Source organism: Ornithorhynchus anatinus, chromosome 19 (genome assembly GCF_004115215.2).
Source record: "Ornithorhynchus anatinus isolate Pmale09 chromosome 19, mOrnAna1.pri.v4, whole genome shotgun sequence".
In the NCBI taxonomy this organism is placed as follows: Eukaryota; Metazoa; Chordata; class Mammalia; order Monotremata; family Ornithorhynchidae; genus Ornithorhynchus; species Ornithorhynchus anatinus.
Genome location: NC_041746.1, coordinates 26,299,703 through 26,371,791, shown reverse-complemented (window position 1 = coordinate 26,371,791; position 72,089 = coordinate 26,299,703). Strand labels below are relative to the sequence as shown.

General features: G+C 44.8%; 1 protein-coding gene across 1 annotated transcript; it reads left to right on the top strand.

Annotated features, from left to right (window-relative positions):
* Nucleotides 1–23,492: 23,492 nt before the first annotated feature.
* TBX18 (T-box transcription factor 18) lies at nucleotides 23,493–50,180 on the top strand. The gene is given in 13 exon segments (XM_029047612.2): nucleotides 23,493–23,790; nucleotides 25,817–26,015; nucleotides 28,037–28,138; nucleotides 31,203–31,374; nucleotides 36,971–37,006; nucleotides 37,009–37,140; nucleotides 38,770–38,834; nucleotides 45,465–45,559; nucleotides 46,705–46,759; nucleotides 46,761–46,897; nucleotides 46,900–46,952; nucleotides 46,954–47,149; nucleotides 47,152–50,180. Coding segments are annotated over 13 exon segments (1,794 nt in total). The 5' UTR covers nucleotides 23,493–23,513; the 3' UTR covers nucleotides 47,427–50,180.
* Nucleotides 50,181–72,089: the final 21,909 nt, after the last annotated feature.

Genomic DNA, 72,089 nt, shown 5'->3' with positions numbered 1-72,089 from the left:
ATGTCTTGGTAAACAACATTAAACTTAACCAGGGTCCCGACTGTTTAAGCTGATTTGAAAAATCCTTCAATGTGGCTTTTTAAATATGCAAAATAAGCTTTCCAAAAATGAAAAGGAAAGTTATCTGTCCTCTTTTCCATAAAGTATGGTGTATGCAAGATTATTTTTATTTTGAGTGTAGGCTGCAGTGCTCAACATTTTAATTGCTGCTTCCTCAATAAAAATAATTGGAAATCATCCATCTTGCCATTAGCACTTGCAAAATAACTGTTAACAATATGTTATCCAGACACAGAAACTTTATAATTAATGTTGGAATGGTCTTCAAAGTCTAGTGACTAAAATATATCCTATAAAATGACTGGACTTCATTCAATGCTGTTCTGCCATTTTAATGTTCAGTAAATGTGTTGAGGGGGGAAATATCAGGCAGCAGGAGTTAGCCAATCTGGCAGGGAGAATCGAGATGCTGGTGAGTTTGTTTTCTGTTACATGGCAAACACCCCCTGGCTACCCAGGCCCTGTGCCCCCCACAGATAAAGCTGGAGGAGGTCTGACTGGGGAGAATGGATTTCAGAACCGTCAGCTGCAGCTCAACTCCCACCTTGTCATCTGGGGGAGTGTTGGGGCACAGTTCCATTCAGACCATAAAACCCAACAGGGAATGTGTACATTTGGATGATTATAGCACAACTGGCGCTATAAGTCATAAGCCTGAAGGCCAAGTGTCTTGACTCCATGAGAAGCACAATATTGGCCCTGAAGTGCCCTGCCTGAAGTGTCTTACTGCTGTCATGAAATGGAATTTCTACAGTACATTAAGAAAAGGAAAACACTTAGACCAGTGGATTTAAAATAACCCTCGGAATGACATCACTGACAGCTAATCAAAACTCTAATTGCAACCAGAGTTCTGAGGCTATTATACAAAATGTCTTAACAGACCCAGCTGAGAATTTGAGGAAGAACAATATCCTTATGGTGAAAGGAGAGCTTCAGTAGCCCAAGGCCCTGGGGCCAGGAGATAGGACACTGGCAGTTTTCTGCCATCTAAGGGGAAGCCAGTACTGGAGGACTTCCACTCAGCAAAACTAGTTCCTAGGAGCCAAGTGCACAGATCGGAGTCCTGGGAAAGCAGGCCCTCCTGGGGCCTCCCTTCCACTGTCTTCACCATCAGCAAGAGAAGCTGTGTGGGCTGGTGGATAGAGCACAGGCCTGGGAGTCAGGAGGACCTGGATTCCAATCCCAGCTCCACCGCTTGTCTGCTGTGTGACCTTGAACAAGTCACTTCACTTCTTTGTGTCTGCTACCTCATCTGTAAAATGGGGATTAAGACTGTGAGCCCCATATAGGACAGGGACTCTGTCCAACTTGACAACCTTGTATCTACCCCAGCGGTTAGTACTGTGCCTGGCACATAGTAAACGCTTAATCGATACTATTAAAAAAAAAAAGAAAAGAGAGAGAGTCGATTTGGAATTCAGGACCAAATCTTCCTCCCAGTCATTTCAGTATTCAGGAGGGGGAACCTCTCTGACTCTGAGCACCAGACCCAAAACTTCTCTTGAAGGAAGAGCCTTGAGGAGATATGCTTTGAAAAGAGCAAACCAGAGGCCAGAGGAAAGCTGAGATCTTCTTCCAGCTACTGTAGGGACTATCCAGATGATCTTCAGGAAAATCATACCATGTCTGGGTGCCTCAAATTCTACAACTATGACATCCTAATCCCTTCACCTTGCAAAGATGAATGCAGCCATGCTTCTACAATTCCTCAGAATGCCTCAGGAGTTATGTCTTTCATTGCACTGGTACTTAAATATCCCCCCAACACCCAGGTCATAGGCAGTAAATTCTGGATGCAGGAGGAAGTGTTGGGCATATTATTGATCTTTTCAGCCATACTTGCAAGCATCAAGTAAATAAGGGGGTGGTGTTGCAGAACACTGCAAAGTGCAAGCAAGAACTTTCTGTAGATAACCCTTTTATGGCCAAAGAGACCACTGAGAAAGAGGCAGAGACAGAAAACAGTGTGTAGAAACAGAAAAGAGACAGGGAGAAAGATGATGCATATGTATTTGGGGAAATAAAATTTTAAAGTAACTTGCTAAATGATTTCCAACATAGACAATTTGGAGGCGTGTCTTTCATTTTCAAAGATGATGCTACTGGTGGAGAGATGCACAGCACTTATGTACAAATCCATAATTTATTTTAATGTCTGTCTCCCCCTCTAAACTGTAAGCTCCTTGTGGGCAGGGAACTTGTCGACCAACTCTGTTATATTGTGCTCTCTCAAGCACTTAGTACAGTTCCCTGAACCCAGTAAATCCTCAATAAATATGACTAGATTGATTGATTGATCTATGTCTCCTGTCTGGGCTTGCAAGTGATGATGATGATGGTGTCTGCCATAGTAAATGACAGATGAGCTTCAATCCAGTCATATAAGCTTGGAGACCACGACCCTGGACAAAGAAATTGATTAGAGTGCTGGTGGAGCTTAAGACTTATAGAATAATTGTAGCATTTTATTAAGCCCTTACTATGTGCTAAGCTCTGACCTAGATACAAGGCTATGAGATTGGATTCAGCTCCTGTCCTACTTTCCTACCTGGGACTGACATTCCATTTTATCCACATTTTACAGATGAGGAAACTGAGATGGAGGGAGGATAAGTGACTTGCTGAAGATGACACAGTAGGCCAGTGGAGGAGCTGAGATTTGAATCCAAATATCCTGACTCGCCCAGTCCTTAACTCTTCTAAATTATTCTACCTCTAAAGGAAGACAAATTATAGGCTGGAAAATTGGAAATTTGATGCTTCAGTGCTCTTACAGGTAATAGAACTTTTCAGAAGATTCAGAAGATCTCTAATTCTTATTTTAATTTTTCCTTTAATCTTCTTTCCTGGAGAATAAGAATGGAATTTTCAGAAAATCGATACTATGGGCAGGCCTTGAGAGTCTATCAGTTAAAACTGAAGTGGCAGGTAAAATTATAAGAAGCGGATAGATCCATGTGTTGTGTAGGCAAGAAGCAGGTTCAAAAAAAGCAAACACGTCTGTGTGGCAAAGGACAATCTTCACAAGGATCCAGTTGTTAATCTCCTGCCACAATCCTACACATGGATGAGCTCCCACCATTAAGCCTGGATTACTGGAAAGACAATGGGCCTCGCAGTCGGGGAACTGGATTCTAATCCCGGCTCTGCCACTTCAATCAATCATTCAGTGGTATTTATTGAGCACTTACTATAATAATAATGTTGGCATTTGTTAAGCGCTTACTATGTGCAGAGCACTGTTCTAAGCACTGGGGTAGATTCAGGGTAATCAGGTTGTCCCACGTGGGGCTCACAGTCTTTATCCCCATTTTACAGATGAGGTAACTGAGGCATCGAGAAGTTAAGTGACTTGTCCACAGTCACACAGCTGACAAGTGGCAGAGCTGGGATTCGAACCCATGACCTCTGACTCCAAAGCCCGGGCTCTTTCCACTAAGCCACGCTGCTTCTTACTATGTGCAGAGCACTGCACTAAGCACTTGGGAGAGTATAATATAATAGAGTTGGTAGACATGTTCCCTTCCCACATGGAGTTTACAGCTTAGAGGGGATTGGTATGAGACTTTAACTTCAATGTGCCTCAGTTTTCTCATCTATAAAATGGGGATTAAATACACATTCTCCCTCCCTCTTAGACTACAAAACCTGTGTGGGACTGGGACTGTGTCCAACCTGACTATCTTGTATCTACCCCAGTGCTTAGTACAGTTCTTGGAATATAGTAAATGCTTAATAAATACCACAGTTATTATTTTAATGTCACCTGTGAAAACAAAGGACAGTTAAGTCTCTCTTGCTTCTCACCCTATTACTCAGATTATGAGCCCCTTTTGTATATTGGACTGTGTCCTATCTGATTATCTTATAGCCTACCTCAGTGCTTAGCACAGGGCTTTCACACATAGTGATGAGTCTGGGAAGAACCTTAGACCTGAGACCTCAGGACTGAAAACCTGTGTGAAGGAATTGGTTATAGTGACAGTGATTTGCATAGCAACATTCACACTTTCCAATCCCCAACAGTCAAGTTCCAAAATAAGGTAAGTGCTCTAATAAAGGTTATTATTATTATTACTATCATATATCTAGGCTTAAATACAGATATATTTCAGCAATCCCACACTTCTGCAGACTTTCCCATTGCCATCCAGGCCTCTTGCGATCTCCATCATGCAGAGAAGGGACCGGTTTGAGTTTTAATCCAGCCCAACTGTAACCATACCTAGAAAGAGGAAATGTAGCCCATTTCCCAAGCAGCTGTACATGAAGAAGACAAATTAAGAGCATAATTCTGAGAAGCTCAGAAGGGAACACTGCCTTGAACTCCTAAGCCAAAAGAAAGAGCAATGGGGTTGGGGCTTTGAGAATAGATGAAACGAAGTGTCTGTCAGGATATGGAAAGATGGCCAGATGATGGCAGGAAAAAAGGAAATGGACGTCAACTAGTAAATAATACTTCTAAAACTACAGCATGAGAGATTTAAGTTAAATATGAGGATGAATTTCCTGAAAGGAACAGCTGGTGAATGCCGGAATCAGTTACTGAAGGAGGTTGTGAAATCTCCCTTAAAGTGTTATAGATTCCCCTCTCCCTTGGAGTCTTGTTGAAGCTTAAGTGGATTGGTTGACTTCCAATCAATGCTATTAATTGAGCACTTACTGAGTGTTAAGTACTGCACTAAGAGCTTGAGTGTATGACAGAAGCAAGACACATGTTCCTTGCCTTCCGGGAACTTACAGTCTATTGGAGGGAGACAGAGAGACAGAAGTTATTTACATATATTGTGAGTAGGAGGGTGAACAAGGAAATAGGTAGTAGCACAAATATGTCAAAAAGAAAGAGCTGAATACAATTCAGCTTCTACAGTTCATCAATTGTTGGGGTGGGGTGACTGTAGTGTGAATTCATCAGTAAAGACTTCCAGGAGAAGGTGGGAGTTTAAGGAAGAGGTGGGGTTTGTCAGATTTAATAGGGGAGGTTGAAGAAGGAGAATTCCAGGCCAGTGCAATAGCATGGAAAAGAGTTCAAAGGTGGGAGAATTGGGAGCGAGGTAGTTAGGAGGTGTATTTGGGGGAAGTAAAGGGAGCGAGCTGGGGAGTAGTAGGTGAAGAGCTAACCTGAAAAATGGGAAGAGCTACTGGAGAATCTAGAAACCAGTTGCAAAGAGGTTTGGTTTGAGGCCGAGGGAAATAGGTGGCCATTAGAAGATTTTGTTAGGTGGAGCGATGTATACCACTTGACCATCAGGAAGATGCTCCAGGCAAAGTCAAATAGGGGTGAATCAAATAGGGGTAAATACTGAGTGCAGCAGGTGTGTGCAGGTCACTGAACTAAGTACTTGGAAGAGCACGATAAAGTTAGATGGCATTGTCTTTGCCTTCAAATAACTTACAATCTGGTAGAGGGGAAATGAATTGCAAAGGGACTCAGCCCAGAGCATGGAGCCATTTATTGAGGCCCACCAAGACATTATAAACACACCTTTCTTCAAGTTACTTAAGGGGCAATATGCGTGGGGAGAAATAAAGAAAAAAACTCCCCCTGGTTTTTCTAGTCAAAATAATTGACCAGCATTTCCATAGCTGTGATATAAAAGAGTCCCTGGTTACTTTTAGAACATTAAAAGCTAAAACATTGAAAATGACAAGGAGTAGCATGGCCTAGTGGAAAGAGAGCAGTCCTGAGAGCCAGAGGGACCTGGGTTCTAATCCTGTTTCAACAGTTGCTTGCTGTGTCACCTTGGGCAAGTCACTTAACTTCTCTGTGCCTCAGTTTCCTCAGATGAAATGGGGATTCAATAACTTTTCTCCCTCCTACTTAGACTGTGAGCCGCTCGTAGGACAGAGACCGTGTCCAACCTGATTAACTTGTATCTACCCCAGCACTTAAAATGGAGCTTGACACATAGTAAGTAATAATAATAATACTTGTGGTATTTATTAAGCACTTGCTAAGTGCCAAACATTGTTCTAAGCACTGAGGTAGATACAAGATAATTGAGTTGGACACAGTCCCCATCCCACATAGGGCTCACAGTCTTAATCCCCACTTTGCAGTTGATGCAACTGAAGGAGAGAAAAGTTAAGTGACTTGCCCACGGTCACACAGCAGACAAGTAGTGGAACCGGGATTAGAACCCAGGTCCTTCTAAATAGTGCTCTATCCTCTAGGCCATGCTGCTATTCTTAACAAATACTGTAATAGTAATAATACCAATAACTACTTAAAAAACTGCACATCCCTTTCACCAAGTTTAGCCTTTTGAACCTCTGCAGACATATCTCCATTTGTTTTACTGGAACATGCTGGCATAATTAAGTTGTTTTCATTACAAAAGAAGTGCTATTACCACATCAGACCAATGATTCAGACAGTCCCATGGCAGGAGGTTCCTCTATAACTAGGGAATTATGTTCTTGAAGAACCTCATGTTATGGAAAGTTCCCATTATAAAGGAATAAATGGGTTAGTAGTAGAAGGCTTGAAGATTTAATCAATCAGTGGTATTTACTGAAAACTTACTGTGTGCAGGGAACTGTAGTAAGCACTGATACCTATTTCCATCAATCGTCCCTCCCTAATCATATCAGGTACCTAGCTCCAGCTCAGGCTAAGGACACTGAATGACTAGGTGAGTGAAGAGCTAAAATATTTTTTTCTATTGTATTCTGTGAACTTGTCTTTTTCTTTATTTTTCCAACAAAATGTCACTACTCTTGTTGCTTCTAAAGCTCATGGGAGGAATAATTTATTTTTGCCATTCTCACTGTTTCCATAAATCCACTAATTCACACTGAAAGACCTTCATCTACAAGGCATTCGGTAACCATGGTCCTTAATAATCATCATTGCTGTCATCATCGCAATTAGTATCGCCTGAGTACCACTGAATGCAGAGCCCTGGAATTTACAACGCAGGTGGCAAAGGCTCAGTGCCTGCAGGGGGTGGGGGCTCAGGAGTTGAGCAGGCTGGAAGGATAATACCCTTAGAGTCTCCCCCCTCACCCCCTGCTACAGTATGGGTTCTAATCCCAGCTCCGCCGCTGGCCAGCTGTGAGACTTTGAGCAAGTCACTTAACTTCTCTGTGCCTTAGTTACCTCATCTGTAAAATGGGGATTAAAATTGTAAGCCCCACATGGGATAACCTGATCACCTTGTATCCCCCCAGCGCTTTGAACAGTGCTTTGCACATAGTAAGCACTAAACAAATACCACCATTATTATTATGATTACAATGGGTCCACGCACAAGGAAAGCCCAACACAAAATTGAATGATTCAATATCCGTTCATCTTGAGAGGCAGCGTGGCCTAGTGAAAAGAACGCGGACCTGGGATTCAGATGACAAAGGTTCTAGTCCCGGCTCTGCCATCTGCCTGTTGTGTGGCCCTGGGTTCTCTTTGCCTCAGTTTTCTCAGTAAAATGAGGACTCAATACCTGTTCTCTCTACTAATTAGACCGTGAGCCCCATTTGGGTCAGTGACTATGTCTGACCCAATTATAATAATAATGGTATTTGTTAAGCTCTTACTATGTGCCAAGCACTGTTCTAAGCACAGGGGGTATACAAAGTAATCAGGTTGTCCCATATGGGACTCACAGCCTTAAGCCCCATTTTACAGATGAGGTAACTGAGGCACAGAGAATAATAATAATAATAGCATTTGTTAAGCGCTTAGTATGTGCCAAGCACTGTTCTAAGCACTGGGGCAGAAACAGGACAATCAGGTTATCCCACATGGGGCTCACACTTTTAATCCCCATTTTACAGATGAGTTAACTGAGGCACAGAGAAGTAAAGTGACTTGCCCAAAGTCACACACCTGACAAGTGGCATAGCCCGGATTAGCCATGACCTCTGATTGCTAAACCCTTGCTCTTTCCACTGAGCCTCGCTGCTTATCTTTTATCTACCTCAGCACTTAAACTCAATACAATGCTTTGCAGTAGTAAGCACTTTACAAATACCATAGTTATTATTATAACTCGAGTTCAAACAGATTAACTACTAAATAATGCAGAACTCCAAAAAATGATAATGTGGAGGAGTTCTCTGGCCCTTGGGTGTGGATTTCTGTCCTCCAATGACCCCCAAGGTAGGTCAGCAACCAGCTGCCTGTCTGTATGGTTTCGCCAACATTATTAAGGGGTGAATCACATGAATTTAATCACCCTGAGTCCATTTTGGTTAACTTCAGTAAAAATTTAAATGTGATGATTAAGGGTTTCACAAAAATGTTTGGAAATGCTTTCACTTATTACCCTGGAAGAAGCGTTCGCGATGTGTCAGAGACACTTTTCAAAAGTGAAAAACTGATCCTTATTGTTCCATTAGGCTAAAGAGACCAGAGGTTCCAAAGAGCTATGATTTTCAGGGTTCCCTCCTGGCACCTGAACTGTCTAGGGTGGGGCCCAGTAAGGGTCGCATTCTTGGCAAGAGGGGAGGGGGCCCATCTCCAGTGGCAGCAATGGGGACAGCAGTAGCAGTACTTCCCAACCTTTTCCCCTCTTTAATTGGGGCCATAGAACTTCTAAGCACTTACTATGTGCCAGGCACAACTGAAAATTTTTTTAAAAATTGCTAAAGGGTGAAAGCTGTCCATCCAGTTAAGTAATTGATAGATATATGCTCAAATAGCATTGCAGATCAATTCTTCCCCAAAAAAGACTCTGAGAAAAATGACTTTGTGTTTAAATGAGCAAGCTGTGCACACTGACCAGAGCGGAGAGTGCCCCAGTTTTGATGGCACCATCCTCAGATGGGTATTAGGAGATAATGATGCCATCCTTGAGGTAAGAATAATTAGTCACCCAGAGTTACATCGCTTGGCAGTTTCACGGCTGGGTGGAAAAATGCCTTCCAGGCCTGACCTCATCAGCATCTTCCAGATCCCATCCCCATCCATCATGAAGCAGCTCAGAGCTTGGAAGGGGAATTGGAGCAGTTCTCCAGCACACTGGCAAAACTCCCCATTAAGAGAAGGTTTGGGGTGACGATGTTACTTTCTGCCTGACCCATCTTGTGCTCAACGGGAGAATTGGACCTATTAAACCAACTTCCCGGTTTCTAGAGTCACAACGCACATTCCCAGAGCTCTTCTGGAATCACTGTCAATGTGTTCTGGAATGGTAACAGCACCTTAGGCTGTTTTATACAGGAGGGTGGGTGTGGAGTAACTGAAAGGTAACATTCCAAGAGCAGATTTCTGTAAATGGTTGTCTTCTTTAAAAATTCAGCATCAGCAAGGAAAAGCAAACCCAAGTTGACTTGAAACATCCATTATCTCTCCTGGAAACAGCAGATACCTTATCCACCCCCACAATCTTGAGTGTGCTCATTGTCTGGAAAATTTGAATGTACTGGTGCTGAATAGATCAACTTAAATGATAGGACAATATAATTTTCAAGGAGAAGGCAGAATGCAAGAGGGTGTTGGGGAAAGCAGTTAACAAGAAAGCTGCAACTACTTTGGATGTGTAAAACTCATTCCATAGGGGACCTAGGACACTAAAACTTCCATCAAAGCACATGAAAATGACATCAGGGGTATGTTATCCCCTCATAAACAAACCAGACAAGGGCAAAAATGTTTGAGCAGTGTCAACCCTTGTGGACTCCGATAGAAGGTTCAACATCTGTTAAATCATTGCAGACATGAACACAAATTCTAGCAAAGACAGAAGTGCTGATAGCATTCAATATGGGATGGATTGCTTGAGTTCTGGAGGCTCTTCAGTTTGCAAACTAGAGCTTCCTTGATTCAACCTTGAATTTATAAAGAAAGTTTCAGGACAATCTTTCTGGTAAAGAAGGTTTAGGTATAAATAACGTGTGACCTCATCAGGGTCAGGTCGACCTTTCACCTTTCTGCCTCTGGTTTGGCCTCTCCAAAAGGAGTTCCATTGGCCCTCCTCAAGACCTGGGCATTAAGATGAGAAGGCAGCCTGAGCCTGGATACTCACACTAGATGTTCTGAAGAACCTCTTGAGAGTCTGCTGAAGCTCTGTCCTGGACACTGGATCCTGATCAGCTAGTTTGAATTTGGCTCAGAGTAATAATAATAATAGTAATAATAATAGTATTTGCTAAGTGCCAAGCACTGTTCTAAGCCCTAGGGAAAATACAAGGTAATCAGGTTGTCCCACTTGGGGCTCACAGTTTTAATTCCTATTTTATAAATGAGATAACTGAGGCACAGAGAAGTTAAGTGACTTGTCCAAAATCACACAGCTTGCAAGTGGCAGAGGTAGGATTAGAACCCACAACCTCTGACTCCCAAGCCCATGTTTTTTCCACTAAGCCATGCTGCTTCTGTAAGTGGTGACAAGCATACCCTTGGCAGAGGAATGACACGTGAACAGACGAGTGAGGCAGCAACATCCACTTCCTTGATTTGGCAGGAAGTCCAATCCAAAAAATGGATTTGCAAGAAAACTTTTTCAGAGCCAGATCATCAATACCAGGTCAGTACCTTTCTTTACAATTACACATGTAGCCTCTTTCTTCTCTCCAGCCTAGAAATGGGCCTCAAAAATGATGATGATGATGATGATGATGATGCTAATTATTAAGTGCTTACTATGTGCCAACCACTGCGCTAAACACTGGAGTAGATAAAAGATAATCAAATTGGACCCAGTCCCAGTCCTGCACAGGACTCAAGCCTAAGGAGGAAGGAGAGCAGTGGTTTATCCTCATTTTACATATGAGGAAACAGAGACACGGAGAAGTTAAGTGACTAGCCCAAGATCACACAGCAGACAAGTGGCAGAGCCAGGACTAGAATCCAGGTGTCTTACCTTTAGCAAACTAAACTCAGAGCCCACATAGGTCAGTGCAATGCATAACAAAGAAAGAAAGAATTGCAATCCTACCTTTTGACTAAGAAACTTCCCTGACACCAGTAGCAGCTTAATGTATGTTGGGAGAGTCTCCCTGTACCTTCCTCAATTGAGCCGTCATTGCCACTTGTCAGCTGTGTGACTGTGGGCAAGTCACTTAACTTCTCTGTGCCTCAGTTACCTCATCTGTAAAATGGGGATTAAGACTGTGAGCCCCATGTGGGACATCCTGATTCCCCTGTGTCTACCCCAGCGCTTAGAACAGTGCTCGGCACATAGTAAGCGCTTAACAAATACCAACATTATTATTATTATTATTATTTTAAAAAAGGCATCTGTTAAATGCTTATTATGTGTCAGGCACTGTACTAAACGTTAGGGTAAATGCAAGCTAAGCAGCTTGGGCACAGTCAGTCCCTGTACCACACGGGGCCCACAGTGTTAATGGCCATCTTACAGATGAGGTAACTGAGACACAGAGACAAGGAGTGACTTGTCTGAGGCCACATGGCAGAGAAGCAGAGGAGTCGGGATTAGAATCCAGGTCCTTCTGACTCCCAGGCCCATTCTCCATCCACTAGGTCACACTGCACTCCCTTTTCCTTCTGCCCTCACACTTGGTTTTGGTCCCTTATTCACCCCACACTCACCCCCACAGCAGTTATGTACCTATCTATGATTTATGTTAATTCCTGTCTCCCCCTCTAGACTGTAAGCTTCCTGTGAGAAGGGAATATGTCTACCAAATCTGTTATATTATCCCAAGCTCTTAATTTGGTATTCTGAACACATTAAGTGCTCAATAAATATGATTAATTGATTGATTAATTGAAGCACACTAAAAATTAGGATGAAAAATAGAGTTTGAGCTTGCTAAGTATTTGTGTTTTTGAACCATTAGCATCACAGCTGCTTCTCATTTTCTTCCCAATTCTTGCTTATTCCACAACAAACAGTAATGCAGCTGTAACAGCCTGCAAATGTATTTCTTTTTTAAAAAAAAATTATGTCATTTTAGGAAGAGCTGTGCAGCCAAGAGCCCTAAAGCACAGGTAATTATTTCCCCTCTGCCAAAAGATTCCCCTCTGCCAGGGGTTTAGAACAGTCAACTTACTTATAAACCTCCTAGATTTGTGCTTCCAATAGAAAGATGGAGAGTCTCAAAACCAGTTGTCCTTGGAGTTCATCATAAAATGGAGTAGGTAAGCCGATGCAGAGTTTCAAATTCATTCTTCAATCATATTTATTGAGTGCTTACTATGTGCAGAGCACTGTACTAAGCGCTTGGAACATACAATTTGGCAACAGATAGAGACAGTCCCTGCCCAACAACTGGCTCACAGTCTAAACGGGGGAGACAGACAACAAAACAAAACAAGTAGTCTGGCATCAATATCATCAAGATAAATAGAATCATAGATATATGTACATCATTAACAAAATAAATAGAGAAATAATATATACAAATATGCACAAGTGCTCAAATGGTGATGCCACAGGCTCTCAATTCTGGTGCTTTCTTGAAGTCAGGGACTAGGAGAAAGGGAATTAGCTGGTGAGCTGCTTTGCCCACAGCAAGTGCTCAATAAATTGATTAGCTGATCGACTGATTGATTGAAGGGTCCACCTCCTTAACATGTGTGTATGTGTGTGAGTGAGAGAGAGAGAGAGAGACTATCTGTGACTCTCTGGATCTGCATTCTTCTCAGTCCTATGACAATCTCAGTTTCTGTGTTTCTTTGCTACTGTTTGTGACTCTAAGTTTATGTCCAAATCTGTGGTATTGTGTCATTATGTCCCAGGACCAGGGCAACTGGCAGAGCATCTGGGTCTGGGCCTCTGGGAATATCTCTGCCTTGCATCCCTCTCAGCATCTCTGGATCTCTGGATATGTGTCTCCCTCACTCAGAGCCTCTCACTCTATCTGGGTCTGGATCCTGCCCACGGGAAAGACACCTGCCCATCAGGGGACTGACAGGAATGTGGGGGGCAGTGCAGGGTTCTGGTTAGGGAGGAAGGGATGCTGAATTGTTCCCACTGGTTCTGTCCCCTCCAGGACCATTCCCTGTCCTCTCTGTGCCTGGTTTCCCAATCCCGGGGTATTCCCAAGGAGGGGCAAGAAGAATGCCGGGCTGCTGCTGAGCAGAAAAGTGATCTCGGTCCTTTCATCCCCACCAACCCCGGGTGCTCTCTGCCTTGGCTGGAGCTTTATTCCGTGTGGTCTGGAGTGACTCTGCGGTCTGGAGGAAGGGTCCGACGGGTTGGTGCAGGCCACAGGTCGACCAGTCCTCTTGCAAGGCCCTGAGAGGCCTTGAGTCACCCCTGTTCCCTGCAGGCCACCCACCCCGCATGTCTCTCCTGTCTCCCTCCCTCCCCCAAAAGAAAAGGGCCAACTCTGACCCCCTGATGATTCTGATTTCCTGGTAATTCTGGAGCCCAAACGTGCCTCTCCTTTCCCCTTGATTAGTCTTAGATAGGGAGCTCCTTGAGGGTCAGGGACACATCTAGTTCTCATCCTTGGATTTTCTTTTTTTCCTGTGCACTTTAGTACTCTGCCTTTGTACAGAGCGGAAACTTTATAAAAGCTATTATTACTAATACTTTATGCTTCTACTCCATCCAAAAATGAAGGAGGAAGAGGAGGAAGAAGAGGAAGTGAGCAGGAGGAAAAGAAAAAGGAAGAAGAGAAGCAGGATTCTCCCCTTCAGTTAATAATCCCTCTTGGTTGAAGCAACAAAAGCAGCCACCTTATCATTTATGTCTTTAATTCCTGTGTAATCGCATAATCAGGTATTTGTATATTCAATTAATTATTTAAATATTTATTCCTGACATTTATACTATCTGCTATATCACTATTTTTCCTCCTGCTCCAGAATGGCGTAGTGGATAGAGCATAGGCCTGGGAGTCAGAAGGCCATGGGTTCTAATCCTGCCTCTGGCAGTTGTCTGCTGTGTGACCTGGGGAAATTCACTTTACTTCTCTGGGCCTCAGTTACCTCATCTGTAAAATGGGGATTAAGACTGTGAGCCCAATGTGAGACAGGGATTGTGTCCAACCCAATTTCCTTGCATCCACCCCAGCACCTAGTACAGTGCTTGGACCATAGTAGGCACTTAACAAAAACCATAATCATTATTATTGTTGCTATCTGTGCATCTATCTGATTCCATATTGGACTATAAACTTCTTGAGGGGAGGAAATGTGTGCATCGGGTCAGATGATCTCTATTCCAAGCTTTTAGTTCAGGGCTTTGCACTTATTAGGCCCTCAGTACACACCACTTATTAATCAATTGATTGTTTGAAGGACTACACTTACTGAGGTCTTTCCCTGGGTACTCTGGCAGAGAAGGATGGAGTTCCTGCCTGGGCCCCAGGTTGTCTCCAGACTACTCTAGGATGGGCACTCCCTCAGTGGCCGCTTCCCTCCTTCCCACCTTGACCTTCCAGCGGCCAAGGGCTGGTCCTGGCCGGGAAGGCTGGGAGAGGAATCTGGGAATTGAAGAACCTCGACCCACTTGGTAGGCAAGGGTGGTCTCCCCGGAGGAGGAGGACTGAGCCCTGAGAACAGTCCTCAGGTCCCAGATTGGGCAGGGATTTTCACTCTTTATTGCTGCATTGTATTTTCCTAAACACTTAGTACAGTGCTCTTCACACAGTAAGCACTTAATAAATATAATTAATGAACGAATCCGGCTTCCAGGTTGTGGGAATCAGCTCCACTTTCACATCTTCACGGGACCCAAAGATCAGAACAAATGGCTGGAAACGATGAACCCTGCTCCAGGCACGATTGTTTGACCGATTTCTCGGGGAAAGAGGGACAGCTGAGGAGGGTTCCTAAAAGCAGTCCTCACTTTCCCCTGCTCCCATTGCTACCTGGTCCCACATTCCCCCTACTTTCCTTGTTCCCACTGCTCCCCTGCTCCCCCTACTCCTCCGGCCTCCCTGCTCTCCCTGCCCCCCCCCACCTCCCTGCTACCCTGTTTCCCCCTGTTTCCCTGCTCCCTCAGCCTCCCTTGCTCCCCAGCTCCCCCTGTTTCCCTGCTCCCCCTGCTCCCTCAGCCTCCCTTGCTCCCCTGTTCCCCCTGTTTCCCTCCTCTCCCTGCTCCCCCTGCTCCTCCTCTTCTCACTGCTCCCCCTTCTCCCTCAGCCTCCCTTGCTCCCCCTGTTTCCCTGCTCCCCCTTCACCTTCTACTCCCACTGCTCCCCCTGCTCCCTCAGCCTCCCTTGCTCCCCCGCTCCCCCTGTTTCCCTGTTCTCCCTGCTCCCCCTGCTCCTTCTACTCCCCCTGCTCCCCCATCCTCCCCAGTTCTTGTGCTCGGCCGGCCCTCCTGTGACTCGTTGCTCAGCCAATAGATGGCACAGTGGCCTTTCCTCTGGATCCAGCTGGGAGCCGAGAACTCCGCAGCCTCGTCCACTGGCCCGAGTTTCTGACTTTCCCCCCTCTCACTCCTTCCAGGGCGGTAGCAACCCTCGGGGCTCGCGGGACAGAACTATCTAAACCTAAAGCGACCTCTCCCTACCTCCTTTGCCTAAAATCACCCTCCATCCCCCATCCCCGCCACCCCCACCATTCCCTAGCCAGAGTGTAGCAGCTTGGAAACCCGCGGGTCCACTGGCTACTTGGAAAGAAAAGAAATTTATAACTTTCATATGCACCTTCCCTAGGCATCGGCAACTGCCATATTTTCCTAGGTCCATAATTCAGTTTTTTCCCGGACATCTGTAGCAGGTAGTGAGTGCTTCTTAAAGTACATTTGATGTAATATGAGAAGAAACCGACTAAGGGTGATCATAAAAAACTCAAGCCCCAATAGAAATGCTGGGGGTTCTAAATTCACATCATTGATTACAATTAGCCCAGGGTCTCTTTCTTTCCCTGTCTCTCCTCTACCACCCGCCTCCTCCATACCGATTTTACCCATTTAATGATATAATAGCCCCCAATTCGACTACCCTCCCAAAATTCCTCCTCCTGGGGAGAACTGGAATGAACCGTGCCCTCTTCATCCTGCGGGGATGCCGAAATTCTTTCCTCCCTCATTCCCCTTTCTAACTTTCCCCAAAACGTTCCCCTCCAAAATATCATGGGGGAGACAGTGGTGATAATGAAATTTCCAGTTTTCCCTCTCAGGGTCGCACGAACCCCCTACTTTGATGCCCCAGAGAAGAATCAATACACGAAGGGGGAAACTGCTCGTGAATTCTTCTCCCTCGGAGAACAAACGTTCTGTGCAAAGGATATTTAGGATGCGAAACTGTCTCCTGTAGAAAGCGCAAAGCCGCCCACAAACGAATCTACTTCTTTCAACAGCTCTTAACTTTTACCGGTTGCTTTCCATGTTTTTATTAAGCGTTTTCGTTCAACAGAAACGTGATGATCGCCCCAAGTCGGCCGACTTCAACGCGTTTGTGGTTGAACAGAGAGGGCAACTGTACTGAAAAATAAGGTAGTAGATTAGTAATAATAATAATAATGACGGGATTTGTATCGCGCTATGTGCAAAGCACTTATTTATCAAGCGCTTGTTGGTTGCAAAGTACTCCACTGAACGCTGGGAATGAATAGATAGGTGAATATTAGAAAGGGAAGAAGGGAATCCTAGGGGAGAAATAGAACACCCCGCTTTCTAAGTTAACATGAAAGACCACTTGGGGGAGAAATACAAAATACCTTCGCTTTTCTGTGAAGTACCCCATCTGTAAAATGGGGATTGAGCTGTGAGCCCCATGTGGTACATGGATTATGTCCAACCTGATTAGACTGTATTATCTACTCCCAGCGCTCAGCACAGTGCCTGGTACACAGTAAGCGCTTAATAAAGATCACAATAAAATGCAATAAAATAAAAGCCGTAGGGTGCTCTCAGGAACCTGGCGATGGGATGAACACGCAAGACTGTCAGATTGTTATCGAGCACATCGAAGCGTTGTGCTGGATTCCAGTGGTGCACCATCCTGACCCTGGCTCCAAGAGCCCGTTTGTGGGCAGGGATTGCCTCTATTGCTGTATTGTACTTTCCAAGCGTTTAGTACAGTGCTTTGCACAGAGTAAGCGCTCAGTAAATATACGATTGAATGAATGAATGAATGAATGAATGAATGGACAGAGCTGGGTCCCCTGAATCCGTTAAATAACAATTTGGCTACGATTTTAATCCGGGGAGGCAAGGGGTTGAGGGGGGTGGGAGGAGAGACGCGATCTGGCAATGCCAGGGAAACTGACCCTTAACCCTTTCCATCCTGTATTAGTAGTTTGGACCTGGAACTTGGCATTTTCTTTCTGCCTCAATCCAGGCTCCCTGGCCGCATACGCTATGGAGATTTCGAAGGTCTTTCGACCCTTCCGAAGGGCAGATGCGTGAAAGTTGATTCCAGGAATATTCCTGGGTGCGTGTTATTCCAGGCTCCCCGTATTCCCGGCTCAGTCCCGGCGGAAAAAGAGCAGGATTTCTGGAGCCTTGTATCCTCCCCAACGCTTACTACAGTGCCTGGTACATAGTAAGCGCTTAACAAAATGCCATTATTATTATTATCTTCCAAAAGCTTCATGCGGATCGACAGCCAGGCACCCAGCCTCTCTCCCACTCCCACCCAAGCCTTTCCCGCACAAATATACGCACATACCCCGAGCTGGAGGGTAGCCTCTTCTCCCCACTTTGTGATACTCTCTGCTCAAATCCAGCCCTAACGGGATAAACCCCCTGCGGCTCTGGAAAAGACCTTCACGCGGGCCGGCTCCCGGGGTGGGAAGTTCTACCTCACCTCTTGGACCACAAGTTCGGAGGAAATGATGGAGAGAAGGAGGAATGAACGGCCCGAGAGATGAGGGGTGGCGGGAGGGTGATCGGGTGGGGGGCGGGGAGAGATAATAATAATAATAGTATTTATTAAGTGTTTACTATGGGTCAGGTACTGTACTAAGCTCTGGTTTATTTATTATGGTATTTGTTAAGCGCTTACTATGTGCCAAGCATTGTTCTAAGCGCTGGGGTAGATACAGGATAATCAGGTTGTCCCACGTGGACATCCACAGGGCTGGGTGACTCGTGGGAGGTAAAGAGTGAGGATGAGATGGAGTGACCTCTCTCTGTCTGCCCTGGACATGGGGGCCGGATCGGAGGTCGGATGGGAGGCTGAAATCAGGCCCATCCCCCGGGGCACGGAACACCGGGTGTGTGTGCATCAGGTGTGATTGTGTGTACCGTGTATGTGCGTGAAATATGTGTGTGTGTGTGTGTGTGTATCAGGGATGGGAAATGTTCTCCTGTTCCACTCTCTGTCCGGGCCCCGGACCGACCCACAGAAAAATAATAATAATGGTATTAAGCGCTTACTATGTGCCTAGTACCGTTTTAAGCCCTGGGGTAAATACAGGGTAATCAGGTTGCCCCACGTGGGGGCTCCCAGTTTTAATCCCCATTTTCCATTTGCGGTAACTGAGGCACAGAGAAGTTAAGTGGCTTGCCCGAGGTCACCCAGCAGACAAGTGGCGGATCCGGGATTAGAACCCAGGTCCTCTGACTCCCCGGCCCGTGCTCTTCCCGCTAAACCACGCTGTTTTAGAAGGTTTCCTCCGCCTCACTGCGGAACGAAATCCAAAATTTCCTGCCTTTTTCACCAGCAGCAGCTCCGCACCCGACACGTGCACAAAAACACACATATACCCAGGCACAACACATGCATACACACACACACACATACAGGCACCCACGCCATCCCCTCCCGTTTCGGACGGCCAGGAAGCCCAAATCCCGGCTAGTTCGTCCATCCGCGTTCCGGGAGATGCTCTCACGGTTTTGGATGGGAATCGCTCCAGGGGGGACCACACCATTCCGCACCCAAAAGGACCGGCCCGGCCCGGCCTCCCGGTGGCCACTCCCGGGGCCTGGTTCGCCCCGCCTCTGGGGTCGATCCGATTTGTAAATGCACCGAGGAGAGGGCCAGTGGAAATTCAGGATCCCTGATGCAGAAAACTAAAGTTCGGGGCGAGAGCCTGGGTGGGTGCGTTTACCCGCTCCCGGGCTCCTTGCTATCCGTCTGGGCGTTTGTCTAAGTGTGTCTGTGCATTCGAGGCTTTGGTGCATGTGTATTCCTCTGGGTGCTTTTTGGTTGTGCGTGGGAGAAAATGCACGCTTAGCTACGATCATCCGTGCATGTGCTTAGACATATACGTTTGTCTGTCCTTCCCATGTGGTTCTATGCGTTCGTGGGAGTGTGAGTACGGCTTATTTGTTTGTGGGTTGGGATTCGTGTGAGTGTGTTTATTCTTGTCGGTTTTGGTGGGCGAATCTCGATGTTCTTTGTAGGTAGGGTCCAGTTCGAATAGACCGATAGAAAAATGTAAAGCCATATTTTCTCCTGGGTGTTTAGTTATCTATGCATACTTGTTTACTTCGGCGCCTGGGTGCGAGGCTTTGAGTATAGAGGTATATAAGTATGCATATTCCTGTGTTTCTGCAGGTACGTATTGATGCGTGTGTTTATATGAATCTGAAGGTGATTATATTTAAATAGTGCATGTGTTAATATGTGTCTTTGTGTTCGTCCGTGTGCTGATTTACACATTTGTTTGCTCGTGTGTGCATCTGCATATGTTTCTGTATGCTAGCGTATACGTCATTTATTCATGTGTCAGTGTGTGCATTTATTTGTGTTTTCGGTATCATTATATGTGTTTATTTGGGTGTACAAGCGTGTGCATGTCAGTATGTTTATGCGTATGTTTGATGTGTTCATGTATTTACACATGTCTTTGTTTCTAATAAGCTTTAACTGTTTGCTTTATGTGTCCATACATCGGACCGCCTGTTTGTGAGCGGATGCGGGTGTCAACCGCGTTATTTTCTGAAGTCTGCCCTCATTTCATTCATTCATTCATTCAATCGTATCTATTGAGTGCTTACTGTGTGCAGAGCACTGTACTAAGCGCTTGGAATGTACATCGATCCCTGCATGCCGCCTCCTGGATGCAACGTTTAGACTGTGAACCCGTTGTTGGACAGGGATTGTCTCTATCTGTTGCGGAATTGTACATTCCAAGCGCTCAGTACAGTGCTCTGTACATAATAAGCGCTCCATAAATACGATTGAATGAACAGCAAAGGGAGATTTCTGCGGCGAGCCGGCGGCGCTGGGCGAGTGGTAGCCAGGTTTCCCTGGTCCGGGGGGGTGGGTGGGGAGGGTAGTGGTCACGGACTGTCCTGCCGCTCCTTTTCCCCGCCCCTTGGCAGACCCACAAAGCCCACCCCCGACCCCCCAAAATGGGCGAGCCCAGGGACAAAGCCTCTTCTCCGGGCCTTGCCATCATTCCCTCCGGGCCGGTAGCCAAGACCGGTTCGGGGCTACATAGGCAGAGGGAATACTTTCCAAGCGCTTAGAACAGTGCTCTGCACACAGTAAGCGCTCAATAAATACGATTGAAAATAAATGTCAATGAATGAAGTGAAGCTTCGCGGGGACTTCTCCGTAGGACACTAGTCATCTAGATAGTCTTGGCAACGAAAACGAATAAACTAACCAACCAACAAAAAATGGGTTTGTTCGGGGGCCAATAAGATCCATATCGATTTTTTTCCACCTGAAGAGAATTCGCCGAATAATCCTTGCAGTTTTGGCTTGATTTTGCAGCCGGGATTTGGAGGGGGGAAATGGGGAAGGAGGAAGAGGGTCTGCCGGCCCTTGGGGGTGAGGGGGCCGGGGTCACTCCGAGGAGGTGGATTAAAGGGGGGGGAGACAGGGTTCTGGGTCCCTCGTCCTCTTCGACCGAAAGGGATTGACCTTATCGGGTTTCTAGGTGTTCATTCCCTTCTGGGCATCGATTCGATGCGAGATTTACAATTTTTTTCTGGGGAGGCGTGTAGAGGGTGAAACCAACTAATGCCCCCCCCCCCCCCAAAACCCCACAAAACTACAACGGCAGTGACAAAACCCAAAGCAACAGGCCCGGATCTACACAGCATGAGGGGACGGAGTAGCGCTCAAACAGCTGGACCGCTCAGACAGACCCCAATTACCCGGATAATTCGAGCAGTAATCGATCTGGAAGACGGAGTCCTTGCGGCGGTGTAGACCCGGCCTAGCCAGACTTCGCCACTCTTCGGGTTATTATCATTATTATTATTGTATTTGTAAGCACTTACTATGTGTCAGGCACTGTACTAAGCGCTGAGGTGGACACAGGCAGATCGGGTTGGACGCAGTCCCTGTCCCCTGTGGGGCTCACAGTCTCAATCCCCATTTTACAGATGAGGGAACTGAGGCATGGAGAAGTGAAGTGACTTGCTCAAGGTCACACAGCAGGCCGGGATTAGAACAGGGCCCGCGGTCTGGGGCAGAAGATGGGGAGGGGATAATGGGAGATTCTCAGGGGCTGCTCGTTTGCAGGGCCCACGGATTGATCATTGGGCAGCACGATCTCGGATGATCTTCTCCGTCCCAGCCTGGACACCGGGGCGTGGGGCTACTTGGTTGCTTTAGTGGGCCACCATGGACCCGACCTCCCCAGCCCTGAAAGAAGGCGAGGCCACTTTCGGACCGGCCGCCGGTCACTGGTTCCGTTGACCAGGGCTGCTAAGGATGTCTTCTCTTTGCGCAGCTCTGGCTGGGGGCGAGAGGTGTCAACCCCCAACAGAAAAGGACGGCGGCAGATTTTCATTCACTTCGTAGTAGACATTCCTTTCCAAATAATGATGATAGTATTTGTTAAGCGCTTACTATGTGTCAAGCACATAGCGCTGGGGCGGGGGGGAGATACAAGGTAATCAGGTTGTCCCATGTGGGGCTCACAGTCTTAATCTCCATTTTACAGATGAAGTAACTGAGGCACAGAGAAGTGACTTGCCCAGAGGGACCTGCCTTTAGAAAACAAGGACCGGGTCCTTTGGAACTTTCTCCTTTGGAAAGCAAGAGCCGGGTCTTTTTTAGTTTTTTTTTTTTTTAGTAGGTCAGTTACTTTGTAAATATATCTATTTCTGAGAATGAAATTGATAAAAAAAAATTCAAAACCTTTGGGGGCGGGGAGGAAAGTAGGCCAAAACAGGGCGGTTGAAAAAAAAGAAATGTTTGTGACCCAGAAGACGGGAAACCCCCGAATGGCAGCGGACAGTTGTACTCAGCACAGCTTTTTACTATTCAAGTTTCAGTCCGTAGGATTGTTGCAGGGAGTTCTGAGCCGAAATCTGCGTTGTTCCAAAAACGAAACGGAAAAAACCCGGGACCTGCGTGGAACAACAATTATACGCTTTCCAGAGCCCCCACCCTCTTCCTCCCTTCTCCTCCCCCTTTTTTCCCTTTCTTCCTCCTTTCCCCCTCCCCCGCCCCAAATACAACCCTTTGGGCACCGTTTTAAGGGGGTCTGCAGGCAGGTACGGTACTGCGTGGACGTGTTATCCGGCCCCTTCCTACATCAAGGAATTAAAGGAAAGTTGCATCAAAATTTGGGTAAATCATGAGAGAAAAAAAAGCTTAAGGATGATGAAACTTTTTTCTTAATATCCGAATGGGGTGGGGGTGGGGGGTGTTGTGGGGAGAATGTTCTCCGGGTCCTTTTGCTTTACGGATTTGGGGGATTTTTGGACCAGAAGCAGTCTTGCTTAGGCCACCCCGGTCAGCGGAGTGGCTGTCCAGGGATCGAAAGGGGGTGGACCGGGGAGGTTGGGGGGGAGGGAATTTTGGGGGGAGGGGGATTTGGGGAAGGGGGATTTCGGGGGAGGGAGGTTTGGGGGGAGGAGAATTTGGGGGGAGGAGAATTTGGGGGGATGGAGGTTTGGGGGGAGGGGACGGTAGTGGGGACGGCCAGGCGGCGGCGCATTCCCATCCTTCCCCATCCGCTGCCTCGGCTTTCCCAGCCTTGTAAGGAGACGGGAATCGCCTTCCCCAAGGCCCCAGCTCGGGGATTGGCGCGTCCCCGGGATGATGGACAGACGGACCCCGCGGCCGCGCCCCTTCCCTCTCCATCACCCCCTCCCCACCCCCTTTTTTCCCCCTCCCTTTCCAGGACCGCCCCGCCCCCCTCCCCCCCCCCCGTCTCCTTTTTGACACTAATGACCGAGCCCTCCCCACCGCTCTCCTGCCTGGAAGTGCTGACAGATCAAGGCAACAAATTTCAATTACCAGACCTAATTGGTGTCCGCCGAGCGCCCTCTCCCCACGCCAGTCCTCGGCGGCCTTCCCTCTCGGCCGGACAGACCCAAGAAGCCGCACGACGCGTCCAGCTGGAGAGGAAACCAGAAGGACGAGGGACACGGAAAGACCTGGGAGAAGGAATAATTAAAACTTTTTCCTTTTTTTTTTTAGCGCAAACAACCTACAACCCTCCCCCCTTCCCCGCCTCGCAGGGAGGAGAAAAAAAAAAAACTTGGCTAGAGCTCTGGCCGGGGGCCGGATTTAAGGACCAGCCGGGGGAGAGGAAGCGCTAAACGTTTGCGCGGAAGGCGCAAGGACTGGCCGGTGCCACCGAGCGCAGAGGGTTGAGTTTTTTGGGGGGGTGGGAGTGGGTCAGGGTGAGGGCGGGAGAAGGTGCGAGGCTGCGGGGGAGGGGGTGCGGGGGAGGTCACGCGTGGAGATCAGGGGGTGTATGCGCCCGGGCGCGGGGCATGGCCGAGAAGCGCAGGGGCGCCCTGGGCGGCACTTTGAGTCTCAGGGCCCACGCCTTCTCCGTGGAGGCGCTGATCGGCGCCGAGCAGCAGCAGCTGCAGAAGCGGCGCAGGCTGGGTGCAGAGGAGGAGGAGGAGGAGGAGGAGGAGGCGGCCGAAGGCGGGGAGGAAGGAGCGGAGAAGGGGTCGGCCCAAGGAACCCACCAGGCCGCCGCAGACGGGGCCGCCAGGAGCTGCGCCGAGATGGAGAGGGGCCGCGGCTCTCGGGGACCCGCTGGTGAGTCTTCCCAGTCTGCCCCCCGACCCTCTGCCCGGCGCTCTGCCCACTTTCTGTTGTTGTTGGTGGTATTTGTTAAGCGCTTACTCTGTGCCAAGCACTGTTCTAAGCTCTGGGGTAGATGCAATAATAATAATGGTGGTGTTTGTTAAGCGCTTACTCTGTGCCAAGCACTGTTCTAAACTCTGCGGTAGATGCAATAATAATAATGGGGGTGTTTGTTAAGCGCTTACTCTGTGCCAAGCACTGTTCTAAACTCTGGGGTAGATGCAATAATAATAATGGTGGTGTTTGTTAAGCGTTTACTCTGTGCCAAGCACTGTTCTAAACTCTGCGGTAGATGCAATAATAATAATGGGGGTGTTTGTTAAGCGCTTACTCTGTGCCAAGCACTGTTCTAAACTCTGCGGTAGAGGCAATAATAATAATGGTGGTGTTTGTTAAGCGCTTACTCTGTGCCAAGCACTGTTCTAAACTCTGCGGTAGATGCAATAATAATAATGGGGGTGTTTGTTAAGCGCTTACTCTGTGCCAAGCACTGTTCTAAACTCTGGGGTAGATGCAATAATAATAATGGGGGTGTTTGTTAAGCGCTTACTCTGTGCCAAGCACTGTTCTAAACTCTGGGGTAGATGCAATAAAAATAATGGTGGTGTTTGTTAAGCGCTTACTCTGTGCCAAGCACTGTTCTGAGCTCTGGGGTAGATACAATAATAATGGTGGTGTTTGTTTAAGCGCACTGTTCTAAGCGCTGGGATAGATACAGTAATAATAATGGGGGTGTTTGTTAAGCGCTTATTATGTGCCAAGCACTGTTCTAAACGCTGGGGTAGATACAATAATAATAATGATGGGATTTGTTAAGGGCTTATTATGTGCCAAGCCTGTTCTCGGCGCTGGGGTAGATACAGTAATAATAAGGTTGGGATTTGTTAAGCGCTTACTATGTGCCAAGCACTGTTCTTAGCGCTGGGGGGGGGGGATACAAGGTAATCAGGTCGTCCCACGTGGGGCTCACGGTTTTAATCCCCATTTTACAGATGAGGTAACTGAGGCACAGAGGAGTGAAGTGACTTGCCCAAGGTCACACAGCTGACAAGCGGCGAAGTCAGGATTAGAACCCATGATCTCTGACTCCCAAGTTCGTACTTTTTCCACTAAGCCACGCTGCTTCTCTTAAGTGCTTCTCACTTGGCCAGGCACCAGCTACGACCTCAGCAAACGGACGCGGGTGGGCGCAGACATAGCCGGGAAGGCCCGAGCGGACACTTCTTGGACGCCCTTACCGTCGGCGCTCCCCTCGGACGGGTTGTCCGGTCCTTCCCCGGGCGAATGCGGATGCGGGATTGCTTTTCCCGGTTTCCCGAAACGGGACCGGCTCCCGGGGGAGGGTCCCCAACACATCCCCCCTCTCTGCCCCCGGCCTGGGCAGCCCGGTGGGAGGCACGTCCCGAGCCGAAGCCTCAGTTTCCCCGCTTGGAGCAGGAGACGAGGACCGGCCTGGGTGTTCAAACAGATAAGACGAGGACCGGCTTGGGTGTCCAAACGGACTTGGGCTATATTTCCCTCCCCGATCCAGACAGGGTGAGGGCGCCGCCGGCCATAGGGCCTTGCAGGGCCTTGGGGTCCGGTGGGAGAAAGGACCAGAGCCTGGAGGGGTGTGTGTGTTGTGTGTTGCGTGTCCATGTGTGGACGGGGAAGGGGTCCCGGCAGAGGTTTTTAGCTTCTCCCCCGCGCCCCCACCCACCATCCTGAGAAGCAGCGTGGCTTAGTGGAAAGAGCCCGGGCTTGGGAGTCAGAGGTCATGGGTTCTAATTCCGCCTCCGCCGCTTGTCGGCTGTGGGACCTTGGGCAAGTCACTTCCCTGTTGCCTCAGTTACCTCATCTGTAAAGTGGGGATGAAGACTGTGAGCACAACCTGATGACCTCGAATCTACCCCAGCGCTTAGAACAGTGCTTGGCACATAGAAAGCGCTTTCCAAAAATCAAAGGTATTATCATTATTATCCTGGTTTCTATTTTCCAGGCGGGGGCGAAGATGGTTTTCCCCCCGGACCCTCCCCATCCGAGTCCCCCGGCCCCTGCCCGGAGGGATCTCCGGTCGCCCCGCCAGTCCTGCCCCGGCCGGGCTCTCCGCAAGCGCCTAGGGTGGACCTGCAAGGGGCTGAACTCTGGAAACGTTTCCACGACATCGGCACCGAGATGATCATCACCAAGGCGGGCAGGTAACCCCCTTCCCCTTCTTCCCAGCCCCTCACACCCCCAACCCCCCCCTCCCCCCAATCGTTGAGGCCCTTTGGAACTTGCTGGGATTTCAAATCCAGGGTGGAATTTCGTTGCTATTTCGTTTAGCCCCTTTCCTTCCCTTCCCACCCGGCCTGCGATCGTACAGTGCTCCGCACAGAGTAAGCGCTCAATAAATACTACTGAATGAATGAATCACGACCAAGGCCGATTGGCGTGTCTTCCCCCAAAGGGGATTTTTGTGGAGGTTCGTCAGGGAACAGAGAGAGGCCACCTATTTGTCCCAGATGCCCCATTTCTAGCCTCTCCTAGGCCAACCTTGCGGCTCAGAGGGTTTCTGCCTCACCAGGATTCGTTGGAAATGTGGGGGCTTCAAGCTCTTGCTAATGGCCTGTAATGAACATTTTCTTTGAAGCTCCCCAATAAAATATGAACAGGCCAAGTTCAGTTTCTGATGTACAAATACCTGCCCTCGCTCAAGGAGGGAAATGCACCGTTCCACAATTTCTAAGGGATCTCCTGCCCAAATCACATGAAATCAAATGACTTGTGGGTGTGGAATCTGGTTTTACAAACGGGGAAATATGGGTCGTAACAAATTCTAGTAATTTATCCAGCTAGTGAACGGAGCCTAAGACCTGAACGTAAAGAAGTGGTTCAAATAAAATGATTTGTGAGCAAGCCAGGTCCGGGTTTATTTTAGATGGACACAGAAGCATTTGGGGTTTTAAAGTTTCCTGTTCATTAAGTACAATGAAATCTCTGAATATTATGTTCTGCTAAAGAAATCTTTTTTCCCCTTCCACTGGATGCACATGGTAAAAACCTGGCTAGCATAAAAGTATCCAAAGTTATTGGAAATTACAAAAACATATTTTATTAAATCCATATGCTACCTTCTACATTTTCAGAGAGGTTTTATTAATGATCGAAACACAGTCTTAAACAGCACAAAGCAACATTTGTCTTACGAAAAGTCCAGTTAAAGACTTTTTCTCTCTTACAGGTGCACTGAAATAACATTCAGAACTAGTTAGCCACTTACAACTTTTTCACAGAAACTGGCCTTAATTTCAGTCGTGTTTTTAGAATAAAATATCTGATTACTAAATTAGATTTGTGAACGTTGGAAAGCCATAAGAGGACATGAAGTGAAAAAAAAAAGGCATTATTGTGTTTGGCTTGAGGCAAGTGTATCACAGAATTATTTGTATTGTGACTTAAAAATCTCTAGGGTGTAGAGGGCGGATAGCAGTTAATAAAGATTGTATCTTTGTGTTCCATCCAGCAGCAGCAACTGGGAGAGGCAGAAATTAATCTCTTCTCATTATTTTTTTCAAATTTCCCAATTCTTCAATTATTCTTGTCGAATTGAAGAAAGTACAATTGGGGGGTACATGTTACCCTGTGTTTGGTTTCTGCTTTCAATAAAGAAGTTTTACTATACCTTTCAAACTTAGAGAGACTTTTGCACTTCACCTTTAGTATGTTGCAGGCAGGAAGTCGTGTCTCAATAAAGAGCATACTGTTTGGGGAGAGTGTGGCACATTGATTCCTGGTGCTTTTTTTTTTTTAATAACCTTGTTTAATTTCATGCTATAATATATCAATTCCCAGGATTCCAACATTACCAATTATCAAAATCTGAATTCTCAGTTCTCCAGTCAGATTCATTTAACATTTTGCATTGTTGGAATGTGCTTGAGCAACTTGCTTTAAACGATTCTAACACGTTAGTCCATTTATTTCTGTTAGCCCAGGAGTGAATTTCAATTCCAAATGAAACTTTGGTCAGCTTTGAAAACCTACAAGAGTCGGATTTTAACAGTTGACTTGAACATTTTCAATCATTTTATGGCAGCTTGTTCTTGGTAATCAAAGCAGATATTGTGTGTTCATCTCAAAGATATGCATGTACTGCTCAGTTCTGTTCTCACCATCTTCGGGCCAGTGTTTTCAAAAATGCTTTTTTTGTTTGTTTGTATTTTTTGTTGTTGTTCAGACGTATGTTTCCAGCTATGAGAGTGAAGATCTCAGGTTTAGACCCACATCAACAGTATTACATTGCCATGGATATTGTACCGGTGGACAACAAAAGATACAGGTACAGTAATTGCAATCAAGCAGACAGATTGCTGGTCTTTAGAACTGATCCTGGCTCCCATGTACCCAGACGACTGTTCTGGGTTCAGCCCGTCTAGAATTCTTTTTTACCATTTTAGAGTTTAAGCATGTTTTATGATCACATAAGAATTTTAAGTTTTCTTAGAATTTTCTACGTATAGCACATAGTCCATCTTTAGATGAAAAGTCTGTTGTTATTTTACTGGGTATTACTGTTTCTTTTACCCAGTTGGGAGACATTTTTAATGCAGTTTTGTTTTCTGTTGAAAATAAGCCCCCTTTACCTTTTAAAATTGGCTTTTCATGAAACTATTGTGCGTGAAAATAGTGAGTAAATGCATAAGAGTGGCAGAAATGTTTTTTTTTCCCCCTTGGAGAAACCAAACTAGAATGTAAAATACTGTGTGCAACATTTAATTCGATTTCCTCCGGGTTTTTTTTGGGGGGGGATTTAAATAATCTTCAAATACCCTTTGTATTGATAAATTTGGATTTATCAAAATAAATGTTTTAGGCAGCTTCTTGTTTTTATTTCTCATTTTTGGATTATAAAGAAATATGCATTAGCTTTCCTTACTTCACTAAAGCTATTTATGAATGATTTGAAGTTAAATCCTTTTTCTTCCAGCACAAAGCAGTATTTGCATTTTTTTCCCATTTCACGTAGTAAACTGATTTTTTTTTTCTGTTGTTGTGGAGCACTGGAGGTTTTTTTCTTCTTCCAGAGTTAGAGGATGGTCTATTTAGTGATACCATTTTGAAACTTGAAGTTTTAAGTGTTTTTCAGTGGGTGGAAGATGCCGTTTTTAATGTCGGCCATCCTTTTCACTTCTTTCTTTCTGTTTTGTGTAAACAGCCAGACCACTTTAATAGGTTGTTAAATGAAATCAGGTTTGGTTTCCACTGCATTTTTTTAATTTAGGAAATTGCTTTATTGAAACAGGTCTATGGTGTTAGACGAGCAGACAGATTTTAATTAGCACATGAAGTTCAGAATACTAATAAAATGGGTAAAAGAAAAGTCAGCTTTATTGTTTATAACTTTTATTGTGCCATGATTGCATTGGTGTTTTGTACATAAAGCATATTGGTGAATAATTTTAATTGAAATCAATTATTTTGTATACCTGCAGAGTGGAAAATAAGTATTAATATCTGAGTCCCACTGAAAGCTATAAGCAAAATCCTCTTTCCACTGTAGGTTTTGGATAGGGAAAAGAATAAAACTCAACATACTTGGAAAGTGTTCCTTTTTAGCTCCTAATCTGTCTCCCACAATTTTTTTTTGGGGGGGTGGGCAGAGCTGTTATTATTACCACTAAAATTTTTATTTTTAACTAAACATAAGCATTAATTTAAAATTCTATCAGCCTATTCCACTAACCATTAAAATGCTCTATTTGATGTAAACTTGGGAAAGGATTTCCATTTTAAGTCCTTCCCAAATAGAAGAAACTACAATTGCAAATTTTACTATTTGGAAAACTAGATGTGACATTTTGAATGGTAAATACTTTAAACTTTGGAAATACTGTTCTAGATTTTTTAAAAAAGCAATTTTGTATCTTCTGCAATCTTATAGTTTCGGGCATTTGTACAGGATTCAAATTCAAAGTTTACATAAAATGTAGCTTCTTCAAGTTTAGTGCAAATATTTTACAAAACTCTTCAATATTTTATGTCTTGCCAATGTACTGAATAATATGTAAAGATATTTTTACCCTTTTGTGTGTATTCTTTTCCCCAGGTCACAAAGCGTATTTTACTTTGAATTTTAGTTATCTATTTTCAGGAGTGTATGGAGTCAGATTCTAAATATTAGGCAACTAGTATAGTTTGCAGTGAGAGTTAGTGGATAGTTTTATATGTTTTTTAAATTGGACTTGGTAGAATTTTCTGAATTTTCAAAACAGATCAGATCCAGAAAAGTTTGTTAAGGCAAAACACTATATCTTGCATGAAACCCATATATATGTGTGTCCACATATGTACACATTTTTGTGTTGGAGGGGTGGGGAGAATTCCTAAGTAACCCAGAATTTTTTTCTGAAGGAAGGGTTAAAGGACTCATTCAGTCCAGGCAGCAAAAGGAAATGAATCATTTGGATACAGATGAAACAAACAGCTACCTGAGACCCCAAAATGGATGGCAGTGTATCTCGGGCAATTTCAATCATAAAACAAGCGTCAAATGAGCAGATGCCTTTCAGCAACTTAAAATTACCTTTGGACTGCATTTTCCCAAATTTAAAATGATCTCAAAATCTTCCCTCTAGTCAACTTCCCAGTTTTCCTCTTTTTGTGAAGGACTCATGCAAGGAAAGTTAATGTTTGTTTTCTGGTTTGATTGAGTAGATTTTGGAAGATGCTGATGATGAAGGCAGACTATTTTAAATTATAACAAGTAGCTTCTACTATATGTTTGCATTAGTATTTTTAAAGGGTATTTTTTCCTTAGCACAACTAGTATTCTTAAAGGGGTTTTTTTTTTCCTCAGCAAAGCTACTGAGATTTATAATCCTAAAGAAAATTAATATACTTCTTTCAAATCATAAAGTTAATTTTAAAGGGCTATTTTTGGAAGTCTATTTTACAGTTTGTCATATTTGAACATTTTAAAAATTATTTTTGAGTTAGAATCAAACCTACTCAAAGGAGTTTTATGCCATATGTCAGGCACACCTTAAAAAATACAGTTAAATAATTAATCGACAGGGTGTGGTTTAAAAAAAAATCTAATACAGAGGCACCTGACAGACCTTTGAAGAGATTTTAGCCATGCTAAATTACTTCAAGATTTGAGGAACATTTGTACCTGAATTAGAGTGACTTCAAAATTAAGACACCCGCATTTTCAACAAATATACTTTGTTCTTGATTATTCTAACAGTAACAGCAGCAACTTGATTTAAAAAAATCCCTGCATTCCCCTTGGGTTAGTTGTGCAGAGGAATCGGCTCTTTCTGCAGTTCTGGAGCATCGGCTAGTTCATCTCTGACCTAATCGACAATGTCACAGCTCAGAGTGCCGGGTTTTGTTCCCAGGTACGTCTACCACAGCTCCAAGTGGATGGTGGCCGGCAATGCTGATTCCCCGGTGCCACCCCGAGTGTACATCCATCCAGACTCGCCAGCCTCCGGAGAGACGTGGATGAGGCAGGTGATCAGCTTCGATAAGTTGAAGCTCACCAATAATGAGCTGGATGACCAGGGACATGTAAGTATCCAGCCGTATCTCTGCCAGGGGTTGTTTTCCTTGGAAACTATCTGTGAGTGGATCATTCTGCCTTCCTGGTTTTCCAGTCCGAGCAGCGTCGGTGCTGAGCAAGTTTACATTGCCAATGGGTCGCGTGTCCTTGGGCAGACCGTTTTCTGAACTGCTTGAGATGTGAAAAAGGAATTTTGGTTTTTTCTTACCTGGGTGGAAAGGAACCTCAATTAGCAATGTGTTTTTTAACTTAAACATTTGTCTGATGTCCCATGAGGGGCTAATTATGGCACTCAGAATATGAGCAGCATGAGAGCCGGGTTAACTCAAATAATGATTTATTGCGTACCTTGTGCCTCAAGAGCCTAACCCAGCTGAGGCTTGTTACTCTTCAATCACTGGCAGAGACTCGTGGTTAGAGTGTTACTGTTTGTAAGCTCTAAATGTTTAGTTATGGCATTATCTAATATGACAAAATGCCTTCTATTACTATTTCCTTTTACTCGCCTCACTGCTGAAACATGGCAGATGTGAACTGGGGTTTTTCCAAAACAGCCCAACAGTATAATAGACATGATACTCAAAAAAGAGAGTTAATCAAGGTGCCCTTATGCTTTAGTTAATTTCTATATGTACAGCAATAACCCTGGTCCCGATGCATATCAGCTTTGTGTGGTGGAACATTCGGGAAGGAGAAGAGCAGATTTTTTGGAAGCCGTGAAGATGTTTATTAAGCATTTTCCCCACATCCCTGCTGTAAGCATTCTGGCCCAGCAGAGCAGAAGTGGCCTCTCCCCAAAGGTCAAAGAGGGTTTTAGACTTCTCCTAGATAAAACTTTGAATTTAGTGAGATCGGGCTTCCAGTCCTGGTAAACCACATATAATGATACACCCTGCTACCCCTACCAAGATTGTGAGCTCTGTGGGGGACATGGACGGTATCTCATTTATGATATTTATTGTTGCCCCAGCACTTAGCACTGGGTTGGGTGCAAAGTAAGCCCTTAATAAATACCGTAATTAGCTCTCCAGAGCAGCATCACTGATTCTCTGAAAATGGCAAGGTAAAGCTAAGGCTTCTTGCATCTATTTACGGGGCCATCTCCTACCATCATTATTTCCTCCCCGCAAATCATCAAAATGGCTCACACCCTCAGCCGATAGTCCTGGGAGTCAGATGCCTGGAACATCAATGGACTAGAGTTTATGATTTTGGAGGTTGTCTCTCATGTGCTGACCCTAAAGTCAAGAGGCCAGAAAAGCTGAGTCTTGTGTTTTCATAGGGCCGACTTTATTTGGCTTATTCATTGCCTGTTGGTTTCTTAGTACAATTGCAGAGTCCAGAAAAAAAATTGCCAAACTTTTATTGCTGCATCAAAATGCCATCTATGGTATCTTATTTTCTCTCACTGTTTCCCATCTTCCTATGCCTATGCGCAGAATCAAACTGAACAATTATCTCTTGCTTGGCTGTGGTTTAAACATGCAGAATCAAAGAAGAGGAGGCTGGGGTCAGGCGACTGAGATGTCCATTAAAATTTTTCTGAGCAGAAAAGAATCATGGTTCTTAAGGCTAAATACGGCAAAATGGTCTAACTTTCATTGAAGTGCCTCCCATGTTTATTATTATTAAAGATATCCTCAGCCTTCATAACAAATCTCTCCTCAAGATGACAGAGATTTGAAATCTTTAAATCTTATGGAAGGACCCAAACACTCTATTTCAGATTTGAAATCCACAGAATATTTGCTAGGCTCCAGTACATTTAGATCTTTACTTTTGATACGAAGTGATTTAAAATTATTGGAACAGTTTCCATAAGTGCGTCACTCTGGAAAATTCAAACAGCAATCTAGATCAGGGATCTTAGCCTCATTGAACTGCTACAGCGGTACAAGAGGGGATAAAGGATGCCCATAAAATAAAATCCTGCCTCTAAAATCTGGGTGATTTTTATAAACACACCATTCATCAATAGCAAGAAAAGCAAACCCCCAGAAAATTGTATTCTCTAGGAAACCGTGTTCTTTCATTGTTGGCCTAGTGGTTGTTCATTAAAGGTTCATCTTGTTCTGAATGTCCTGAGAAATATACAGTAAAAATACATGAAATTGTACCGGTTTGTCATGAGAGTGTTTAAAAATGTTGATCCAACTTTTAGGAGAAAAGGTGGAAAGTTTCAGGGCACTCTATGCCAAGGACTTTCATTTCCCTCCCTCCACACCTCCAGGTTAGCACATGGGCTCTATTTTCAGGCTTCTAAGAGAATTTGACTAGAGGTAGTGCTTATCTCTTCTCCCTAGTTGTCCAACGTGGTGGGTACCCCCACCACCATGTTTATTCTGCGAATGGTCAGGCTGCGCTATGGCCTCCGCATTTCCTCTTTAGGCTCACCATCCTTCCTTCCCGATCCAGTTGACTTTTCTATAGGACAAGTACCTCCATTCCCTAGCTAGGCTGAGGAATCAAAGTTGAAGAGCCGGTCAGGCAATTTCTTCCCCTTTTTTGAAATTTACTGCAATTGGAAGACTTCCCCGTTTCCCTACCACAGGTCCTCACTCTTTGTTCTTCCTTAACTTCCAGTTGGCTCAAGTTGGGAATGTTCAGCTTCTGTTCAAAATTAATTCTCAAAGCAAAAAATCTCCCTGATGCCGCCCCACACAATCGGACCTCAATGATGTCACAGATAGCCACTGGTATGAGTGATTTGGCTGCAACTCTTATTAATAAAATTTAAAATACATGAAAAACTTCAAATAATCACCAAACCCTGATGCGGTCCAGAGGAAACTGTCCCAAAGGCCCTGGCCTTTTCAGATCTTTATTGAACATTCCGTATCTATGGAGGGCTTGCCAACTACTTGAAATGAAGAACTCCTGGAGAAAGGTTCTGCTGAAGGAGTTTGCTTCCTTGCTACAGCCAATGACAAAACTATTCAAATGCAGCCATTCTAGCTCACTGTGGGGCTTTCACTTGTTGGCGCTAATTAGGAGCTGCACCTAGGCTGCAGACAGCCTTGTTGGGATATTGCAGAAAGCCGTTTCCCTTACAACCTGGAGAGGGGAGAGGTTGGGAGGTTCAGTTTCCACTTTATCCCCTCCAGGCTATAATGAGGCTCTTCAGAAGCATCTCTGCCTCAAAATCCTGAAATTCATCCTTCCAGAAGAGAGTACCCAGAGTTGGAATATTCCTTTGAAAAAAAATGAATGCTTCCAGAGGAAAGGTGTGAGGACCCCTTGAAATCAGATAACTTCACTCATTTTCTTGTAGGCATATGCTGATTCTGGGATGCAATCTGGGAGCTCCAAGACAAAGCTAGTTTTGTGACCCGACCATAACTATGGTGGATCAGCTTTTTCACACTATGCTTCCTTTTAATCTTATTCCTTTTGTTTTCACTTTTTCTTAGTCCCAATCTTGGCTTGGACAGACCAATTTCAGCTTGTTGTGTGTGTGTGTGTGTGCCGTGTGTGCGCAGATGATGCTTCTGATAGCCAGATTCCAACAGTCCAAGTGAGTGTGCTGGTGAGACCAATGTGTGATTGGGACTCCTATCATGCCGGGGTGCCTCTGAAAAGATTTCCCCTAGTAAATGTCACATCCTGAGCCTGGCACCATATTGTTTCTGTATTTTGGTTTTTGCAGTGTCGAAGCCTTTGATCTGAATTTCCTGATTACCAGATTCTCAATGAACCTGCCTTCAGTTGCCTCCCAGCTGTCCATGGTTTACTTATGTCTTTAAAACTGTTTCTCGAATGAGTGAAGGAAGAAAGAACACAACTAACCTGCCTTTCAAACCAGAGAAATACAGGCGCTATCCCAGATCAAAAGAACCTCCAGGTTCAAAGGACCTTGAATTCCAATACCTACAAGGGGCCTTTCTGCTCTAGGTGAAGTTCTGAACAGAACAAAGTGCTGTGATGCAGTCTATTTAGTTGCTTTGTCCTGGTGGTGTTTGCCCTCTCCTCTCCATCACCATCTTGGGGCTTCCAAGATTATCACTTGCACCAAAGCTGTTGAATCCCTGCAGTTTCCGTTTCCACTCTCCCTCTTATCTGCTTGATAAAAATTTAACCTAATCCAATCCTGCTGTTTCTATCAAACAGACCCATGACTCATTTCTGGTATGTGAGACTCGTTTTGGGTAGGAAATTGTCTCTATTTGTGTTGAATTGTACTTTCCAAGGGCTTAGTACAGTGCTCTGCACACAGTAAGCACTCAATATATGCAATTAAATGATAAATGCTGCCCAATTTCAAAAAGATTATCTCCTCTAATGAGTTTGGACCCTAACCACTTTTCCTCCATTCTGGCGTGTCCATGAAAATTTAGTTCAGAGCTTTCTTAAATGTCATCAAACTTCAGTTTACTGTTGCTTCTGACAGCTAAAATACTGATTCCCAGTGCTCAGAAGAGTGCTTGGATACTGTAAGTGCTTAACAAATATAATCATTATTATTATTAAAATTATTATTATTAAATACTTGTTACAACAGAAAGGGTACATTTTCACTTTCTGGGAGTTAGGGAAGATGATATTTTGGGGGGTTGGAGAGGGTTTTTTTTCTGTCTCCTGTACAAGTCAGCTATATCATTCATTCTCGTAAGTCTCCAGTTTGGGGCTATAATTTAATTTCTCTGATTTTAACCATATGGGATTATTGTTGAAAACTTTTTAATATTAATAAAATTATTACTGTTAACAAGCTTGGCTAATAGAACAAAGGCCAGGAAGTGGCACCAGGTAGGAATCTGAAGAGGGAGACAGAGGGAAAAGAATGGGAGACTACAAAGTAAACGGCTAGAACACTTAGAACTTTTTATAATGGTTACACACACAGCTTAAAATTGATATTGGAAAGTTCTAAAATACCAGATGAAAGTTGATATATATTTTTAAGGGCCCAGAAGCAGTAGCCAGAAAAAGCTCCCATAAATGAGTAAATGTAGTTGAGTTCACATTTTCTTTCTGGTAATGGTGAGAATGAGTTGCAGTGTTTGTTTTAAAATACTAAGAAACATGAACTAGATAATATGCTAATTAAAGTATATGATTGAGTATGAAACAAAGAGTAAGAACTTTTTGTTGATTTCTGGAAATGAAATTCAAAGCATCGTTGTGGTGGTAGAGGCAGGAATCCTTTTCTGGTTCAGACCTCTTGTTGATGGCATCAGATGCTGAATGAGAATGTGCTAGAGTTGTTACTATAATAATACTTTTTTTATACACTTGTTAAGTGTTTACTATGTAATATAGAGGATTTTGGTATTAAAGTTTCATTCTATGAATAAATATGTGTTATGAACTGGAGGCAAAACCAACTTGAGAATTTGAGCCCCATCCCTTCAGTTGATATGCGTTTGGAATAGCTCTCCTGTGTACTTTGTGCAAGTGTAAAAAGGGCAGTAGTTTAAGTCCTAATTGATTGTAAAGCAGGTTTTTTAATTCCTCAAAATTGGATAATGGGCATCCCTTTAGGTTTAATTTCCAAGAGATAGTTTTGATAACCAAGAGATCATGATGTCCCTATAAAAATGACTGGGAGCACTAGTCATTTGGAAAGCCTTTCTGATGGATTTTGTTTTTCTTTTGGGGATCTAGATTATTCTTCATTCTATGCACAAATTATCAACCTCGGCGTCCACGTCATCCGCAAAGACTGCGGCGAATGACCTTTCACCTGTCAAACCTATCCCATCAGAGAAGGAGTGTAAGCATTCTCCTTTCCCGGAGACTGCTTTACCACAGTCACCGCATACCAAAATCAACAGGTTAATGGTGATGGGCGGAGTGTGGGGTAAGGGGGAGGGAGTAGGAGAGGGACTGGAAGAGAAAGTCAGGAAGTGCACTACTTTATTGAAGTTTCTGAGACCAAAGGAGAGTAAAATTAGTTTTTTTGTATAAATCTGGCCAAAGAATAACAACAAGCAATGAGTTCTGCATCCAAGCCAACGGCGGCGGGGCAGGTGGTTGATGTAGACATGTCACCTCTAAGGAGTGTCCTCTCCAAGCTGTTAGAGGACTCACTCCTTCCTCTGTGCCATGTGCAATCTTTAGTCTTGTCACCTCTGATGCGAACAGATAGCCATATAGCCATTTGGGGCAGGATGGGGTTGGAATGTCCATAACATTGCTCCAATTAATAGGCTCAATGCATGGTGTCTAACAGCACAAGTTTTTGAGGTATCAGATACACTTGTTTTCATTCAATCCCAGCTTGCTTTCTGTTTATTTTATTCTGATGTGGCATCTGTAGGGAATAGAAAAATATTGGGCCATAACAATCAGATTTTAGGGGACTGCCTTAAATCCAAAGTTGCCTGCTTTGAGAAATATAGTTAGTTTGTAGGAATTCCCAATATACTTGCCCCGGTTAGATCATTATCCAAACACAGGGCCAGCTCTGGGATTCGTAACTAAAGCAGCAAGCTCGAAGTGTTCAGAGAGCACCAGAGAAGGCTTGTGGGAGCTGGAAAATAACGGTCTTAGAGAAAAGTTTAAAGAACTGGAGTTATTCAGTCCTGAGAAGAGAAGGCTGAGTGTCAGTTTAATAACATTCTTCAAATATGTGGAGATATTATTGTGAATCTATCCCAGCACTTAGCATGATGTTGGGTACATAGTAAGCACTTAATAAATACCCTAACTAAATTCTGATAGAAAATGGGGGCTATCCATTTCCCTTTTACCCTTAGGGAAGAACAAGAGAAAACAGGGTGAAGCCACAATGAGATGGACTTAAGGCTGAGTCTGCATCTTTTTTAGAAGATCATTTTATGGTCATGAGATGCTTAACCTAGAAATGGGGACCACTTTGTTGTTTGTTGGATAACCTTCTCCTGAAGTCTTCAAAAATGGTGTAGGCAGTCATCTTCCTGGGGTATGGCCCTGCTTTGTGGACTAGATGAACCCTCAGGATCCCTTTTTAGCTCTAAAATCCCATAATTCCACACAGGAAAAGTTTTGGAGGAATTTATGCATATCTTTTGGAATTGTAGGTAGCTGTGGGAAAGAAATTTTTGACATCCCCTCCCCATGCATGGGTCTATTTGCTCCAAATTTGTTTTAGGTAATGATTCAGTTGGGGTTGTTTTGTCTTTTTTTTTTTAAATTTGTTAATTGCTTACTATGTGCCACACTCCTGAGCACTGGCATAGATACAAGCTAATCAGGTAGGACACAGTTCATGTCCCACATGTAGCTCACAGTCTTAATCTCCATTTTACAGATGAGATAACTGAGGCACAGAGAAGTTAAGAGACCTGCCCGAGGTCACAGAGTAGACAAGTGACAGAGCCAGGATTTGGACACAGGTCCTCAGACTCACAGGCCCATGCTCTTTCCACTGGGCTGCGCTGCTTCTCTTCAGTCTAATTTTTGTTTTCTTTACCCTCCTCCAGATTACTCGACTGAAGATTGACAGGAATCCATTTGCCAAGGGATTCCGAGACTCGGGCCGAAATAGGTAAGTTATGGCCTATTATTTATGGGCAATGAGAAGTGTTGCCTGTTCCAATTAATTAATTCATTCATTCAATCGTATTTATTGAGCGCTTACTGTGTGCAGAGCACTGTATTAAGCACTTGGAAAGTACAATTCAGCAACAGATCAGGGACAGAGGTCATTCCGGCCATTATTTTAGAGTGTTTGACATTGGCTGACCCTGTTGAGCATTCATGGCTGTAGCTGAAACTTTCCGGTGTTTATAGAGGAAGTAAAAATTCAGCCTGGCGTTTTAGTGAGTGCCTCCTCATTTTTCCTCCTCTCCAGAGGCGGGAACAGGTTATATCATAAAGACTGTATATAAGGGATCTCCAAACCCCACCAATGGGATGAGGAGCATTGCTACCCGTGGCACTACAAGGTTGTTTCCTGGCAGAATTTGTTCTGCTTTGAATCTGCTGTCAAAGCACCATCTCTACTCAGTCTCCCCACCAAACAATGTATTTCTTCTGGGTTCTTAGCAAAAAAGGAATCTTCCTGGAATTTGCAACACAGTAAGCAGCACAGCCTGCTGCTTTTTAAAACATTTGCCAATCACTTTATATTAGGCAATGCAGAGACCCTCCCACACCCCACTCTACCCTGATCATTTTCACACTCTTATTTTTATTGAATCATTGTAATGATCTTTTAACAACTGTAGCTCCCTATAAAATACCCAGCAGCTTTTAATGTGTGCCAAGGATAGACACAGTGATGAATTTCTCATCAAATCACATATGTTCCATACACCTTTCCCCCCAGATTGCTAGTACTTCTTTCATATTGTCTCCTCTATGGTCTAATTCCATATCCTTGTGAAACACATAGCAAGCCAAGGTTGTCCTTTGTAAGATGGCGAAAGCTTAGGGTACAGCAGTTAAGGTTCTGCCCATGTGGTATCATGTGACATGCAAGAGCCCGTCGGTCCTTTGAAACACAAGTTGCTGTTGGGTACCTTCTTGAAGCTGAATCTCAGAGGCTTTTTCCTCCCATGGCCAAGATTTTCCATTCCTCACCTCTCCTTCGTCATGAAAACCTCATCCCAGAAATTGATTCTTCTCTGCTTCACGTACTTGTTTCAGAGAATTCAGCTGGGATTTCAGTTAAAGGGAGAACTGGCTGTTGTCTTGAATTTGATTAAGTGGATAGTCCCAATATCACCCCCTCTGTAAATCCACTCTGGGCTCCGAATGATCTGGTCTGGCTGTCAGTGTTGATTACATGAACTACACTTTCTACTGTCAGTGTCCTCCTGCTATGAATGTCAACTCCACCCCCTCGTACAGATGGAAACACTTTGGGGCTGTTAGGGGGAAGAGAGGAGGGGACTTTTTCCCCAAAAAAGAGTTGTGGGAAAGACCTAGGGGAGCATGAATGAAATTTATTTTTCACAAGAAGGATGCCCAGTACTTGTGGCAGTCCAGCCCTTCCGTGTTGATTAGGAGAGATGTTTTTGGCAAGAATTAGGAGAGATAATAATTGTAATGTTTGCTAAACGTGCCAAGTACTATTCATTCAATTGTATTTATTGTGTGCTTATTTTGTGCAAAACACTGTACTATATGCTAAGCATCAGGGTAGATACAGTACAGTCAGATTATATTTAGTCTTAGATAATATCCTAGAATTCAACTAGATTTTTTTGGTTGATTTTGTTTTTTTAAATAGTATTTGTTAAGAGTTTAGTACGAGCCAGACCACCTGTACTAAGCACTGGGGTAGACCCTGGGCTGATGCAGCTTGGGACACAAGTCCATGTCCTGAATGGGGCTCACAGTCTTAAACCCCATTTTGCAGATGAGGTAACTGAAGCACAGAGAAGTGAAGTGAACTTGCCTGCAGTCACACAGCAGACGTGGTGGAGCCAAGATAAGAATCCATGTCCTCTGCTCTCAGGCCCTGTGCTCTTTCCACTAAGTCACGCTGCTTCTCATATAGCTGCAATTTTGACAAAAGAGACATTCAGATGATTTAGGAGGAGTTATTTCTCTGAAATCCTAAAGATAGCGGATGAGTGGGTCTTCTGAACCATGTGCTAGGAGTCTTGAATAGAATAGCAAGTCGCTCTACGGGCTCCTGATGAGAGACATTTCAGTCCATGCGTGGCCTTTAGATACTTTCCCTTCATATTCCTCCCTCCCACCTTCCTTGAAAGGTAGTCAGTCAATTAATCAATGGCAGTTCTTGAGTGCTTCCTGCCATTGAGCACAGCAATAAATGCTTAGGAAAATACAAAACAATGAAATTGGTAGAGATAATACCTGCCAAGGTGTTTCCTTGGAAGGGCCAAATCCAGAATTTGGACAGCCGGGCACTGGTTCCTCTGGGCTAAGCGTAGCCCTTACTGCTCATTGGCTATTTAGACGAGAAAGATACAAAAGGCAGATGGTTCATGCTGAAAATCATCCCTAGATCTCCATTAACATTTTAATTCAAAGCCTGCCTGAATTTTTTAAAAAAGTGGGATTTGGCCTTCATCAAAAAAGGTTTGAGTCAAAGGCAGTCTGCTCCTGTGGCTACCTCAGCCCACCTATCACAGTAAAGCATACCACCCGTTTCCTTTCTTATTTTTGCTTTTCTTCCTATGTGTAGTAACAAGTTGAACAAGGCAAGATTAAACAAAAGACTGGAGTTGCTTCAATCGATAACAATTCTGTTTAATTAAAAATCTTTCCTTCCAGGCCCTTTATAGCCCATTCCAGATTGTTTATAAGAATCAGTAGCTTCAGCCTTACGAGCTCTTGCTCAGAACGTTGCTAAGTGAAGGGGAATTTATGTGCTGAGACTAGTTTCGTTCTTCAGTTAGCCTTAGGTTTGACCCTATAAAATTGTTTTACTCAGGAAGTACAAAAAGTACTGCTCTTAAATGCTTCAGGAAAAGCCTTAGATTTTTGCTAAATAAACCGGGCCATTTGATAGCATAAATTAGGTTCGTGATAAAATGTGAAATTGTTCAAAAAGCATCTTGTATAAATTATCGCTTGGCTCCAATCCTCCAGGCGGTGCTTTTATCTCTGCTTTAACTAGAAGCGAAAGTCTCCATTATTGGAGAAAAAGAAGGCATTCTTTTTTCTTCTTTAGGCCAGTTTCAACTAATAAAGATTTTCTAACCGCTTCCTGCAAAATGTCCATGATCCCTTCTGGATTCTGGCAGTGTGAAAAGGGAGAAAAGGTGAATTTCCCTCGAGCCATACCATTTCCAACTTGGCAGATGTTTTGCTCTGGGCTCTCGCCTGGAGTCTCTGCAAGGGGCGATGATGATGGTGGATCCCCTCTCTCCCCTTCCCACCCCACAATCTCTGAGCAGATGCTCGTGAGCCCCAGCAGTAGGCAGGGGCCCACCCTGCTGGGGAGACTCGGGGAGTGGCAGATTGACGTAGAAGGGTGTAGTGATATGATTCAGCTGGGAGAAGTAAATGCTTTGTAGTTAGGCTTGGCTTCCCTTGTGGACCTGGCCTTTGGCTGGGAATACCTTGGCTATTCTTCATCTGTTTTTATAAGATAGTCCCAAAGCAAGTTATGAAAAGGTCCCAGGGTCCCATCCATTGTTAAGGTCAGAGGACAGTTGAGGGGGAAAGCTGTTTAAGAAATTTAGTTAGATATTATTAATTGACACCTTTAAAGCAACATGTATTAAGGCTCAGGATTGATCCTAGATTAGTTTAGTGGTTAGAGTAGTGGTAGTAGTCAGTAGGAAACAAGTCTACCAACTCTGTTATATTGTATTCTCCCTAGCGCTTAGTACAGTGCTCTGCACACAGTAATCACTCAATAAATAAAATTGGGGTGACTGGCATTGACTTAGTTTTGATCATAAGCGTATCATCGTACTGAATGTTGGAAGACATAATAATTATGTTATTTTGAAGTGCTTACTATTGTCAATGCACTGTTCAAAGCGCTGTGTAAATAATAATAATAGTGGTGGCATTTGTTAAACGCTTACTAGTGCCAAACACTGTTCTAAGCCACTGGGGTAGATAGAAGGTAATCAGGTTGTTCCACATGGCGCTTACAGTCTTAATTCCCCATTTTGCAGATGAGGGAACTGAGCACAGAGATTTGCCCAAGATCACACAGCAGTCAAGTAGTTGGGATTAGGTCCTCTGGACTTCCCAGGCCTGTTCTCTTTCCACTAGGTAACGCTGCTTCTCCTTGAATTTCCTTTAAGAAATTCAAGAATAACCTTTTAAAACCCTAGAGTGTTTAGCCTTAGTTCACAACCCAAATACCACCAGTCTCTCAGACTTTGAAAAAGTCTTTTGACCACTCGGTTAGTCATCTGTGGTCTTACTGGAGGCGTTCCCCATCTGGATCTAACTTCCTTTGACCATTCCAACTCGTTATCCCAAGTTACATTCCGTTGGAATGGAGCATCCCTTCCGTTCCTCTGAGAGTCATATGCTACCTAGCAGTGAGGAGAAGATTATTCCATTCGGCCCACCCCATATTCCAGGTTGGGGGGCCTGGGTGTCACACTGGCACCACGAAGCCAAAGAAACTCAGGCCAAAGACTTCCCTGGGTTGTTTTTCCACTGAACGTTTAGCCAACTGGGTGGCAGGGGACGGGCCACCAGCGAATCAGTCCATTGTATCCAACCGCAGTGAGTACCATATGTATAAAAACTCGGGCTGCTCCTGACCCTGCCTCTGCCTTCGCGCCGGTCACTGCTCCTGACCCCTCTGTAGCCAGATTCTTTCTCTGATGGTTTCCCTCACCGCAGCTGTCCTCATAGCTTCATAGTCTCCCTCCTTTCCCTCCCTCCCCGGCTCTTCCTTTTCCACTCCCAGGCCTTCCAGTCTCCAGTCTCCCTGCCAGTTGCTTTGTGGACACTTCTGAGCTGACCAGAGCCCTCAGAGTTGACCCAAAAGAGACAGTTTCTTCCTCATGAAGGAGTGCCCTTATATGCCTAGCTGTTGGGGTGTAACAAAGACAGGATGCCTCATGGAACCGGAACGAGTTTTATTACAGGGATTGCGAATTAAAGGACCCTGGCAGGCGTGCAGCGTTTGTAGGAAACTTGCACCTTTATAAATCAGCCATCCCCAACACCCTGGGGATTTGCTGTCATTTTGAGTGGTGGGGAGGAATTCCGGACAGTGCGGTATTCTGCATTCTCTCAGGCCTCATGAGGGAAAGGAGCCAGGAGGCAGAGGCAGCCCCGCTCTGGGATCTGAAGGACAGACTCTCAGTAAGTCAGCCAGCTTCCAGAGCACTGAGTGTTATGGATCATACCGATCAGCAGCCAAGGGACAGAAATACACAGGAGATGCACCCGTCCCTTGGGGAGGTGACCTGACCCACACAGGCGTGGGGCTTCACCACCTGTTGATGCAGCATCGAGCCTAATGCTGCTCATGTCCAAGGCTAGAGTCGCAGCCAGATCATTCCCGGGAACCACGCAGAACCTGTCCTTCTGCAGGGTCCCCGGTGGCATTTGCGGCCTAGATGTACCCAGGAAGTAAGACATGCTCCCTGCTATCACAGAGCTGCACTGTAATGGGGGAAGACTGAGCTTACATGCAGACCAAAGAGCTATAAATAAGAAATACTCCATGAAGGATAAAAATATTTCTGAGGAGGCCATACCTGCCTGACCCAGTTTTGATGTTCAGTACCTGGGCTGCTATGATGAGCAAGTGTCAGGGACCAGCCCCTGACTCTATTTCAGTAAGGTTTCTTAAATAATAATTGTGGTATTTGTAAGCACTTACTTTGTGCCAGACACTGTACTAAGTGCTGGGGTAGGTGCAAGCTAATTGGGTGAGAGACAGTTCCCTATAGCACAAAGGGCTCACAGTCTTACTCCCTTTGCCAGCTGAGGTAACTGAGGCACAGAAAAGTGAAATGACTTGCCCAAGATCACACAGCAGAGTGGCAGAGTCAGGATTAGAACTCAGCTCCTTCTGACTCCCAGGCCCTTGCTCTATCCACTAAGCCACGCTGGTATCTCTTATGAGAGGATAGCCACCCCTAAACTGTTTTCCAGTGTCCTTTCCTTCAAAGATCAGAGTTTAGTCCATCCAAAGTGGGTCTTTCTTATTTGCCTATTAGCAAGCTCCTTCAGCCAGCTGGCCAACCAACAGTCCTTACTGAGGGCTATCTCCCCAAAGGGCACCTTGGTGCCATCTAAGGTCAGTTGCCATTGTGATTGGGTACTACAGTCTCAGTAGGACTCTTACTTTCTACTGCCAAAAATTCCCCAACAGATTGCCCTCTGGGTTCAAGATCGGAAGAGGCAGGGAAAGGGAGATATAGGTCACTGTTTTCTCAGAACCGGGGCTCTGAACAGCTAGTAGGTGATGGCAGGGGTTAGTGTGGCTCACTATCAAAATCCTTCCCCCTTCCCTGATCTTTTCCTATCCTAGGGGTTTTGTTTCCTGAGGTGAATTGTTGACACTGACTGAGCATTCATTTGGAGGTTTCTGCCTCCCCAGTCAACAGCGAAAAAGAACCAGAATCTCTTTGCCATCCTGGGAAAAGCAGTTTCCTGAGTCTTCAGTCCATTTGCTAAGGAATACAGCTTGAGGTTTATATAGACCGCCCAGGAAGGATGTGAGAGGTTAAATTTTAGTTAGCAGAAAAAATGATATGGCTGTTTCTTGCAGAATGGGATTGGAAGCTTTGGTCGAATCATATGCATTCTGGAGACCCTCTCTGCGAACGTTGACTTTCGAAGACATCCCTGGCATCCCCAAACAAGGTACGTGATGAGTAGGGGAGGGCCTTCGGTCAAATTTCAAGGAAATGAAGGGCCAGGGTTTGTAAGCTGGTGCTCAAGAAGACAACAACCCACTTAAAATTGTTACAGGGGCAGTTGTCTCCTCAGTGTCTGTCTTCCCCTTTGGAAGTACCTTGGAAGTAGTGGAGGGGGAGGATGTATCAAAAATAGTGTTTGTAAGCCCTGATTGTACATGCTGGTTGTACAAACTCTGAGTGTTTCAAACTCTACTGTGCTAGAGTTTCTCCACTCCACTATATTGTCTGATTTCATGGAGCCAGAGAGAATGTTTGAGATAGAACAGGTGGGACCCTGCAGAATCCACCAGAAAGCTAAGAGTAACTTATTGTTGAAAGCCAGTCATTTGTTTCTCAGGACAACTGTCCTCCAAACAGCAGCAACAGAGTTGGGAGTAAGGGATGGAGACTTTTGGGGATTGAGTGGCATCTATAGACATCAGCTTATTTCCTGTCCAGTTGCTTCTGCGATGGTCCTGTAGATGTAAGTTCTAATGCCTGCAAAGTGTCTAGAAGCCCAATGACAGCTCTGTAACTTGCCTGCATGTGACCTTGGGCAAATCACTTCACTACTCTGTGCCTCTGTTTCTTCATCTGTAAAATGGGAATAAAAGACCTGTTGTCCCTTCTATGAAGACTGTGAGCCCCATATGGGACAAGCTGTGACTGACCTGATTATCTTGTATCCACCCCAGCACTCAGTTCAGTGCTTGACACAGAGTAGGTGTTTAACAAATAACTTTATTAATCGGGAGAGGCTTCCTGCAGGAATTATGGACAGGGATCATGTCTACCAACTCTATCATATTCTTCCAAGTGCTTAATACTCAGTACTGTTTGATCTGCCCACATTTAGCCCTCTATAAATACCAATGATTGATGAACGAGAAGCCCAGCAGAAAGGGGAGGGCAGATTATGTGTGATTTGATGACTTCCAGCCTTGCACCGGTGGTGGAAAGGCATCCCATTCTAGTTTCTGGGTAGGACATTGCTTTGCATATTGTAGGATCTCCAACATAGTCATCAGGCCTCCCGATTCTCAAGCCTTGCAGGGAGCTCCAGCCAGCCATGTGGCATTTCCCAGTGACGTCTTGCCTCTTCTCTTTCAGGAAGTGCAGGCTCGTCCCCCTTGCTTCAAGGCTCAGGGAACGGGGTTCCAGCGCCCACCCCACCTCCTCCCCGGCTCCCCGTGCTCCTCACCCGCCTTCCACCTCGGCCCCAACTCCGGTCAGCTGTGCAGCCTGGCCCCAGCTGACTACTCCGCCTGCGCCCGGCCCGGCCTGACCCTGAACCGCTACGGCACCTCCTTGCCGAGACGTACAACCGGCTGAGCAGCCCCGGCAGCGAGACCTTTGCCCCCCCCGCGGACTCCCTCGTACGTTGGCGTGGCGAGCGGCGCCACGGTGAACATGTCCATGGCGGGCAACGATGGCGAGGCCTTCGGCTGCCCGCAGACCGGCCTGTCCATGCAGATCTCCGGGATGTCCCCCAGCTCCAGTTACCTCATGCCCTCACCCTCTGGCAACGCCTTTGCCACCACCAGACCCCACCAGGGCCTTACAACGCCTTCCGCTTGCACAGCCCCTGTGCCTTGTATGGATACAACTTCTCCACCTCCCCCAAACTGGCTGCCAGTCCGGAGAAAATCGTTTCTTCCCAAGGAAGCTTCCTGGGTTCCTCGCCGAGCGGAACCATGACCGACAGGCAGATTCTGCCCCCGGTGGAGGGAGTGCCCTTGCTGGGTAATGGGGGGCAGCAGAATTTCTTTGACTCGAGGGCTCTCGGGAGTCTAACGCTGCCATCCTCCCAGGTATCTGCACATATGGTTTGATGGAAGCCATTTCGCCAGTGACCTCGGGGTTTCCAGAAACATTGTTTTAGTTGGGACAGAAGGACCCTCGGGCGGTAACTTGTCCAATGTGTATATAATAGAAGATGAAGGTGCACTGGGACTTCTGGACTTGCTTGTGGTGAGATTGTTGTTTTATATATGTGTACATGTATACTGTATATACATAGCTTTTGGAAGGCAGCAGAGCGCAGTTCCATGTATCTTTCCGGTAAATTCAGTTGCACGGAACATTTGCACAAGCGCAACATATTCAGCAGAAGTTCCACCCCCACGACACACACTTCTCCCCACTCCTACTCCCCTGCAGCTCTCTCTGGAAAACAGAGTTCTAATTTTTATGGTTCAGCCCCCAGCGATAACCAAGCTTAAACATTTCCAACCGGCTTTTTGTCCGAAAGAATCCTGGGGCGATATGACTTTCATGAGGAGGTAAGGAACGGTTTCTGAATACCGTTATTTGGAAGCATCATTGGCCGCTGAGTTGGGGTTGAGGGCCTACCCAGCAGCCCTAGAAGATGTAGGAGACGCATTAACCTTAGTTGTCAGAGATCGGGGCAAGGAAGGAGTAGGGTGAGATGGTGAAAAGAATGGCTGTTTCTCAAGCTTCTTCCCATTGGCTAGTGTGATGAAAGATCCCGGGAGTGTTGTACCCCTTGAAAAAAGAATGGAACACTCCCTTTTTCAGGGATTCCTCGTCCATTTCCAGCTTCCCAAGGGCTGATCTGCTGTTTGTTTTTTTTCCCTCTGCTAAGAGCAAGTCTATAGCATGTTGATTTTTGTCCGAGCACTGTCAGTGAACAGGCAGAAAGAGAAAGGAGTTTTCCCACCCAGCAGTCCCTCAGTCTTATTCTGAATGTTTCCTCTGTTCTTCATTCACTAGAGATTAAAAGATACTGACACCAGCGCAGTGGTAAAAAGAGAGAATTCATGAGTCCCAAATAGTGTGTATTAAATTATTGCAAAAATGAAGATCAACCCCTCCTCCCTTTTTAATCACGATAGCAATTCGGTCCATTTGTCTCTCGGGTTTCTTTTAGCTGGGCTGATTGAGATTCTGGCTCTCTGTGGAGTTTCTCCCCTAATGGCTTCAAATGGAATTCTTGACCTAACGGATATAGACAGGCGAGAGGGAGAGTATATCTTTATTTATAGTCTTGTGTCAAATGGATCCTGCGACCTGGAAACTCCTTCTCGTAACCTTACTCTCTCTCGGAGAGGTTTGATCTATGCAAATTGGTCATGCTCTTTTTTGGTTTCAAATACCACTAGGAGGAATTTCAGTAGTGGACATCCAAGAAGCTGTCTTTATTGGGTGGCAATCCAAAGCCCTAAGCTCCTTACTAACAGGCTGCCCTGAATTACTTCTAAATGAGAAGTTGGTACTCAGAGTGCCTACCCATAGCCGAACTTCAGTGAACTTTTTATGTAATTTGACTGTGATTTTCTTGCTCACCTCTGGAGCGTGGTAAGGGGAGAGAGCTATTGAATGTTGGTATTGAGCTCATTATGGGCAGGGAATGTGTCTGCTAATTCTGTTATATTATACTCTCCTAAGCACTTAGAACAGTGTTCTGCATGTAGTAAGCACTCAATAAATACTATTGATTGATTGAGAGCCAAAGCTCTAGATTTGTTGCCTGCTCTCCAACAGGGTCTGCCAGGCAAATGGGGCATAATGGGGCAGGGAGCATTATTTCTTTGCCTGCCTATCCAGATGGCACTGGGGCTTCCTCCTCAGTGTGGGTGGGGGTGAAGCACTGCACCCAATTCTCCCGGAGCATGAGATCTGTGCTCTTGCCCAACCAGGCCAGAAGGCAGCCCGGTGCCATAGCTCTGAACCATCGTGCAACCGGGCACATAGCCAGCTCCTGCTGATAACGCATCAGGGCGGCCTTCTCTAATTCCCCTGCAGCGTTCTAGCCGGAATGCCCAGCAAACCCCCCACCCCCACCCCCACCCTCGGTGGCCAAATGGAGGGTAACTCCGAATGGGTCTCATTTTTCCCCATCACCTCCATGCCTGAGTCGCTTGTGGTGACGCCAGGCTGCGGTTGAATCTCCTTTTGACGGATGTGTCATTGACCTCACCTCTCCCGCTGAACCTCAAGGACTCCTTGGCACCCGCTCCACGTCACCGTGCTTCAACCTAGAGCCCAAGAACACCTGGAAGCATTTTGAATCGCTTTAAAAATGCCATCAGTGGGGCTGCCAGAGCTGTGTGTGAGCTGCCCTTCTTGACCCAACCAAGTTTGGCTTCACATGGAAGGACCATTCCGGATCTCAGAGGGGAAGCCACAAGGCAACAGCCCCAGGTATTTATTTGCAAGAAAAAGGAGGATTGGCAGTGTATGACATGAGAACACGGAAAAAGGTATCCTTCTGTGCCAAACTGTTGTCACCCAGGGAGCTTTCCTATTTGCCGTCTGATCTGGAGCTTTTTGCCAGGCCACAAGCCACGCTCAGGAGCAAAATCCTTTTTTTTTTTTCTTGACAGTATTGTTGGGACATTTCCTTAAGTTTCCTTACTGTAAATAGCCCTGTGCCACCTTAAAGGCTAGCTTTTATGATCATATTAAAATGCTATATTCGCAATGATAGCTGAACTATATATCTGTATTTTATAAAATTGACACAGAAATTATATCAAAGTGTATATCAACACTTTTTATTACCTTGGAAGATAATCGTTTTCAATGTCTGTTTGTAATGTAAAATTAAAAAAAAAAATGCAAAAATCAGCCAAGGCCTTAGTTATGTCTTAATGCCCCAACCTAGGAAATAAGAGGACAAGTCAGCTGGAGCACTTTTCTCCTGAATTGAGTTTAACTGGCAGGTGAAGGGGCCAGGTCAGCTGAAGGAGAAACCCAGGAGCAATGTGAAGAGAAGAGCGTGAAAGAGGATTATTTTCCTTTGTGCAGGGAGGGGGAGTGGGCGGAGGGATACAAGGATACATGACTTGCCTACTTAGGTGCTAGAGACAAATCCCCATGAGGCATCTGGATGGGACTTCATTCCAGGGAATGTGATGATGGTGAGGTCAATGCTATCATTACCAACCACTTTTTGGAAAGGAACACTTGCATGTTACTAGGTCTTGGAGACTCCAGAGCATTCTTTTCGAGCTTTCCTTTCAGTTATGTTGGTTTGTTTCGAGTCTTTGATGGCGGGTTCCCATGAGCAACCTCTTCCCCTCCTCAGCCCCATAGATGTAGGGTTTTTATGTAAGTCTTTAATCTCTCCGTAATTAACTTTTGGGTGAGGAAGCTTAGCTGACTGACATCCGGTTTGGGAACTTGACAATGAAATGGTCACATTTTGTTTTTAGGTCCCATAGTGATCTTCACAATCCAAAGGCACAGGTTAGGTTAGGAAAACACTGAAGTATATAGAGCAGTTGGAGACGGTCAGGCACCAGGAAAATCCTCTAGACTGCTAGCTTCTTATGGGCAGGGATCATGTCTTCCAATTCTATTGCAAGCAATAAGTGTACAATAAATTCCATCGATTGATTGATACCTTAGGTTTGGGCAAACAATACCCATGCCATCGTAAGCACAGTGCTTGGCATATAATTGTATTATTGAGTACTTTGTGCAGAGCACTATTCAAAGAGCCAGTACAATATAACAGACACATTTCCTGCCCAAATGAGCTTACAGTCTAGATGGGGAGAAAGACATTAATATAAATAAATAGATTACAGATATGAACATAAGAGTTATGGGAGGGAAATGAATAAAAGGAGCAAGTCAGGGTAATGCACAGTGAGCAGAAGGAAGAGAGAGTTTAGTCAGGGAAGGATTCTTGGAGGAGATATGCCTTTAATAAGGCTTTGCAGGGGGAGTAGAATGTCAGATAAGTACTTACTAGTAAGTACTTAAATACAATTATTGTTACTATAGAAAAGAATGTACAGCTTTCATACAGCTACACAGGCATTAGTGTTGATCAATTTAAATCATAGAAGTGGTTTTGTCATAAGTTTTTAAGTTACTGTGGAAGGTGAATCTTCATCTACAGTTCAGCATTCAACCTTATGAGAACAAGCCTGGTACACAAGAAAATTTAAGTCTGCAGATTTAAATTGGATTTCATAAATGCATTAAGATAAAATTGTACTAAAAAGAGGTTTTGCAATATACCAAGAAAGTGATCTTCATTTATTTACAGGTTCACTCACTTTTTTTAATTCCAAAGCTATTTCATCATGCTTCCTTTTCAGAATTCTCTCAAGCTTTCATGACTTAAAGTGAGTCACATTTAGTATGGAATCAAATTGAGTACAGAAAATGTAAGGTGAAACAGTTATCAGACTCTTGAGAGATAATTGGTAGCTTTGTCTGGGTGAATGATTGAAAACCTTATTAGGTAGAATTATTTTGGAAGCCTAAGATCCATACAGCAACCTGGATATAGGGTGCAGGACACCAAATTGATATCTTGGTAGTTCACTGAACTCGTATAGTACTAGTTCAATGTTTACAACCTCGCATGCTTTAAATCGTATTAAACTGATCCCTGGGAAAATTAAAAACACCATCACGACCAAGACACGCCCCTTTGCTCTGTTAATAGTTTTGGGGAACATTCATATAAAAATGTTTTTTATTGGCTAACAGAATAACTAATTATAAATGCAGTAATTTGAAAAGTACAAAAACAGTTTTTCAAGATAGAGCTTAAAAAAAAAAAAGATGAGAGATAGCACATTTCCAGACACTGATCATTACAGTTTATCAGAAAGCTGATGGCACTTCAAGCTCAGAGTTGAAACTGAAAGACTCTGAATTACCAACTGCTTTTTGGTCAGTTAATAGTATTTACTGAGTGTCTCCTGGGTGCAAAACATTGTACCAAGTATACACTTAGGGACATACAATAGAATTAGGAAACATGATATCTGCCCTCAGTGTGGAGTGCTCCATTCAATCAATCAATTTTGTTGAGAACTTCCAGTGTGCAGAGCACCATACTTTAGGAGACAACAAAACAACAAAGTTGGTAGGCACATTCCCTGCCCACAAGGAACTTATACCAGCAAATTATACTGTGATGTCCTGCAAAAGATCCTCATTGACTTTTCAATTTAATGGTGACACAATACTTATTTTAAGGCTACGTATCCCAGATGGTTCTTTATAAAATATATACAGTTATGCCAAGGTACAACAGGAATGCATTATCACCCCAACTCAGAGTTTGTTTTGTGGTTTTCTCTGCAAAGCGTAACATCATTTGAATGCAATTTTTTCACTTTGGCTCAGAATCCTGACCTATAATGGGATATGTCTGTATTCATAACAGGATAGGAGAACCTGGCATTGTTTGGGAGCAGGATTTGCAAAAACCTAATGCATTGGGAAAAATAACTCTCAGCTTCTGCAGATTACTTTTTGCTTAATTTACCCAAGTGCATTTCAAGGGGAATTTGGTTCCAATGCACGTTTTTCTATTTAAGTGGAAGCTTTCACTAGGCAAATAGTGAAGAAAACCATGGATGGTAACTTGGTTAAGTGGCTTATTTGATCAGAGGGAGAGGCTAACACCTGGCCAATTGCCACAGAGATGGGTTAATGGAGGATGAAAGAACCTTAGCCAACAACAGCCTTCAGCTCCTCACCCTGGCTTTGGCCTTCCATGCCAGTACACATCTGTGCAGATTAAATGCACATTTCTAAATTCAGTTATCCTGAGGGGTTGCAGGAGGGGAGGGAGGTTGGGAAAGAGGAAACGAGATGGCCGGAGAATTGAGTTATGGGGTCTGTCTCCAAGTCATCACGAGTGACCAATATGCACTCTAGCAGGAGAGGCTGTCCAATTCCACACCATTTTGGGGCCCCAATTTCATCCTCAAACTTGGAGCCTGGGTTTTGGGTCCCTGAAGAGCCACCAACCTTTGGTTCTCTGAAATCAAATACCCCCAAAATAAGGCAGGAATTTGAGAAGATTACTGCATATACAGTGTCCTCTATCTTCACATGTACACCAACCTTCACAGAAAGGGCTGTAAACTGGCAGTAATTCAGGAGCAGAATGGGATCTTCCATTGACTCTCCAGGTGTGTTGCTTTGATAGAGACTCTTAAGGATGAGTAGTGTATTTAAACTTATAAATGGAGATGCTGCCGCCAGGTCTCTGGCTCTCAAAGTCTCTCTAGGCTTCTGTTCATTAAGATGTCTTGTAGGTGGCAAGGAAGGTGGTGGAGTGGTGGAGGAGAAGGGACTGGTTATCCCATTAGTATCTGCAATGATACAGACTTCAGCAGGACAACACTTTGTCAAGGTTCACTGAGGATGGACTATCTCAAGGGCAATGGTACCCCTGTTAAAAACAGACCAGACTGTGGAAGGGGAGCAGTGACACTATATGTGTGTGTGTGTGTGTGCATGCGCGCACGCGCACACGTGCCAGTTGAGAGGGTGAAGGATAGAGAATAGAAATCTTGAAAAGTTTGTAATAGGAGCGGCTGGATAGCCAACAAGAAAAGAACACACACAGTTCAGAGGCAGATGTACAGAATCACAAAAATAATAATAATAAAAATGGTATTTAAGTGCTTATTATGTTCCAAGCTCTGTACTAAGCACTGGGGTAGATACAGGGTAATTAGGTTGTCCCACATGGGGTTCACAGTCTTAATCCCCATTTTACAGATGAGATAACTAGGACACAGAGTATTTAAATGACTTGCCCAAAGTCACACAGCTAATAAGTGGTAGAGCCAGGATTAGAACCCATGACATCTGACTCCCAAACCTGTGCTTTTTCCACTAAGTCAGGCTGCATAAGAACATTTCCTGGTGGTAGGGGAATCAGGGAGCTTCTGGGTTCTGTTTCAGGCCATGAGATGGGCACTCTAAGGGATTTTCCATCGATGAGCTCCTTTATTGTGCAGAACAGCCTATTTTAAAGCTCTGCCCTTTAGAATTCTGGTTTTTGGAAATTCTGGAATTTGGAATTTTGGCTTTTCCACTCCCTGGAATCTATACTTTGGGTTCTGATTTTCTTGAAAAGTTATATGGTCAACCTATCTATCATGCTTCTGCCCTTAACCTCCAGTGGAAAAATTCATTCATGTGAAACTCTAAGTTGGAAAGTAATTCTGTCCTGAAGACTACGCAGGCAGCATTGGGTTTCTAAGGCACTTATTCCTGGAAGCAGAGTGTATTTGTACCGTATCTCTAGTAAACAGAGATGGGAACTCCATGAACTGTCACAGACCCACAGCTCCTAGGTGACTGTAAGTCAACAGTTCATGGCAAAAAAAAAAGGTGCCCACGCAGTGACCTTGGTAGACGGAAATCAGAAAGATGGAAGTGCACTTCCTCTTATAGGGAGTTTTGGTAGGTCAGCAATACTGTTTCCAAAATTTCCCCCACATCCTTTCACCATGGGTCTCATTTATGCTTCCATCTAGGAGAAGAATTTATGTAGGCTGATTTTCATTACATTCATCTATTCATTCATTCCTTTGCATTTATTAAGCCCTTACTGTGTGCATAGTAATAATAATAATGGTGGTATTTGTACCGTATTTATAACTATGTGCCAAGCACTGTTATAAGCACTGGGGTAGATACAAGATACAAGATATCAGTTTGTCACACATGAGGCTCAGAGTCTTAATCCCCATTTTACAGATTAGAGAATTGAGGCACAGAGAAGTTAAGTGACTTTCCCCAGGTCACAAAGCAGACAAGTGGCAGAGTTGGAATTAGAACCCTCAACCTCTGACTTCCAAGCCCGTGCTCTTTCCACTAAGCCACGCTGCTTCTCAGAGTACTATATTAAGCACTTGGGAAAGTACAATACAGCAAACAGGGACATTCCCTGCCCACAGACTCACAGCCTACAGTCAGGGAGATGGACATCAATACAAATAAATAAAATTACAGATATATACATAAGTGCTGTGGGGCTGGGAGGTGGAGGGTGGGGAAGAAGAAAGGGAGCAAGTCAGGGTGTTGCAAAAGGGAGTGGGAGATGAGGAAAAGTGGACTTTAGTCTGGGAAGGCCTCTTGGAAGAGATGTCTTCAGTAAGGCTTTGAAGTGGGGGAGAATTATCTGTCAGATTTGAGAAGGGAGGGCAATCCAGGCCAGAGGCAGGAAGTGGGGCAGAGATCTCTCCAACAGAGTATAAGCTCTCTGTAGGCAGGGAGTGTGTCTTGGACTTACACAGCTGGGATCCCTCACCACCCTGCCACTGTGTTATCCTGGGACTTCACTCCCTACGTGCCCTGACCCAGGGGACTAGAAGGACTCAAACCTTTACCTGGTCGCAGGCTCCAGAAATCTTAGAACGTTGAGAAGTCTATGGCTGTGGCCGTTAAAAGCGTTCTAGCTTCAGCATCCTATTGCTTTTGTGATCTTAGCATTTTCTTTCTCTCATGTTGTTTCTGTGTTTTTATTATTTCATCTTTTCTCTTGTGTCCCTCACCAATCCTTCCCCACTTATTCTTAGATTGTGAGGCCCTTTAGAGACAGGGACCATGTCTAATTCTGTCGGGAATTTTTTTTTTTTCTGCAGCACTTAGTACAATGCTTAATAGTAGTAGTGATGGTAATAATAACAGTATATTAAACACTGTACTAAGCAGGGGGAAAGAATATACATGTAGGAATTAGACACAGACCCTGTCTCTTGGGAAGCTCACAATATAAAAATAAAAAGGGGGAGAGGAGACAGGGCCCAGATACATAGGGAAGGTGAAATAAAATGAAGATAAAGACAAAAATCAGTAGGTTACTGTGACTAGAGGAGCAGATTTCAAGCTCCAAATGGCTCAGAGTCCGCAGTCAAATTCAATACAATAAGTTTTAAATAAGTACTGCCACTACTGCAACTACCCCTACTATTAGGTACATATCTGTAAATTATTTATTTTGTCTGTTTCCCCCTCTAGATTCTAAACTCGTGTGGACAGGGAACGTGTCTACAAACTCTGTTTTATTGTACTCTCCCAAGCGTTTAGTCCAATGCTCTGCACACAGTTGTTGTTGTTGTCTTATGCTGTCGAGTCGTGTTCGACCCATAGCAACGCCAGGGACACATCTCTCCCAGAAAGCCCCGCCTCCATCTGCAATCATTCTGGTAGTGGATCCAGAGAGTTTTCTTGGTCAAAATACAGAAGCGGTTTACCATTGCCTCCTTCTGCACAGCAAACACGAGTCTCCACCCTCGACTCTCTCCCACGCCGCTGCTGCCCAGCATAGATGAGTTTTGACTTGGAGCAGATTGCCTTCCACTCGCTAGCCACTAGCCAAGCTAGGAGAGGAATGGGTAGGCCTCTACTTGACTCTCCCTCCAGTAGTTGAGACTGGCTCTCCAGCTGTGACCCTGAGCAGTGCTGCACACAGTAAGTACTCAGTAAAGACCATTGATTGATTAATGGATCGCTACTACTACCTCTCACCACCTGAAAAGCTCACAGTGAGCACTGTTAGAGTCCTACATTCAGCTGGAGTGGGCAGAGGACATAGTAGTTTTAGTGGCAGTGGCGGCTCCACAGCAAGGAGGAAGAGGACGGGGCACGATCGGAGGATTTTTGCTCTGATAGCAGCACAGCTGTTATAGTTTCAACAGCCATGGTTGCAGCATTGGCCCACACAGGGTGAGTCCAGGGAGTTTCCTTTGCAGCCACAATGACACATTCCCCCCAAATCAGAAACATCCTTGGAATGGTTCAGGATGGGCCGGTCCTGCCAGGGAATCACCACTCTGATCTGAGCCCAGTGTGGGCAGGGATTGTCTCTATCACTGTATTGTACTTTCCAAGCACTTAGTACAGTGCTCTGCACACAGTAAGTGCTCAATAAATATGATTGATTGAATGAATGAAAGAATGAAAGTGGCTCTGCCCCTGGTGTCCCTGAGAAAGATCACGGGCTTGGGAGTCAGAGGTTGTGGGTTCTAATCCCTGCTTCACTACTTGTCTGCTGTGTGACCTTGGGCAAGTCACTTCACTTCCTCTGTGCCTCAGTTACTACATCTGTCAAATGAGGGTTAAGATTGTGAGCCCCAGGTGGGACAGGGGCTGTATCCAACCTGACAATCTTGTATTTACCCCAGTGCTTAGTACAGTGCCTGGCACATAGTAAGCACCTAACAAATACCATTAAAAAATGCCATTACAAAACAAAAAAAAACCTTTCTCTTTCTTCTTTCTTCTTTCTTCCTCCTCCTCTCTCTTTTTCTCTTTATCCCTTCCTGCCTTTGCCTCTTCCCTCACCTCTTTCAGTGTCCTCTGTGCTTTTAAACTTCATCTCCCAGAAGTCCCTTGGGGTCATCTGGGGTACATGAAGAATTACCAGTTTTGCAATACAAAAGACTTGCTATGTATGCTTCTTTGGATTTCATAGGGCTTGGTAGCTTTGGTCTTGTCTTTCACTGAAAGTGAAGTTGAAAAAAAAGTGTGGATCTGACCTCAAATCACACCATTGAGGGGTTTTTCTCTCACCTCTCGCAGCAAGTGAAAGGCAGCTCTGCATACAGTTTGGGGATTTGCCCTCCAGTGAGATCTGTGATCCAGACTTTCTGACCAGACGTGGTGAGAAAAACAGATCTGACACCTATAGTAAACACCACCCCAATTTTCTGACCTGCTAATGGTTGGCAGAATATTTCATGACATTTGCAAGAATCGGATGCACAGCAGTGTCCTTTACAGCAGTTTAATCTTTGTCATCAAATCCCCAGCAACCCTGATTAATTGCGGGGCTGGAGTTTATTTTCCAAGTGGTATATTTGGCAGCGATGAACTTTGATCTCTGGTTTCATTTCAAAGACCCATTATGACACAAACTTTTTCTGTAACCCTATCATCTAATTGAACTCCAAACAAGATCCGTGCGAAGGAACTCTGATGCTATTGATATAAGATTGGCATATTTTAGACACTGCAATACAGCAGATAAAAGTTCCCAGGATGATAATGAGTAAGTTCCCTAAAAACAATCACATCTTTCCAAAAGAAGATTGAAGAAAAGTTCCCAAGTTTAGATTCAATTAGAAACTTGCTTTTTTTTGTGCAGATTGTACTTGAGAGACATTACTATTCATTTGATTTTATAGTTAGCACAGTTTTAAGTTAGGCTTAAACATTGAGAAGCAGCATGGCTAGTGGATAGAGCACAAGCCTGGGAGTCAGAAGGACCTGAGTTCTAATCCCAGCTCGTCCACTTATCTGCTGTATGACCTTTAAACTTTTCTGTGCCTCAATTCTCTCATCTGTAAAATGGGGATTAAGACTGTGAGGCCCATGAGAGCCATACACTGTGCTTAACGAATACCATATTAAAAAAAAACACCAAATTGCTCTGTCCCCTTTTGAGTATGAATGTGGCACTGGACACCTTTAAGGCCGCATTTTTTTTTCACCACACAGCCTCCCTCCACTTTCTTCCACCAGCTGCCAAATTCTGAGACCCAAAAGCAGGGCCTGTGCTCACAGAGACCAGGGAATGGAACATGAAGACTCAGGAGCAAATGGGGTGGAGGATCAAGGGTTTTCCTGGCGCAATGATCAAGGTGAAAGCAGTCCTGGGTGAACTTCCACAAAATGCTGCCTGTGACATCATTATGTTCTGTTGCATGTTAACCACTTCAGCTTCCCTGTGCTTGGTGTCAACAGGGTCCATGGAGAAAAAGAAGACAGGTGGAGGAAGAGAAGGAGGGAAAGGAAGAGGGTGTGGAGTAGGAGGGAGAGATGTAGAAGAAAAGAAATGGGAAAGGAGGAGAAACCTTTTCCCACTTTTTAAAAGAGATTGCATGTCATGAAAATGGAGGAAGTCTCAATGAAAAGTCACAGCTTGGAAGATTATAGAAGAGCTGGAAAATCCCTGTTCACTGTGTGTGATACAGGTCTGGGCCACACCACCTTCTCTTGGCCTCCCTGTAGGACACCCTCCTTCCCTTCTCTAAGGAAGCTTCAAGTGGGAAAGTCCTTGTGAGAGTCACCAAGCCTCTGGCCCACAGCAAAGGCAGGAGAGAGGAGCCTGTTAAGATGCCCTTCACCCTAGTCCTATTGGCTCTGCCCATTTTCTAGCTAGGAATAGTTGATTCCATTCAACATCGATGTAGCACATCCAGCCTAAGAAGGAACCAAATGCAGTGCTCTGTGATCTGCACTAGCATCTGGGCATTGAGCCGGAGTCTCCAGGACCATCTGCCTGAATTCAACCTCCGTCCTGGAGCTCAGACTCAGAGCAGCCCCCTCCCCAAATAGGGCCCCTTCTGGATTGTTTCGTCATTTACATGACTCATGATTAGGAAAGAAAGCTTTGGTTCAGAGTAGAGGATGTTTTCAGATGGGCAGGGCAAACCCCAAGAAATCACCACTGACTAAAATCTTCCATTCTGGGGTGGGAACTTGGAAAAAACTCAAACTTTGCTCTTCTTCTACAGTCCCTTGGTCCTCAGCACCCACGGCTTTGCCACTGGGCCAAGAAATAGATTTAGATCTCGTCCCCCCGGTTTCTTCAACCATCAAAGCATCGGAGTGGGGATGGAATGCCAAGATGTCAGACCAGAGGACAAGATAATGACTATGATGGAAAATTCATGAACTGTGAGTCAAAGATGCACTGATCTCATTAATGGGGTTGAGAACACTGAGCCTATATAGCTGTTACGGTTACAGAAATGGTCTCATAACTTGGAAGATCAAAGGCGTGGAGAACCAAAAATGAAAAGTGAAAATCAGAGATGAATTGGCATTAACTAAGGGAGACAGAGTGATATGTAAGGGGATTAGGGATTTTTCTGAGGACCTTTTGTGGGTTTTAAGTTTCATTGATGCATAAATTATATTTATTTGGTCCAATATGAGTGTATCTTAGAGCGGGGATTTTGTATATGTGCATAACCACTGCAGACTTCAAGTGCTGCCCTTTTATTTCTGAAAATCCCTGAGGAAAGGAGTATGGGAAAGGAATGAAAATTCAAAAATTTAACAATAATAATTATGGTATTTATTAAGCACTTACTTTCTACTAAGTGATGGAGTAGATACAAGATAATCTGGTTGGACACAGTCCTGTCTCACATGAGGTTCATAGTCTAAGAGAACAGGGGGAAACAGATATTTGATCGCCTTTATACAGATAAGGAAAATACAGAGGGAAGTTAAGTGATTTTCCCAAGATCACACAGTAGGCAAGTGATGGAGCTGGGATTAGAGGCCAGATCCTCTGACTCCCAGGCCTGTGTTTTTTCCACTGGGCCATGCTGCTTCTCATAATGTCGTCAACTGATGAAATTTTTGTTAGGCTTTTTGGTTTTATATTAGCCCCGGGGCCCCAGTGCTCCCTCTTTCCCAGGCAGCCCCACCCCACACCCAAAGTTGCAAGAGAGGGAAGGTTAGTTAACAAGGCTTTATAATGGGACAAGCCCCAAGGGGTCACCCACATACTGGGGCAGAGAGGATCCCGAAATGCACAGGATCCTGAATGCCCTGTTTCTTTCCCCACAACTCTGAAAAAACAAAGTTGGAGTTGCAATAGGACCTCATTTAGAGAGTCCCAGCCGACTTTCTGCAGACCACATGTTCCAGCCATTGCAGTGTCTGCAAACTCCAATAATTTCCTAACTCGCCTTGCCCTGCTGCAGCCTCTGCCGACTGGCCTCTGCTGGCATTGTCTGGGAGATGTTGCGGATGCCACGGCTCTCTCTTTGAAGTCGTCGTGTTTTTATTTTAAACACCTCTACAGAAACCTTGGCTCCATTTCTCTGTCTATAAGCTGGTCCACTGGAACATCTGTCACAGTTGCAGCACCCATCCTCCTCTGTGCTTAACAACCAGATGTTAATAAGTGTTGGGGCAACAGTGGGCTGGAAGCCCAGTGTATGGACACGCCACTGGAAAGCCTGGATTCATCTTTCAACGTTGGGCTTAGAAGATTGGATATTTGGTTCAAACCACTTGAGAATGGCTTAAAGATGTCTAAGGGGGCAACCGTTAGTTACACAGTTCTTCCAAGCTTCTCGTTGCCACTGTCAGGGGCAAAGTCCTGGACTGAATAGACCATGGTTCTGACCCAGGAGTGGCATGATCTCATATCAATCAATCAGTGGTATTTATTGAGCACTTGTGTGCAGAGCACTTTACTAACAGCTTGGGAGAGTACAGAACAATAGAGTTGGTAGACAAAACTCTTGCCCTCAAGGAGCAGTAACCTGGGTTCTAATCCTGGTTCCACCATTTGTCTGTTGTGTGTCCTTGGGCAAGTCACTTAATTTCTCTGTGCTTCAGTTTCCTCATCTGTAAAATGAGGATTAAGCCCTGTGAGCCCAATGTAGGACATGGACTCTGTCCAACCCAATTTTCTTGTATCACCTTAACACTTAGTACAGTGCCTGGCAAGTAAGTGCTTAGTAAATATCATAAAAAAAGGAGCTTAGAGGCTAGAACATGTTAATGATTTGAGGCTCAGAGGAGGATTATCAATTGCTAACCCTTCATCAAATCATGTTGCCATTTTGCCTAATAGACAATCTCTTCCAAATGCTTATCTATGGAAAGAAGAGCGTATGAGGCCAGCTGAGTTAATCACTCCATCAATAGTACTTACAGAGCACCTGCCCTCTGCGGAACACTGTTTTATGCACTTGGGAGAGTACAACAAAAATATGAACATAATCCCTGCCCTCAAGGAGTTTATCATCTGATTTAAGTTCAAAATAGAAGTAGGAAAGGAAACTGCTGAATTCTGATTGCAGTCCACTGCACTCAGAGCTAGGGAGGTCCAACAGAAGCAGAAATCATATTCCTTGCACCTGGAGCTTACACTCTGAAGACCCAGTCCTTGGATCCTCACTGTTCACTGCTATCTGACCACTCATTGTTCATTTTTCTCCAGGCACCTTCAACTTTTCCTATGCATTCTTAATCTCCTACAGGTCAATTTTTCAGGAAGGAAATGCCCAGAGGCCAGAACTAGGATCCGCTCAGCCTTCTCTGTGAAGCATCAGTGGAGCACAAGTCCTCTACTTCCTGGGAGACAGGTCAAGGAAATCAGTGATGTAAGCGAGGAGGGCTACGAGAGCCCCCATTACCAGAAATGAACTGAAATGGAGTGATGAGGGATGAATTACTCTAAATCTCTCCTGAGGGTCTGCCAGGGGTAGAGACTAGAATGCTGAGTGTTCTATGTGACACTCAGAGTGATCAATAAATTTATGGTATCTATTGGACACCTTCTGAGTACCAAGCACTGTTCTAAGTACTTGCGAGAGTGCAATACCATAGGGCTGGTAGAGATGATCCCTGTGCACAAGCAGTATAGAGTTCAGAGTAATGTTATGACATCATACGGAGTGGGAAGTCCTGCTGGGAGTCCAGTTACTGTTGGTCAAAAAGGAAGAGCTTTCTTCTTGGGAGACCTGGGTTTTAGTGTCGGCTCTGAAAGGTGCCGGCTAATGTGGGCAAAAGACCATATGTCCACTTCATAATGTGCTGCAGCCCTGCCCGCCTACTCATTCGTAGCATTCCATGCCATGACAGAAGCATGACTAGGAAGGACAAGAGGATGTAAGTGGTGCTAGAAAACCATCAGTCAGTTAATCAATGGTATTTACAGAGCATTTAGTATGTGCAGAGTGCTGAACTAAGCACCCCAGTACTGAAATCAATTCCTTTGCAGAGATCCTGAAGTCTCAGGACTGAGAGGCTTTTTTTTTTTGATTCATCAATCCTGTTTGGAATGGGAGAGGACAATGTATTTTTCTCCTCCTCAGGGTGGTCAAAAAAATCTGAAACCAGCCCTGCCTACACATCTGTTATTTCTTTCTGCGTTCTCCCATTTCCCACCAACCAATCTCAAGGAGAAACCAGTGCACCAAAACCATTGCCAATGCATGGCTTTTGTCATAGGCTGCCTCCTGGTATCCTGGGCAAATCTGATATTCTTTTGTAAAAAATGGAACAAACTTCATATGCAAAATATCCACAGTTATCACTGGGCTGAATCCGGTTTTATTAAAAGGGACATTCTAGTTGTTGCCACCATGGAAACTGCACCTATTTGGAATATCACTTTCTGTTTCTTAGTAGAGGTTGGCCTGGACTCAAAACTCTGAAAGGAGACCTAAAGATCAGGCAAGATTCAATATCTGGATGCAATCATTCGGGAAATTTTATATCCTATCAACCTCCGGCTGATGTATTTTTAGCGAATTCCTAAAAAGCACATGTTCAATTTTTCCGAGTAAGTGTGGTGCTGTACCCATTTGGTCTGACCGATGTTTTTTGATAGTCGTTATGCCCAAAACCCAGACTCTTAGATCCAATTTAGCAGAAAGTATAGGAAATATAACAGGAAAGGAGTGTCTCCTTTTTACAGGGTTCCCACTCTCTCCATAAGTAGCTCTGTGGGGCATCTGGAAGTTCAGATTTGGATAGGTTAATAAAGCAGCCATGCAGATAGGTTCAAAAATCCCTTCTATCCACCCAGCTTTGCTTCTGAGTGCTACTCCATCACCACTTAATTGTTTTCTGAATAACAATAATAATGGTAATAATTAAGAGCTTGCTGTGTGCTAAGTGCTTACAGTGTGCTAAGTGCTGGGTAAATACAAAATAATCAGAGCAGATACAGTCCCTTATCCACTTGGAGCTCACAGTCTTAGGGAGAGGGAGAACTCCTATTCATCTCCATTTTATAGAAGAGGAAACTATGGTCCAGGGAAGTTAAATGACTTGGCCAAGGTCATACAACAGACAAGTGGCAGAGCCAGAATTAGAACTCAGGTCCTCTCACTCCCTGGCCCTTCTTCTTTTCTCAAGGGCAAGTAGACCAAGAGAACCCAGACCCAGCACCAAGAGTGCTCAAGTGGTCACCTGCCTAGATTTGAATCCAGGAATTTCTAGTCTCATCCTGTTGAGGGGAATGGAAGTCCTGCCTACTGCAGCTCCCCCTGCCTTGTCGACCCTTCCCAGATGTGACCAAGGCATCAGTGGGGAGACTGCAGCACATCTCTCCCAGAGGCCACTAGTGACTATTTGTGCTGGACTTCTCAGAGAAGATTTCCTGCAAATGAATCTAGGCACTCCAAACCTGTGAGCAGAAATAGCAGAGGCAACCTTCCCCTTCAGGGACAGGGCCTCCCATTTATTTCCAACCTTTGGGTTTGGAACTTAGGTGCACCTATTGTGGAGGTTGGTGGGGGATTAATAAAAACACAATTCCTTAATCATATTTTGTATTTGTAGAGCTTTAATTTTTTCCATAGCTCCTTCACATCAATTTTATCTCATTTTTCTCATTTTGTTCTCACAACATCTCTTTGAAGTTAAGGCAGGCAATATGATCCCCATTTTACAGATGAGTAAATGAGGCACAGAGAATTTAAGTGACTTGCCTAAGGTCAGCAGACCAGTGATAGAGAGGGATTACAACCCAGTTTCCTGACTACCAGATCCCTCTGCTGTCTTGTTGATAATTGTGTCTTCCAGTCCTTCTGCTTCTCACACCCTACAGCCCATCACCTTCAGGATTTTGGAGTGCTTGGCCTTGACCTAGTTGAAGAGAGCTTAGAGTCCACGTGAACACCAATATAGTGAAAAACCTGAGGAACAGAAATAGAAAATGCTGGCAGGTTAAAGGGATAATGGGGTTACCCAGCGGAGAAGTGATCACCTTTCCTCTTAAAGGAATAGTGTGGCCCAGTGGGAAGAACACAGGACTCATCGCAGGGTTGTAATGCTAGTTCTGCGTCTGGCCTGCTGGGAGACCTTAGGGAAATCACTTAACCTCAGTTTCTTCACCTATAAAATGAAGATAAGATAGACTGTGAGCCTCTCGTGGAACCATGTCCAAGTTCATAACCTTGTATTTAATGCCGTGTTTAGGCGCTCAATAAATATCAGTGATAGATCAATGCCATAATTAGTAGGAAAGTAATCACCCTTCCTTTTAAAGGGACAATGGCGCCATCCAGTGGGGAGGTGGTTGGCTATTGAACTGAGGTCGTCAGCTATAGGGAGACTTCGACAATGTGTCAATATGGTCTCTCTGAGGAGGAGGAAGAGGAGGAAGAGGAGGAGGAGTATGAGCCAGTCAAGCATTAGACAGCAGCTGCTACCACTCCCAGAAAGGTCTACAAAGGTCTACAGAATACAAAGGCAGCAGCTCACTCCATCAGGCACCTTTTGAGAAGCAGCATGACTTAATAGATAGAGCAAGGACCTGTGAGTCAGAACCTAGGAGTCAGAAGGTCATGGGTTCTAATCCCAGCTCCACCACCTGTCTGCTGTGTGACCTTGGGCAAGTCGTTCAGTAGCATTTCATTCATTCGTATTTATGGAGCACTTACTGTGTGCAAACCACTGTACTAAGTGCTTGGGAGAGTACGATATAACAACAAATAGATAAATTCCTGCCCACAAGGAGCTCACAGTCTAGAGAGCTCACAGTCATAGTCACTTCACTTCTCTGTGGCTCAGTTACCTCACCTGTAAATCTGTAAATTGAAACTGTGAATCCCACATGGGACAGGGACTGTGTCTAACCAGATTATTTTATATCTACCCCAGAGTTTAGTACAGTGCCTGGTACACAGTAAGTGCTTAACAACTACCATAAATATTATTATCATTATTACTGTTACTATTAAACCTTCCCAGGAAATCCCAATATAGTCAGCCTGGTGTGGGCAGGGATTGTCTCTGACTCTTTACTGCTGAATTGTAATAACAATAATAATAATAGTTATGGTATTTACTAAGTGTTTACTACTTGCCAAGCAGTGTACTAAGTGCTAGGGTGGATACAAGCAAATCGGGTTGAACACAATCCCTGTCCCACGTGGGGCTCACAGTCTCAATCCCCATTTTACAAATGAGGGAACTGAGGCACAGAGAAGTGAAATGATCTACCCAAGGTCACTCTGCAGGCATGTGGCAGAGCCTGGATTAGAACCCATGACCTTTTGACTCCCAGGCCCATGTTCTATCCATTAAGCCATGCTGCTTCTCAATTGTAATAGTAATAATGATGTTGGTATTTGTTAAGTGCTTACTATGTGCAGAGCACTGTTCTAAGCACTGGGGGATACAAGCTTATCAGCTTCTCCCACGTGAGGCTCACAGTCTTCATCCCCATTTTACAGATGAAGTAAATGAGGCACAGAGAAGTTAAATGACTTGCCCATAGTCACACAGCTGAAAGTGGCAGAGCCGGGATTCGAACCCAAGATCTCTGACTCCCAAGCCGGGATCTTTCCACTGAGCCATGCTGCTTCCCTACTGTCCAAGTGCTTAGTACAGTGCTCTGCACACAGTAAGCGCTCAATATACAATTCAATGACTGAATGTCAGCCAGAAGAGGTACTGAAAACCTGGACAGGTGGGGTTTTAACACCTCCGTTAATTTGCATAGCCCCGCCCCTAGTTGACACCTTCAGTTCGCTTTAATCCTCCCAGAGATGGTCCCGCCCACCACCAACCATCATTCGTCCCCATGCTGTCAATCAGATTCCACGGCTTCTCATTGGCAGAGGAGCAGAAAGTTGGCATCCCGCAGTGTCCAATGGTACCGTTCATCATTTCTTAGTCCCTCCCCCAACGGTTGATCTCCCACCTCGTGGTCCCATCTGCCATCTTGAGTCACGAGGCCTATGGGAGGATGGGGGGGACGCCTCAGGGGTGAGGGCATGGGGGCAAAAAATGGACCCATCAGTTCCAGCGTGGACCCCCCTCATAGCCCCATAGGACTCCACCCAGCCCAGACCCCCACCTTCAGGCCCACGGGGTGACAGCACACCCCAGAAGGGTCAGGCTCCTATTGATAATAATAAAAATGTTGGTATTTGTTAAGTGCTTACCATGTGCCAAGCACTGTTCTAAACGCTGGGGGAGATACAAGGTAATGAAGTTGTCCCACGTGGGGCTCACAGTCTTAATCCCCATTTTACAGTTGAGGGAACTGAGGCCCAGAGAAGTCAAGTGACTTGCCCAAAGTCACACAGCTGACAAGTGGTGGAGTGGGGATTAGAACCCATAACCTCTGGCTCCCAAGCCCGGGCTCTTGCCACTGAGCCATGCTGCTCCTCTATTGATGTCTGGGGCTGGGTCATGGAAGCCACTTGTATTTTATTTCAGAGAAGCAGTGTTGCCTAGTGGATAGAGCAAGGGCCTGGGAGTGAGAATTCCGCATTGCCCTGACTTACTCCCTTTGCTTTGCCCCCCTCCCAGCCCCACAGCACTTATGAACATGCCTGTAATTTTATTTATTTGTATTCATGTCTGTCGTCCCTGCCTCCCCCCTCCCCCACCCCCCAGGGTGTAAACTCGTTGTGGACAGGGAATCTCACTGTTGATTGTTGCATTGTACTTTCCTAAGCGCTTAATACAGTGCTCTGCACACAGTAAGCGCTTAGTAAATATGATTTGAATCAATGATACGATTTGAATCAATGAATGATCTGGGTTCTAATTCCGCCTCTGCCACTTGCTTGCTGTGTAACCTCAGTCAATTCACTTAACTTCTCCGTGCCTCATTTACCGCATCCATAAAAAGGAGATTAAGACTGTGAGCCCCAGGTGGGGCAAGGACTGTGCCCAACCTGATTTGCTTGTATCCACCCCAGCGCTTAGTAATTATAATATTGATATTTTTTTAAGCGCTATGTGCCAACCTCTGTTCTAAGCTTCTAAGAGCTGAGGTAGATATAAGGTAATGAGGTTTTCCCACGTGGGGCTCACAGTCTTAATCTCCATTTTACAAATGATGTAACTGAGGTACAGAGAATTTAAGTGACTTACCCAAGTCACACAGCTGACAAGTGACTTTAGAACCCACGACCAGGATTAGAACCCACGACTTCTGACTCCTAAGCCCATGTTCTTTCCACTAAGGCACGTTGCTCGGTACAGTGCTTGGCAAATAGTAAGCACTTAACAAATAATATAATTATTATCATTATTATTGTCTGCTTTGAGACCTTGGACAAGTCACTTCACTTCTTTGTGCCTCAGTTTCCTCATCTGTAAAATGAACCCTATGTGGAAACCCGTTGTTGAATAGGTATTGTCTCTATTTATTGCTGAATTATACTTTCCAAGTGCTTAGTACAGTGCTCTGCTTACAGTAAGAGCTCAATAAATGTGATTGAATGAATGCATGAATCAAGAGGGACTATATCTAACCCGATTAGTTTGTATCTACCCCAGCACTTAGAACAGTGCCTGGCACATAGTAAGCGCTTAACAAATACCACATAACATTTACCATTGCTACTATTCATTCATTCGTATTTATTGAGCGCTTACTGTATGCAGAGCACTGTACAAAATGGTTGGGAGAGTACAATACAGGAGTTGGTAGACACATTCCCTGCCCACAAGGAGCTTATTTTTCCAAGCATTTAGTAGGGTGCTCTGCACATGGTACGCACTCAGTAAATACCATTGATTGATTGATTGATAGACATTTGTCCATATGGAGTTTATACTCTAATGGGGGAAACAGACATATAGGAATTGACAAAGAGATGGGGGTCATCCCCAATTAACACCCTCCTTTTCCACCCTCAACAATCTGCCTTGCTTTGCCCAGACAGGATGCAGAGGTAAGGTAGACAGGATGAAGCGGAGAAACTGGCCATCAAGCATAACCCCTACGCCCAAGCATTGTGAATTGCAGCCCCAACCCCAGAAGCCAGATTCCCAAGGTATCAAATGCAAATTCCATTCCTAGAGCCATTCCAATGTCTATTTTTAACGCCAACCTTAGAACTAACCCATCCCAAACTTCTTCCCATTCCCCATCCCTAACCTTTACCCCAGTCCTCTGCACTGCGACTGCTACAACTACTACTATGCTTAGCCCTTCCCCAAACATCTGAGAAGCATGCTGAAAACCACACTGAGAAGCAGCGTGGCTTAATGGAAAGAGCACGGGCTTGGGAGTCAAAGGGCGTGGGTTCTAATCCCGGCTCTGCCACTTGTCAGATGTGTGACTTTAGGCAAGACACTTAATTTCTCTGTGCCTCAGTTACCTCATCTGTAAAATGGGGTTTAAGATTGTGAGTCTCACGTGGGACAACCTGATTACCTTCATCTACTCAGCACTTAAATCTGTGCTTGGCACATAGTAAGCACTTAGCAAATACCATCATCATCATTATTATTACTAAACCCCAGTTCTATCCCTGTTTTTGGTCATTCATTCAATCAGTCAATTGTATTTATTGAGCGCTTACTGTGTGCAGAGAACTGTAGTAAGTGCTTAATAAATAATGATTGTATTTGTTAAAAGCTTACTCTGTGCCAAGCACTGTTCTAAGTACAAGATACAAGGTAATCAGGTTGTCCCACTTGGGACTCTCAGTCTAAATCCCCATTTCCTTATCCTGTCCAGGGTATAAAAGGTGTGGTAAGAACCAGGCACCCCCAATCTATGTATGATGAATAATAAGCAGGTACTTGGGGAAAAGTATTTTTATAAAATCAAGGCATTACTGTGAATAATTCTGTGGTGGGATTCCTATTCTATGTATATCTCTTTGCCTATTAGTTGGGGAAAGGGAAAGGATTTGGGAAGGAGCTGAGCTCCTAAGGGCAGTCTAGTCTGGGTCATCACTGACTGACCCATCACCAGGACCCCTACCAGAGCTGGTGAGCCATGGCCTGCAAGTCCCCTAGCAGTATCCAGTAGATGCAGGAAGGTACAGGCTGGAAGATATCTTGCATAGTTTCCCACCACTCCATCCCCAGGGCAAACCAACCACTCCAGGTTCTCCCAACTCAGAATGTGAGGTGAATCTGTGCCAGTGCCCTGTTATCTCATCTTTTACTCTAAGACAAAACGTTTTCATTGGAAAAGCCGATTGTTACCCTTGGCTTCCTAGTGTCTGCTGCCACGTCCTTCTTAGGAATGCGTTAATGGCGATAACATTTTCAGCGCGTCTGCAAGAGCGTCATGTACGAGGAGATACATCCTCAATTGGGGAAAATGTGACATTTCTGATCTCGAGGAAATTTTGGAAAGTGAAATGTTATGGACAGGAGGATTCTGGGATGATTTCAGACTCCCCATCTTCACTGAGCATTTAGTTGAGGGTGTCCCAGAGAGACTGGTTTTTCATGTCTAATCCCTCTCTTCTTTTGTCTGGGCTCACATGGGGGCCAATCCACAGGCCTTGGAAGGTTTCTGAATTTCAGAGTTTTGAATTGTTCTAGTCCTTAGTTAAGGAAGGGTTAATTTTCCTGTTGCTAAAGAGGCTTTGTTTTTACTATCAGTCAGTCAATCAAACCTATTCATTGAGTTACTCTGTACAGGACACTGGACTTAGCCCTTGGGAGGATATAACACAACAGTGTAAGACACATTTCCTGTCCACAACGAGCCTACAGTCTAGAGGGAGAGACAGACATTAATATAAATAAATAAATCATGGATATGTACATAAGTGCTGTGGGGCTGCGGGCAGGTGTGGTGAATAAAGGGAACAAGTCAGGGTGACACAGAAGGGAGTGGGAAATGAGGGCTTATTCAGGGAAGGCCTCTTGGAGGAGATGTGCCTTCAATAAGGCTTTGAAGGTGGGAAGGAGTAATCATTTGTCAGATATGAAAAGGGAGGGTGTTCCAGGCCAGAGCAGGTTATGGACAAGAGGTCAGCAGCTAGATAGATGAGATCAAGGTACAGTGAGTGGGTTGGCATTAGAGGAGTGAGGTGTACTGGCTGGTTGTAGTAGGAGACTGGCAAGGTAGTGTAGGAGGGGGCAAGGTGATTGAATGCTTTTAAGCCAATGGTGAGGAGTTTCTATTTGATGCAGAGGTGGATGGGCAACCACTGGAGGTTCTTGAGGAGTGGGGAAACATGGCCTGAACATTTTTATAGAAAAATGATTCTGGTGACAGAGTGAAATATGGACTGGAGTGGGGAGAGAAAGGAGGCAGGGAAATCAGCAAGAAGACTGATATAGTCATCAAGGCAAGGTAGGATAAGTGTCTGTGTTAACATGGTAACAGTTATTCTCTTTGAAGTGACAGCATCACACCTAGGAAGTGAACATCACCCTTAGGAACCAGTTCTGGAAAATTCAGGTCAAATACATATGATAATCAGCCTGGGAAGAATGGGAATTATATTTCCCTGTTACCTTTATATTCCCTATATCAGTGTCCGTGGAGAGCAGGCTTTCGAGGTTCCATATAATAGATGCCACACAAGATCTCAACCCGTGTAGGTCACATAAATAGAAGGCAAATGCTGAAGTTTTCTTTGTTCCAGTGCTCTCAGCAAAGATCATCAAAATGTCAGCAAATCTTTCCCCTAAACCACGCTAGGGTTTTTGTTTTATTTTGAAAACTTAATGAAGAGGCATCCGTTTTTCATTGTGAGTGGTGGCGTGAGAAGAAGCAGGGACTTTAGCAGGAGGGATTTAGCGGAGGCAGGCTTCAAAGAGCAAATAGTTCAGGAACCCATCATTTTGGGTCTTTTCTGCCCCAATTGAAAACTCTTGGATCTTGTCAGGGACCAGGACTAAGCAGGTTGGGAATTCAGCTCATAAAGCTGTGGAGTGGGCATCTATACTAATAAGAGAACCGTCTGGGTCGTTGGCATAGTCACTGGCCTCAAGAGCCCCCTGGAGCAGACTTTGAATTAGACTCTGTTCCAGCTCCATTCAGGGAGAGGTAGTTG